Source organism: Lygodium microphyllum, chromosome 7, assembly GCF_053477565.2.
Source record: "Lygodium microphyllum isolate KBCC chromosome 7, Lygodium_microphyllum_v1.1.10, whole genome shotgun sequence".
NCBI lineage: Eukaryota > Viridiplantae > Streptophyta > Polypodiopsida > Schizaeales > Lygodiaceae > Lygodium > Lygodium microphyllum.
Genome location: NC_141141.1, coordinates 105,697,993 through 105,770,081, shown reverse-complemented (window position 1 = coordinate 105,770,081; position 72,089 = coordinate 105,697,993). Strand labels below are relative to the sequence as shown.

Genomic DNA, 72,089 nt, shown 5'->3' with positions numbered 1-72,089 from the left:
CAATGAGTCCGTACCTGCATCTTTAGTGTTTGGTAGCACATAAAAGATCATTAGTATGCTCTCTGACTCGATAGGGATTGCAATTTTGCACTTTCCCAAGAGGGCATATGATCAGCCCCCAAATGGGGTGAGTTTGGTGTAAGTGTGCTGTAATTGGTTAGCCAATTCGGATCCAATGCACATGAGATAGGATATTAAAGTCAGCTCCCTTATTGATCAGTGCATTGAGGGTTGCCATGTGCTTGGCAGTTACCGTCATGTTTATGTAAGATGGTTTTATTATTTCCTTGTCCTCATCTTCAATCTCCGTAATTGTGGCTACTCGTACATTAACAAGGGGCTCCAGCATTAGAGGCTCATGTAATGGGTGCATGGGAGGGTAATGCTTCTTGATGCGACTGCCATTGAAGAAGCATATGCCTTCTCCTTCTAGGGTTTTGAGTTCCACATTACCGATTTTACTGATGGCACGCACCCTGAAAGGCCCTGGCCCTCTAAACTTCATCTTCTATTTATGACCCTTGACAGAACAAGAGTACTAAGTCTCCCTGTTTGAAATCTCACTGTTTGACATGCTTGTCAAACTAGCTTTTGTGTCTTGCCTTCTTGCATATTAGCGCATAGGTGGCTAGAAGTCGAGTTTCTGATAGGCGTTCTAGCTCAACTAGGCACTTTGTCCATGGCTCCTTTCCATCCCATCTCTCTTGATGAACAATTCTCAAGCTAGGAACAAAGAACTCTATAGGTAGAATTTCTTCAAATCCGTAGGTCAACCTGAAGAAGTGATTCTGTCCCACAACCATTTTATGCGTAGTAGGCCCATAAAGCTACCATGAGCTTGTTATCCTAGTCATTGTGTGAAGCAGAGACCACCTTGGTCAGGATATTTACTAGGATTTATTTGTAGACTCAGCTTGGCCTTTCACGTGAGGGTAGTATGGCAAGGATTTTCAATGGATGATTAGAAAGGTGGATAGGAGATGAGCTATCACTTCATTTATGAAGTGTGTGCCTTGGTTGCTAACAAGTTTGATGGGGCACTCGAATCGTGAGATCACCTACTCCCACAAGAACTTAGTAGTGGTCCTAGCGTCATCATTTCTTGTAGCTCATGCTTCTGCCCACTTCGTGAGATAGACTGTGGTGGCCACGATGATGTACTTAGCCTGTGAATATTGTGCCACGTGACTTATTGGTCTAATGAAGTCGATTCTCCATTTCTCAAATGGTTGTCTTACAATGATTGGGGTTAGCTCTATTTGATCCTTGCGAATTGGGACCTTGGTCCATTGGCATTCGTCACAGTGCTTTATGAATCATGCTACATCTTTGAAGAGAGTAGGCCACCATAGCTGAGACTGTAGCACCTTGTAGGGTGTCATGTCTCCACTGAAGTGTCCTCCTATATTTTTGTCGTGCGCTTCAGTAAGTAAGCACATCATGCATTTCATGTTCGCACACACATCAACGCTTTTTTCTTGCCCTAGCCAGTAAAGTTGGCCTACTAGTAGCTGGTTTTTCAATTGCTCGTATGTGTGTTGGCATTCCTTGGTCCACTTGAATACAATCAATAGCTTGTATAGGAAGGCCTAGCAATTAATGCATAGTTCAATACGAACCACAAATAATACCTTGTATGGCCTAGGAAGCACTGAACTCCCCTATAATCAGTTTGGTGGTGGGAGATTGACGATGATCCTGACTTTCAAGTAGTCGGTGGCTGTTGAGTGTTGAAATGACTTGTTTTTTGGCTGATTTTTGTTGTTTTTGAGAGCTGAATGGTTGATTTTATGAGATGATTGATTGATTTGGAAGTGGTTTGAGAGTGTTTTGGATGATATTGATTGTGTTTTGGAAGATCATGATGTTTGTTGGTGGTTCTGTGATATTCTGATAGGTTCTGAATGGTTCTGTATACCTTCTGTTTTGTTCTGTTTTGGTCTGTTTTGTTCTGATTGTCTTCTGTAAGGAGGGATGAAGTATTGATTAATGAAGATTGAGATCTTGTGAAAGCTTATTGAATGGTTTGTGAGAGTTTGGAATGATTTGAGAATGAGTTATGAAGTTTTGATGACCTTCTGTAACCTTCTGTAGGTCTTCTGTAGAGCTTCTGCTTCTGTTATGTTTCTGTTCTGTTCTGTACTGTAGCTGTTCTGGTACTGTTCTGTAGACTGTTCTGTATGCTTCTGTAAGTGTTCTGTGGAATGTATGTGTGACTTTGGGAAAGTTTTCTAGCCTTGGAAAGAGGTGAATACAAGTGCAAAAGAGCTGAAGGAAGTGGAAGAAGTAGCTGTTAAAGACTCAAGAGAAGACTAGAGTGAAGTGACAGTAGTGAGCCGTGAAGAGACACTGTAGTGGCTCTGGTGGCTCTTCATATCAGACATACCTCTTGGGAGGGGTATCCACGACCTAAGAGGGATTATTGAGAGTAATTTTGAGAGATTGTAGTGAGGATATGATGTATTATTGATAGAGTGAGAGAGAGAGAGTCAGAGATAGCCAATTCTACTAAAACAGAGTGATTGTATATGAGAGATTGAGAGAGAAGACTATGAAGATATTGAAGATGAATACTATGTGATGTATTTCCATTCAAAGATGGTGTACTTCTTTGCTTTCTTTGTTCTATTGATGGATTTTATGAAGATATTGAAGAATATGGTTGATTCTATTAAAAACCGTGGGAGATTTACATGATGCTGCATGAAGATTTGTTGTGCCTGGTGTTCTTTTCTTCATTGTGATCATATGAAACATGATAAACAAGCTTGTTGATGTTACAAGATAGATTTTCTTGCAAGAGAATTCCCTTTTCCTTGGTGTTCCTCTCGGGGCTCCATGTTTTTGGTGCGCAGCCGGGGAAACTTGCCATCAACAAGCATCAGAAGAGGCTGAAAATGAAGGAAATGTCATTGGCAAGAAGAGAAGAATTCAATGGATGCTTGTAAAGTTCCTTCTTCCACTGAAGAGTTGGAATTCCTCATAATCAAAGCCACTTTCCACAAGAAGTTCATCCCACAATGGCGGAAACACATCACCATCATGATGCATGCTCTATGTGGTGGACAGTTTCCTCTTCCTATTGAAGCAGCAGAAACTTGCATCTTGGTGGCAAACTGTTTGGGAACAAACTGAAGAGCAGAAACAGAGAGAATGAACATCCATGGAAGATTTGGCATTCATTGAGAAGTTTCCAGACAACATCAAGTGGGAGATTGTGAAGAAGCTTCAGGAGTCTTGGTCTGTAGAGGTTCACAGGGACAAGAAGGAAAAGAGTTGGAATTTGTTCGTGGATGCTCAACAGCAAGATACATGGGATGCTTGGTGTACTGATAATCTTCTGTTTGTTCAATTAGCAACCCACTGGAAGTTGGTAGACAGAGTGTTTTTCACAACATATACTATTGAAACCATCAGAAGCTGGCATTACTATAATGATGGCACCACCACAATGCTCAGACGTATGCATTTTGACACCTTCAGAACCGAATACCTTCCTCTGTGCAGTGGCATGAAAGCAGAATTCAGGGACGTGGAAAAGAAAGAAGTAGAAGAAATGTTGGCAAGAGAGTCCTCCAGAGACTGAAGCCTTCTGTTAACCCTCTGTGGAGCACTAACAACATAGTGGAGCCAACCCCCTGATGAATGATGCAATAAAAAGGCAAGCGTTAGAACGAGTCCAAAGGTACGTGAGAAGAGAAAAAGCAAAAATCAAGGCTGAGAGCGAGCTCGCAGCAGAAGCCGCCTTTGACGCCCTTGCGGAACTCTTTACAGAAGTCCCAATGGCACATCAAGCCCTTCCTCCTCCTGCTGGAGGTCCACTTCCAAGCCATATCCGTCCTGGAAATATTGATGACAGACCAGCGAATGTAGTCCCATTGCCAGTTTTTAAGGGAGAGTACAATGAAGACCCCGATCTTCATGTAGCAGAGTTTATGGTAGCATGTGTGGCTAACAATGCCAGAACCCCTGAGCATTGGTTGGCAATATTCCCCGCCACTTTCAAGGGCGCGGCATTTCAGTGGTATGAGAGACAAGCAGCAGGAACTTTTGGCACATGGGACGACCTGAAGTTGGCCTTCCTCACTAAATTCAGGCGTGAAGGTTTTGAAGAGCGGATGAGAGAGGAATTTATGAACCTAAGTCAGTCCTCTGGAGAAAGAGTGGAAGCCTATGTCTCACGAATGGAATCCATCCTGAAGAGATGGACTAACCATAATCTAGATGATGGCATTCAAAAGGGGGTATTTCTGAGAGGATTACAACCAGAAATCCGTAAGTTTGTGGAGCTACAAAGACCAGCCACCCTGCAAGCTGCAACAGAAGGTGCAAGACTGTACGATAAAGTGGAAGCTCGATTGGCGATGAATACAGGAAGAGGAGTCCTACCTCCTCTGATGCCAGGAATGATGTATCCACCAAATGCAGTTCCAGGGACTGTTCCCTATCCCTACCAACAGATGTCCCCGGTATCACAGTACAGTGCACCAAATCCACAATGGCCACAATCCATGCCTCAAATGATGGCTCAACCACAACAACCATGGTCTCAACCAATTTCCTCAATGACAAGTCAGCAGCAACAGTGGAATCCTACCAACTGGAGTCAACAGCCAACAGTTCAAACAGGAGCACTGAATCAGAACCAGAACAGAGACCCCTCTGTACCAGCCCAACCCGTTTATGCAGTAATTACAGAGACTCCTCAAAACCCTCCTGCCAGTACGTCCGGAGGAGAAAGCTTGAAGGATTATTTATCCAACTCAGTTGCAAACATCAAAAAGGAGTTGATGGATGTGATTACAGAACAACTACAGACGTTGAAAGTGAATACCGCTAGCATATCCAACGTTGCAGGAGCAGGAAGAGATGTGATGCGGTCAAATACTTGGTGTGGTAAGTGTCATCAAGCAGGTCATTTAGCCACTGAATGTACACGGAAACCAACCATCCCTGGAGCCTTCTGTTCCTACTGTTTGCGGAAGAATCATACAGAGGACATTTGCTCTCTGAAGGAGATGCATGATAGGAGAAGGAAGGAAGAAGACGCAAGATTTAACTTGCTGGAATCCAAAATGACAACACAAGATATTGGACCCAAGCCTAGAGAGTTTGGTCCTAATTTCGGACCCAGAAGATTTCCTTCCCAAAGTTACAGAGGCAGACAGTCTGGCGGTGGTCAGAGATCAGAAGTGGAGTGTTACAGATGCGGAGAAAAGGGACACATCTCACCAAATTGTCCAAATCCCAGAAGGTCAGTGGATTACAAGCCCTTATGCAGTCGATGCAAAGGAGAAGGCCACACTGCAAAAGACTGTCCAAGCCCAGCCCCAGTGAAAAACAGTGCTACTGATAGTCCGGCCAAGGCCCAAGAGCCTACCTCCAATTTGGTGGAATTGGAAGTTGCTGCCATCACGCGTGCAAAGCAGAAGGAACCACCTATTCAGAAAGAAAATAATCCTCCTGCCAGAACAGTGAAGTTCAATCTTCCACCAGAAGAACAGAATAGAACAGAGCCTAACAGTGCCGTACAGAGCCCTACAGTGCCACAGAGAGTTACAGAAACAGTTACAGAGACAGGACCAGAGGTCCAGGATACAGAAGAGGAGGAAGTGCCACAAGTGGCAGAAGAAGTTCTTGTAATTCCTCTGATGGAAGAAAGAGGGAAAATGAAAATGGGTGTTGCCCCATTCCCTAATCGGTTAGAGAAGCCAGTGGATCCTATTAAGGAATACGATCTGGTCAGAGATCTAGATACCTTTAAACCAAACCTCACATTCCGACAATTATTGATGTTGTCTCCCAGTTGTCGGAAAAGATTCAAAAGTATACTGACAAAAAGACGTGGTTTAAGGATTGCTCCCTCAATAGTGACAAAGTCCAACAAGGCTCCAGAGCCTGTAAAAGAAGTGGATGTGGCTAATGCTTTTCTAGATCCGGGTACTCCAGAGACTGGCGCGTGGATAGAAGGCTGCTTCATTGCAAATGAACTAATTGATGGAGGCTCATCAGTGAACATTATGACGGATGTGACGATGAAGGATCTAGGCCTACAAGGTGTGCAACCCACCCAATGGCTCATCAGACTGGCGGATCAGAGTAGAATCAAGCCTTTGGGCATTCTTCCATATGTGAAGACTACAGTGGCTGGAAAAGATTATTGGCTGACCTATTTGGTGGTGAAGCCAAACTCTTATGGTACATCCTATCCTCTGTTACTGGGTAGACCATGGCTTTTTGAAGCCCGAGCAAGGACGGATTGGTTCAAAGGAACTTTGACCTTGGGCAGAGGACCCAACAAAGTGGTGCTGAAACTGTATGGTTCTCAAAAAGGACATGGATCCACCTCCTTGGAATTATCTTCTGACTCCCCTAATGAGGTTGCGGATGGAACATCAGCAGATGAAGATGCTGTCAAACAAATACTTCCCAAGAAAACAGTGGCACATTCCTTAACAGTGGATACTGTAAGCCGACTTCCAAAAGATGCAAAGCCGTTATCAATGGGTGAATACTTCCTGCCTGAATCAGGCATGACTTCTGAAATCACTTCTGACAGTGAGATAGAAGCATGGATGTACTACTCTCCTTGTTACATGGCCACAGCAGAAGCAGAAGCAGAAGCAGAGACAGAGGCAGGAGAGGAACCAGAGAATCTGTTCTTCTGTTACAGAGCTCCTACAGAGACAGAAGCAGAAGCAGAAGTAGAGACAGAAGAGGATGGATATGATATAGACGAAGAGGGTTATGAAAGAGAAACGGAAGAGTCTATCCCACCTGAAGAGGATACATTTGAAGAAGAAGTTCCAGAAGCATCAGAAGCCGACAATCTCATGCTATGGGACAGAATGGTGATGGTACCATTTGGTCTGGTAAATGGATCTTCTCATATGCAAAACCTTTATAAGACGTGGATTAAGAAGAGCAAGCCGTCTTTTAAGTGTGGCTCCTGCCGTCCTAACCCATCCTTGCCAAAGAAAGATGATGATGATGCACCGTGCCAACAAGCACCAGTCCCACTAACCCAACAGGCATCAGAGGGTCCCTGTTATGTGACGTTCTTGGATGTGTCATCTTCAGAAGATGAGTCCTCAAGCCAAGAGGTAATTACTTTTGAAACCAAACCCGGAACGGCTTTAATCCCATTCCAACATCTTAATGAGCAACCTAAGTCTCCACCAAAAGAAGAAGTTGGTTCTAGTGGGATATCAGAAGAGGACACCACTCCCTTGAAGGAGTCGGATCTCTACCCAGAAGCAGTCCGCGGGACCTTTATCCGTGAAGTAGAAGGTGAAAGGCAGTTAACCTTTGTGGATGCAGAAGGCACTGAACGCCACTTGAAGGTGGGTAGCAGTCTCCCAGAAGAGGAGTTGTCAACTTTGTACAACTTGTTGAAAGAGAATTTGGACGTGTTTGCATGGTCTTACAAAGACCTAAAGGGGATTGATCCCACAATATGTCAACATCATATTGACTTGGAGCCTGATGCCAAGCCAGTACGGCAACGACAGAGGCGAATGAACCCGAATTATTCCACATTGGTGAAAGCGGAGCTGCTGAAGCTTCTAGAAGCCGAGTTCATCTATCCAGTGGCAAACAGTGAATGGGTTTCACCCATCGTGGTTGTACCCAAGAAGAATGGCAAATTGCGAATATGTGTGGATTTTCGAAAGCTTAATTCCAAAACGAAGAAGGATCATTTTCCTATCCCTTTCACAGACCAACTGTTGGACACAGTGGCAGGACATGAGCTTTATTCCCTTCTGGATGGATTCAGTGGATACAACCAAGTCCAAATCGCAGAAGAAGACCAATCCAAAACAACCTTCACCACAGAATGGGGGACCTACGCTTACTGAGTGATGCCATTTGGGCTCTGCAATGCCCCTGCTACTTTCCAACGAGTCATGATGGCCGCATTTCAAAATCATCTGCACGACTTTATTGAGGTATATTTGGATGACTTTTGTGTCTATAGTTTAATCAGTGAACACTGGGGACATTTGGAACAATGCTTTGACCGATGCCGGGAGTATGGGATTTCCCTCAACCCCGACAAATGCATCTTTGGAGTCTCTTCTGGAGTTCTGTTGGGCCACATTGTCTCTGCACAAGGGATATCAACAGACCCTGCAAAGATTGAAAAGATCGCAGCTCTGGCAGCACCCATAAACCTCAAACAGTTGAGGGGATTCTTAGGCCATGTGGGTTACTACAGAAGGTTTATAGCCCATTTTGCAACAAAGGCAACTTCCTTGCACAAGCTTCTGAGAAAAGATGCAGAGTTTACTTGGACAAAAGAATGTGACAAAGCCTTCCACACTCTGAAGCAGTGCCTGATAGAGGCACCCATTCTTCAACCTCCTGATTGGATGAAAGAGTTCCATGTACACACTGATGCATCAATTGAAGGCTTAGGTGCTGTCCTCTGCCAGAAGGGCTCCTCAAAGCTGGACCAACCAATCTATTACGCAAGCCGAAAAGTCACTGATAGGGAACGGAACTATACAGTGACCGAGCTGGAGTGCTTGGCAATGGTGTTTGCCTTGGAAAAGTTTCGCCATTACCTCCTATCCACCCACTTTAAATTTTATGTGGATCATGAGGCCCTGTCCTTCTTGATGAACAAAGCAGATGTGAAAGGACGATTGATGAGATGGCTCCTTTTATTCCAGGAGTTCGACTTTGAGGTGATTACTAAGCCTGGTCGTTCCCATGTTCTGGCTGATCATCTGTCGCGTATCCCACAAACTGCAGACGAGGAGCAGGATGATCCAGACCTCCCTGATGCTTCCCTATTTTTGGTAGAAACTGTCACTCCCTGGTATGCAGACATTGCCAACCTGCTGGCAACCCAACAGTACCCTCATGGTATTTCTAGTCGGGAAAGGAAGAAGCTCATACTAGAATCAGCCCCCTACACCCTGCTAGGCGGTGCACTGTACAAGAAAGGCAAAGATGAAGTGCTCAGAAGATGTGTTGCAGGAGAAGAGATTGGGATTGTTCTGAAGGCTTGCCACGACGAGCCATGTGGAGGTCAATTTGCAGGAGAAGCTACAGCTAGGAAGGCTCTGCTAGCAGGATATTGGTGGCCTACCATCCACAAAGATTCCTATGATTACTGTAAAAGATGTGATGCTTGTCAAAGAATGGGGAAACCCACCAGGACAAGTGCCATGCCACTGCAACCTATCCTTCCTTTGAAGCCGTTTGAGAAGTGGGGCATTGACTTTGTAGGTCCAATCGACCCTCCTACTAGAAGGAAACAGAACCGATACATCCTCGTATGTACGGATTATGTAACAAAGTGGTGTGAAGCTAAAGCCCTAAAGCAGGACGATGGTAACAGCGTGGCCCTGTTCATGTACGAGAATATCATCACCCGTTTTGGCAGTCCCTTAGAACTGGTAAGTAACAGAGGCACTCATTTCCTTAACAAAGTCATGGAAGAGTTGACAGAGTTGTATAAGATCCGCCATCGCAAGTCCACTCCTTATTACCCCAGAGCCAACGGCCAAGTCGAAGTCACCAATCGCATCCTATGCTCGATTCTGACAAGAACAATTACTGCACATCGTCGTGATTGGGATGATCGACTTACAGAGGCCCTCTGGGCGTACAGAACCTCCCATAAAGCACCAACGGGACAGACACCTTTCCAGTTGGTGTATGGTACAGAAGCTGTTTTTCCTATTGAATTGGAACTACCCTCTTTGAGAGTGGCTATCAAAGAGCGTTTGGGGGACGATGATTCACTGCAACGCCGTCTCCTGCATTTGGAATGTTTGGACGAAATTCGGAGGATGGCTCTACAGTGCATGGAAGCCACGCAAGCTCGACGCAAGGCTTACCATGACAGTTTCATCAAGCACAAGGAGTTCAAAGCAGGTGATTTGGTCCTAGCCTATGATTCAAGATTTGGCAAGTTTCCTGGTAAGCTCCAACAGCGGTGGATGGGCCCCTATAAGGTACTTGCAGTCAACCCTAATGGCTCTGTCCAAGTACAGACCGTTGATGCCTCTGATGATCCCTTTCTGATCAATGGATATCGCCTGAAGAAGTACTTCCCTCCTTGGGGATCTTGACAATTATGGACACTTGATCCTTTCCCTCGTTGGCGCAGCACTGTACTTCTTATGATGCTACTTCTGATAGCCATTCTTCAGCCACTTCTGATGAGGTGGACGCAACCCTTTGTCCCCTCAAAACCCCCTTCCAGCCTTGATCTCTTATCCTCTATTTTCCACCAGCGACAGTGGCGAGGTGGGTTCTGACAAATGGTCTTTCTACCATTCCCTTGTTCAATATAGAAAAAAAAAAAGAGAAAAAAAAACAAAACAAAACATATCGGTCATGGGAGAAAAGGACTTAGGTCCCTATCATGCCGACCTATTCTTCGAGAAAAGGTGGAAACACCCTCGGGAATAGGGGAAAACAAGAAAAAACAAAGAAGAAGAAGAAAAAAAAAACAAATCTGTTATGAGAGAAAAGGAAGCAATTCCCTGTCATAGCAGGCCTCGTTCCAAGAAAAGGTGATAAACACCCTTGGGCGAGAAGCTGGCTGTGGAAAAGGTGGTAACACCCAACAGTCCAGAAAGTGGATTTATTAATTGATATCCCTAGGATCCAATTCCGAAGCTGCCTCCCTTGGTACGCTATGTCCTGGGTCTTTCTGCAAAGTGACTACCTGTCCTCTAGCAAACGACATGTTTCTATCCAACACAATGTTCGATTTGATGGCTACCTCCCTGGGTATGCCTCTTCAACAACTGATGACATGATCTTCATCGACAAACAATCGAGTGGTTTGAGCTTTCATCCTAACCGGATGGGGAAGTGAGTACGGTTGCCCTCTGTATCTATCAACAGAGAGTGAGACAGAGGGTGGGGCGAGAGACCAGTCTTTTCCCTTTAAATCAAATGAGAGGTGAGTAGTGTGAATGAAGTGTTGCACGCACGGGATGGGCCTCTCAAAGCACAAAGCACAATTTGTTTCTGTGCACTGCACCATAAGGCTCCCTTGCCTTCCTTCTTGCACTGTATGCCGGCACAGGGCGGGATGCACTGTTGCACCATCAACTGCGCACAAGGCATACACTCTTTGCACAAGTGACTGTGAGGATTACATCAATGGGTTTCAGGAAAAGGCTGCCCTCCTGTATCTATCCACAGAGCGTGAGACAGAGGGTGGGTTGAGTGTGACTGGAGTTTCTTCAATCAATTACCGAGAGGTGAGATTGAGGGACGTTACGACACTTGGAGTCAGGTATGTTCCCGTTTCCCTGTGCACCCACGGGATGGGTCTTTACCGTCAACACAAGACACATCACCCTGTTCTGTACACTGCACTATAAGGCTCCCTTGCCTTCCTCCTTGCACCTATGCTAGACGGGTTGGACGCACTACTGCACCATCAACTGTGCACCCTGGCATACTCCTTTTGCACCATTCCCCCCTTGTCGATTCCTCAACCGGGTATGAGATATGGGTCTTAATCCTTATTCCTCGAGTGATATTAGTCATGGGGCGAGTGACAGTTCTTTCATTTCAATTGAGTGATTGAGAGTTGAGTGCAATATCCCTCATCATCGACGAATTTCCTGCGATTCCTTCCATCAGCTACCTCCCTAGGTGCTGCGGCGTGGTCCCTGCCCTGACAAACGTGTGCTGTAAAGATGCCTTGGTCCCTCCAGCGCCGACAACAACACTGGACGTGCCATCGATACTCAACCTTGATTCTTGACGCAACGGGCCAAGTTTTTCTAACCCTACAACTTCTGTTTCTTAGTGATGTTCATGTTTTAAGTGTGGGGAAGTTAGTGGATGGTCTGTGGCGTGGTCCTAGGTCCCTGTTGCTCGGTTAACCCTATCCGTTAAGGTTTTAAGTGTGGGGACGCGTCCCTGCGCGTCTACATTGCATATCCTTTGCATATGCCTTACCCTGCTCATGCATGTATGGATTGCCTTGCTTTTACCCTACGGGGGTCCCTTCCCACCCACCCAGTTATGTTCCCCCCACCTTTGGGGCTGTTCCCTTGCAGTTTTCCTTCATTCCCTGATTTTGCGGTCCTGTCCTGTGAATGCATCCTACGTTCACCAAAATCCAAATCCAACCTTATAGCCCTGTTCCTCCCTTCGAACTGCTCATTTTTCCTTTTTACCTACCCCTGTTCCGGTGCATGGTTTTTGAGTTATTAATTTTTGAAGCATTTTACGCAATTTAGACGATTTTCCATGTGAAGGCACTTTTCTTGCTTCGGAACCGTGATCTGACATCATAGCCCGGACTAGTGCTTTTTCCTGACAGTTTTCCTTTTTATTCCGCATCATTCCGATACACGGTTTGTCCGTTATTAATTTTCCGGTTTTTTAAGACTTTTTCATGCGTATTTTTGATATTTTTCCATGTGAACCTGCCCTATTTGCATCAGACTTCCAATTTGATTTGACAGCCGTGTCCCCTGTGCCTTCCCCCACCTTTTTTCTTTTTCCTCCACCTTTTTTTGACTTCTGTATTTTTACTTATTAATTTTTAAATGAGTTTTTGGGAGTATTTTTGGAGTTTTTCGCATATGAACCCCTCCTACTTCCACCGGAACTGCGTTTTAACATGATAACCCTGTGCCACCCCTTCCTGCAGACATTTTTCCTTCTTACTGCATGTCATTCCGGTGAACGGTTTGTTCGATATTAATTTCCGATCCCATTTTTGGGTTTATTTTTTGGGTTTTTCCCATGTGAACGCGTCTTCTCTCAGTCGGGATTATGTTTTGACATGATAGGATTGTCGGGCACATCTTTCTGCACAGTTTTCCTTTTTTCTACACTTCATTCCGATGCACGGATTTTTCGATATTAATTTTTAAATTGCGTTTTTGGTTCGTTTTTGGTGTTTTTTTCACGTAACCGTCCTTTACCCCTCCCGGAACTTTCGTCATATGTTTTTCCTGTTTTTCCCCTGTCGTCCTGCCCACTTTTCGTTTTTACGCTATTTCGTTTTGACGTTCGGATTGGGAGTTATTAATTTTTCTTTATTTTTACGTTTTTCTCGCGCCCGTTTTGCGCGTGAACGCGCCCTTTTTCGATTTTACGAGTCTCCACGCGCCCCGGTCGTGCCCGCATAACCCGCACCGTCTTCCCGGTGCCATTTCAATCCCGTCACGGCAAATTTTTTTACCCCGCCCCGCGCATGTGCGCGGGACGGGGGTACCTACCCTTGTCCCCACCCTGCCCACCCCCCTACCCTACCCTTGTCCCTACCCTTCCTTACCCTTCCCCCCACCTGCCCACCCCATGGCCCCCCCCATGGGCCCCCACCCCTTCCCCCCCCAACTGCCCATCCCTTCTCCCCAACCGCCCTTCCTTCTCTCGTTCTCTCTCCCTTTCTTTCTCTTTCTCCTCCTGCGTCCTCTACCTCCCTGCCATCTCCACCCTCCCTCCTCGTCATCCTCCTCCTTCTTCTGCCCCCCCGTAGCAGCGCCACCTCCCTCTCCATCCTCTCCCGCCGCCCCTTCCTCTCTTCTCCTCCCTCCCACGCGCCACCTTCTTCTCCTTCCCCTACCTTCCGCCATCTCCTCCTTCTCCTCCTCCCTGCGCCCTCTCCTCCTTCTCCCTCCCCCCACTCCTTCGTCTTCTCCCCCCGCGCTTCCTCCTCCCTTCTTCTCCCAGCGCCCCCAGCGTCTCCTCCTTCCTCCTTCCGCCTCCCCCTCGCTGGCGTCCTTCCACCCTCCCTCTTTCCTCCTCTCGCCTCCCTTCCGCCTCCTGCTTCCGTGGCGCCCTCCTGCCGCCGCGCTGTCACGCCCTCCCCTCCTCGCGGCGCTGCCTCCCCTCCTCGTGCAGACGCCTGCCCGCCGTGGCCGCCCTCGACAGCGCCCGCGCCGCCGTCGTGGTCGCCCTGCAATAAGCCGCCGCCTGCCGAGCCCGCCGCCGACGCCTGACGAGCCTGCCGCCGTCGCGCCGCCTTCCGCTTTCCGCCGTGCAGGCCGCCGACACGCAGCCCGTGGCCGTCGATAGGCCGTTGACGACCTGCCCCTCCCCTCCACGTGCCACCACTAACCCCACCCCCCATTACCCCTCCCTAACCCCCATTCCCCCCACTGCAACCCACTAAACCCACCCCCCCCCTAACCCCCCTTCCCACCCACTAAACTCACCCCTACCTAAGCCCCTTTTCCCCCCTCGGGACAATCCCACACACCCTGCAGAACACCCCCCCTCATACGCCTCAACCCCCTCCTAAACCCCTGTTTTTCCCTCCAGCAGACCTGCTGAACTTCACCCCACCCGTGTCACCTGCAGCAAATCCCCTTTACGCCCCCTTTCATCCGCCGACACCAGCCGTACCCGCCGCCATTCACAAACCACGAGGAAACCCGCCGATACATTTTCTCCGCCCTTGACGCACGCGCATGTGGGTGCTTGTTCGTGTTTGATCGTGTGATTGTGCGGGATCGAGTGCGGAAGATCATCAATTGGTTGCTGACCACGCAGCTGCCACGCAGCCTGTTGTTGGGTATTTTTCCCACATTTTTCATTAACACACCCGTAAATCCTTTTTTCCATTTAAATAACACCTAAAAAACACACAAAACCATTGAAAAATATAAATAAATCATTAAAAAACCGCTTTATATTCTGAAAAATTACAGAAAATCTAGAAACCTTGTATGTGTGACTTTGGGAAAGTTTTCTAGCCTTGGAAAGAGGTGAATACAAGTGCAAAAGAGCTGAAGGAAGTGGAAGAAGTAGCTGTTAAAGACTCAAGAGAAGACTAGAGTGAAGTGACAGTAGTGAGCCGTGAAGAGACACTGTAGTGGCTCTGGTGACTCTTCATATCAGACATACCTCTTGGGAGGGGTATCCACGACCTAAGAGGGATTATTGAGAGTAATTTTGAGAGATTGTAGTGAGGATATGATGTATTATTGATAGAGTGAGAGAGAGAGAGTCAGAGATAGCCAATTCTACTAAAACAGAGTGATTGTATATGAGAGATTGAGAGAGAAGACTATGAAGATATTGAAGATGAATACTATGTGATGTATTTCCATTCAAAGATGGTGTACTTCTTTGCTTTCTTTGTTCTATTGATGGATTTTATGAAGATATTGAAGAATATGGTTGATTCTATTAAAAACCGTGGGAGATTTACATGATGCTGCATGAAGATTTGTTGTGCCTGGTGTTCTTTTCTTCATTGTGATCATATGAAACATGATAAACAAGCTTGTTGATGTTACAAGATAGATTTTCTTGCAAGAGAATTCCCTTTTCCTTGGTGTTCCTCTCGGGGCTCCAGTGGCGATGTTGTTCTTTGACACCACATGGCCTGGGATGCATCCATGCTTCACCCAGAACTGGCACTTTAGAGGTTCAACAAGAGACGATATAATCGACACCATTTGAAGATAGCTCAAAGCTTATCTACGTGCTCCTTCCAAGTGGAGTGAACACACAGATCATCGATGAAAACCTCTAACTTCTTTCTAAGCATATCCTTGAATATAGCACATCTAAGCCTTTAGAAGGTAGCTCGTGCATTAGTCAACCTGAAAGGCATGACTATGTAGGCAAAGACTCCCCACTCAGTAGCAAAGGCAGTCTTGTCCTATCTTCCAGGTGTACTTACACCTAGTTGTACCCCGAGAAGCCATCCAGGATGTTGTAGGCCTCTTTATTAGCTTTTCTTTTGAGCATGTGCTCAATATACAGCAATGGATAATTATCTCTCTTCACAGTAGCGTTTACCTTCTTGTAGTTGACACACACTCCGATCTTCATGTTCTTCTTTAGTACAATGACTATGGATGAGACCCAGTCTGTGTGCTCAATCTCGTAGATGAATCTTATTCTCATTAGCTTATCAATTTCCTCCTTGATAGCAGGGGCATGCTTTGGATTCATGGGGTATGATTGCTATGCTTGACCGGGGGTGTCATGGGTATATTGTGAGTCACTACATTCGGATCTACCCCTTTGAGTTCCTCCAAGGACCAAGCAAAGACATCTATATACTCATGAAAGAGAGCAATGAGACTTGCTTCCTCTGCCTTGGTCAGGTTATCATCTATAAAGATAGGTCGAGGTGTCCCCTCCTCCTTGGCTAAATTGGTGAATCTCCTTGGTAGGTCTTGTGGCATTATTTTATCCTTTGCCTGTGCGTCCTTAGGATACTTCCTTCTTCCCTCCTTTAATCTACGATACCTAAGGTGGATGGGTAAGTCCCCCTTGGTGCGTCTAGTCTTGGAAGGTCGAGGTATATCGGGAACACTATTTGAGCTTACTTCTGACTCAGAATCAAAGTCTCTGTCTTTGCTAGAAGAGGGAGCCTCTCCCAGTGGTCATAGCTCTGATGGTGGTGAATTCCTCTTAAGCAATGGCGTGGCACTTGGTTGGGCTAGGCCTGCTTGCTCAAAGTCTATTGCACCTATGTGCTCCAACCAGGTGCAATCACAACCCATGCGCATGACTCCTCTTTCAGTTCTAAAGACATTTCCACATGTAGGCCCATCCATCAGTGTTGTACTCTATTGTGTCAATCTCTCCTTCACTCTTGTCCACTGAAGGAACAACAGTCCTCATATTTGTTGTTAGAGCTATCTTCATCCGATTTCTCAACATTTCCCAAGTCTTGATATGTTTTGTTCTTCTCATTGGTGATGACTAAGGCCCAATTGTACATCAAGTTTAACTTGTGCACTTTGGTCCATTGCCACACTTAGGTCTATTTAAGAGATCTTCGAGTGGCTTACGGTTTGCTAATGATTTGTGAGCTAACTTGCTGGTCAAGTGTTCCAGGATCTCATGGAGCTCTCGTATGTTGTTCAGTACTTGGAATGAGACTAGGTTAGTTCCTCTCTACATGCTCCTAGCCATCATGCGGATTGCTATTGAAGGCTCTTCTAGGGACTTGCCAACTACTTTAGCAGCTTGTTGGTATTCCTCGTTGTTTGAGAACGGTAGGTTGATCGTAGCAAGGACATGCATCCAGTCTTGCTCGTCCTTAGGGCAAGGGATATACTTAGTCATTAGCGCATAAAATTTCCTATTCTAGTCATCACCCTTTAGCATAGAGGAGATGGCGTTTAGGTTGACCATCGTAGTCTTCTAGGTGTCCATCTCTACTCTTATGGCTTCTATTCGATTGCCTAGAAAGATCAAATAGTTGCCCTAGTCTTCTATGACTCTCACATTGCACATCCAAGGTTGGCCTAGCAGGATATTATGGTCCACTCCCTTCATGACTATAGAATCAATAAAGAATTTGACTCGTGTGTTTTTTACTGGCCAATTCTTTAACACACCAAATTGCTTCACTTCTGTTCCATTATCCAGAGTGATGTTAAACCTAGCCATCTTGACTGGTGGGTTACCCCAAGTCTGTAGCATTGCATGGCTTAGCACATTGACTCCCACTCTCATGTCTATGATTCCTTTCCTTGTGGTGTCGCCTAGAGCTAAGACTAGCAAGAGAGCATGAGTTTTAGTGCCCTCCCACAAAGCATTGACATGTAAGGATTTTGACACCAAGTGCAGTGTCAGACTCAGTATTTGCATTTTTGCATCGTGTTTGTTCAAGTTAGCATCACCTTGCCCCATTGGTCCTTCAACCCACTGTTTTAGTTCCTGCCATAGTGTCTGATGCTGTCTAAGTAGATCTCCTAGGCTTAGCATCATAGGGGTAGTTACCAATGAGTTGAGGAGATTGCTAGCTACTTGCCACGCTCCTGTCTTTGCGCTTCCTAGCCAATGGCCTTAGCTGATTCGTTAGCCCGTAGCATTTAGGCTTTGTTTATGCTGCACTATTTGTGGTGCAGTTGCATCTCTCAATTTTGGTCATGGAGATGACTGCGGTGTGCTTATGCTTGAGAGATCATCAATCTCATCCTACAATATGGGCTTGGTGTCTTTTAGGTGCTCTTAGGCTTCTTTCACCCACTCCTTCACCTTTTCGATGGCTCCGTGCTTTGGGTTGGGGTACTCCCCGACCCTCACATTCCTTTCTTAGCCATCATTGGGGCTAAAGTTTTTGCTTTTGCATCCGTCACTTTCTTTCCTGCAGCAGCATTGTGGCACTCTCCATTTTCAATGTGACCTTTGCATCTAATTTCCTCCTCCTTCTCCTACAGCTCCTCTTTTTTATTGAGGCTGCATGTAAGTTTCTAAGCCCTGGCAATGATATGCCAGTCTACTTTGTCTATGCCTCAATTCGTGCCCTCGCTGCCTCCCGCTGCTGACTCCAACATCCTGGCGAATTTGTAGCCTCCTCCCTCAGTCAGCGCCAGTCGTCTGCATCTTCTTTGGTAGACAAAAACCCAGGGAGCACGAGGAAGCTGCACTCCCCCTTCAGCACTCGACTGTGGCCAAAGCGCCTTCATCTTACCTACCTCCTTTAAATCCATTCGTGACCCTATAGTGTCTCTCTTTCCTGTGATGTGGTCCCATAGCAAGCTACCCACATTTTTGAAAATATGCATGGGATCCAACAAGTGGTTGACCTGTAAGTGGGTCCAATACGGCAACTCGTAGAAAACTGAGAACCGTCGCATTCCATTTGGATGTGATTTCGGGTTTACCATTTTCAGCTCATACCAGCTTGTAGCGTTCATACGTGCTGGAGGTCGCCCAAGAAAACCTTCCATGAGTTCATGATTCTCCGGCAAGAAAGCGGCGTGTCCTTGATATACCATCTTCTTCATGGTTCGTGACCTTCGGGAGTCTAACTGTGGCCCACACAATGGACATGCATGATAACCTGAGGTAACCAGACCTGTAAGGCAATCCATGACCTAGTGAATACTTGATTGAATGAAATAAAATATAGATATTACCAGCGAGAACAAAGGTCTGCTCACCTGAGCACTCTCCCAATCCCGGAAAGTCATGCATCGTCCACATGAGAATGGCTCAAATGTTGGCTGACCGTCGACCATCGCGCCTGCTCATATCTTGCACCGTGACCCCCTCCTCCCAAAAATCTTAAGCTCATCGACTAATGGACGAAGATACACGTCCATATTTTTTACTTTGTAGTGGCCCGGGACGAGCAAGCTAAGGATGAGATGTCCTTTCTTCATAGAAAGCCATGGAGGGATGTTGTAGTTGACAAGCACTATAGGCCACACACTGTAAGAAGTCGAGCGCAGACCGAATGGGTTCACACCATCCATGGCGAGACCAAGCCGAAGATTCCTTGGCTCTCGCGCAAAGCCTGGGAAGGTAGAGTCAATGTGGCTCCATGCGCGCGAATCCGCTAATATTCGTTGAACTCCATCCGTGGACCTATTCTGCACATGCCACGTTGTCAAGCTTGCCATGGCAGACGTGCGAAACATGTGGTTTATGCGGGGGATGAGCGGAAAGTGTCTGAGAACTTCTTGAGGGATGGTTTGCCCTTGCAAGTCCTGTCGATACCTGTGAGCACCACACTTTGGACATGTCTCCATAGTCTCGTATTCATCTCGAAACAATATGCAGTCGTTGATACATGCATGGATGTTATTGTAGTCCATGCCAAGCTTCCGTAAAACATGTCGTGCATCATCACGAGACTCAGGCATGGTATTTGCAGGTGGCAATATATGATATTTCAATAACCTGAAAAAAATCATAACACACCTTGAAAAAGCACAAATGTTTGTAATAATACTATTTTAAAAAAAAACAATGAAGCCTGTGTGCAAGGTACCTGAATAACTCAGTCACACTCGTATCGCTCCAACCGCATTTTGCTTGCACACTTAAGAGTGCAAGCAATGTCTTCAACCGAGATACTCGGCACCCATCATATAATGGTATGGATGCTTCCTCTCTAAGCGGGTCAGATGTCTCAACATCCATGGGAATCAATGCATCGATCATTGCCTCCATCTCAGGCTCCAAGATTGTAGGCAGGTCGGGAAGGTTGTCTGTCTCCTCTGGCATTGACGGTATACATGGGCCTTGCGAGTAGTCGATTGGCTCCTGCAATCCATCCATCGCACGTCCACGAACTCTTCTAATTGGCCGCAAAGGGTGCACTCCCCCTTGGGTCGAGACATCACCCCCTGGATAGAAAATTTGCCAACAAGACCCAATCTTATTGTGTATGGTTTTCAATTAGCTTGAGAGTACAATGCATGATTAATATTAACTTCAAATTACCGTTTGCTGAAAATCCGCAATCGCCTGATCAATGATCTCAGATTGAAACTCGCCAAATCATCGTACGTGTTCTATAGACAATCGGCGTTTTCGTCTAATTGCCAACTTGCATTGAGAGCAAGGACATGGGACACGCTGATTAAGATACGTCTCGCGATCTTGAACAATAAGACCTTCTTCGTTTTCCATCTTATCTACATTACAGCAAATGAGGCTTAAATGGATAGCTTTATGGAGATGTACGTCAAGTTGCAAGTTGACCATAAATCTTGCATTGTATATAGTAGTTGAGAGATATTCCGATGTTATATCTCGGTCTTGTATCATGCTCAAGGATTTGTTTGTCCCGGTAGATAATTATTTGTTATATCTCAGCTTTGAGTATAAGTAATCCATTTTAAAATTAATGCGCGCCATCTATGAAATTTAATAACTATAGTAATAAAATTTATTTCAATCAATTCTACTCATAGTCATAAGACCTGAGAGAAATTATCCTATACTCAATTTAAGGGTTTCTTCTTCTATAACAATACTTTTGGGTTCATTTTGATGAAGTACCTTAATGACCATTAGCTAGGGTATCATTTTCTTTAAGTCCTTCCGTTGACTAGTTGGCATGATTTCTAATTTGGCATGCCTATAAAGTTAATACAAAAACAATGAATTATGCATATCACAATTAGATCCCCTACTTGGACATTATGAAGGAATTGACCATTTTTAAGCCATCTTAAAGAGTTACCAATGTACGTGGCCCATGGCAAAGCACATTGCATACCATTATCAATAAGTCTATTATCTTAAATTTCCTTCCCCTCCCTCTCCCTCTGTTTCTCTCCCTCTCTCTCCCTCTCCCTCTCTTTCTCTCTTTCTCTCACCCTCTCCCTCTCCCTCTCGTTCTCTTTCTCTCCCTCTCTCATTTCCTTCCCCTCCCTCTCCCTCTCCCTCTCTTTCTCTTTTTCTCCCTCTCCCTCTCTATCTCTCTTTCTCTCTCATTTCCTAAACAAGCAAAAAATAAAGTGATTTAAACATCCTCCAAGCAAAAGGGAGAGGGAGAGATACAATGCACTCTCCCTCTCTTTCTCTTTCTATCCCTCTCTCATTTCCTTCCCCTCCCTCTCCCTCTCGCTCTCTTTCTCTCTCATTTCCTCTCCTAAACAAGCAAAAAATAAAGTGATTTAAACATTAAACAAGCAAAAGGGAGAGGGAGAGAGAGAATGCACTCTCCCTCCTTCTCCCTCTCTTTCTCTTTCTCTCCCTCTCTCATTTCCTCCCCCTCCCTCTCCCTCTCCCTCTCCCTCTCTTTCTCTTTCTCTTTCTCTTTCTCTTTCTCTCCCTCTCCCTCTCCCTCTCCCTCTCCCTCTCCCTCTCTTTCTCTATTACTCTCTCATTTCCTTCCCCTCCCTCTCCCTCTCCCTCTCTCCTAAACAAGCAAAAAAGAAAGTGATTCAAACAACAAACAACCAAACCCGTCGTGAGAGAGAGAATGCACACTCTCTCTCTCACACTCTCCCTCTCCCTCTCATTCTCTTTCTCTCCCTCTCTCATTTCCTTCCCCTCCCTCTCCCTCTCTCCTAAACAAGCAAAAAAGAAAGTGATTCAAACAACAAACAACCAAACCCGTCGTGAGAGAGAGAATGCACACTCTCTCTCTCACACTCTCCCTCTCCCTCTCATTCTCTTTCTCTCCCTCTCTCATTTCCTTCCCCTCCCTCTCCCTCTCCCTCTCTTTCTCTTTTTCTCCCTCTCCCTCTCTATCTCTCTTTCTCTCTCATTTCCTAAACAAGCAAAAAATAAAGTGATTTAAACATCCTCCAAGCAAAAGGGAGAGGGAGAGATACAATGCACTCTCCCTCTCTTTCTCTTTCTATCCCTCTCTCATTTCCTTCCCCTCCCTCTCCCTCTCGCTCTCTTTCTCTCTCATTTCCTCTCCTAAACAAGCAAAAAATAAAGTGATTTAAACATTAAACAAGCAAAAGGGAGAGGGAGAGAGAGACTGCACTCTCCCTCCTTCTCCCTCTCTTTCTCTTTCTCTCCCTCTCTCATTTCCTCCCCCTCCCTCTCCCTCTCCCTCTCCCTCTCCCTCTCCCTCTCTTTCTCTCTTACTCTCTTGTTTCCTCTCCTAAACAAGCAAAAAAGAAAGTAATTTAAACATTAAACAAGCAAAAGGGAGAGAGAGAGAGAGAATACACTCTCCCTCTCTTTCTCTTTCTCTCCCTCTCCCTCTCCCTCTCTTTCTCTCCCTCTCTCTCCCTCTCCCTCTTCTTCTCTTTCATTTCCTCTCCTAAACAAGCAAAAGAGAACGATTTAAACCTTCAACAAGCAAAAGAAAGAGAGAGGGAGACTCGCTAATGAGATATGGCGAGCGTGGGGTGGCTTCTCTTTGCAATGAGGGCTCCTCCTCTCCTTCGCGAACAACGGCGATGGCGGCGGCGGCAGCAAGTCTTCTTCCTCTCATTCCTTCTCACAAAGCCTTCGCTCTCTCCCTCGCTCTCGCTCTCAAAAGTCAAAGCAAAAGAAATGAAAACGGCGCTCGGGTTTCGGCCGCGCTTTTTTTCCTGCGGCGTCGCTATTTGCGTCGCAAATGCGACGCCAATAGCGATGCAAATAGCGATGCCAATAGCGACGGCGATATCTGCCGTCGCTAATCGGCGTCGCTAATTGCCCAATTCCTTGTAGTGACTGCATCTCTGCAACTCCAAGTAAGCTTCGAAACTTTTGAAGCTTCTCTGTATCCAATGCCTTCGTGAAGATGTCAGCTATCTGATCCTGTGTGCTAACATACACCAAGTCAATCTCACCTGCTAGTACCTTCTCTCTCACAAAGTGGTAGTGTACCTCAATATGTTTTGTCCTGGCATGGAACACAGGGTTCCTAGCCAACAATATACTGCTCATGTTGTCACAATAAATGACAACTGGACCTTCCACCTGCACATCCAAATCAACCATTAACTTTTGTAGCCATACTACCTCACATGCTGCAACAGCAGCACCTCTATACTTAGCCTTTGTACTCGACAAAGCAACTGTAGATTGCTTTTTGCTGCTCCAAGCAACTGCTGCACTACCAAGAGAGAACATGTATCCACTAGTAGATCTTCTATCATACATACTACCAGCCCAATCTGCATTTGTGTATCCAAACACCTGTACATCTGTACCTGCCTCATAGAAAAGTCCATAATGTAATGTGGACTTCACATATCTCAATATGCGTCTGACTGCATCCAAATGTGGCTTTCTAGGTACTTGCATAAACTGACTCACAAGACCAACAGCGTAGCTCAAGTCTGGCCTTGTAATGGTCATGTAGATCAAACTCCCCACTATCCTTCTGAACATAGTAGGGTCTTCTATCTTATCCCCAACATCAGCACTCAACTTTACATTCTGCTCCAACGGGACTGAAAGTGGTTTGCATGCTATCATACCATACTTGGACAACATATCCAAGCCATACTGTCTTTGGGACAGCCATATACCATCATCACATCTGATCACCTCAATGCCAAGGAAGTACCTTAGCTCACCTAAATCCTTCATCTCAAACTTCTTCTTCAAAAAATCCTTCACTTCAGCAATCCCACTATCACTATCACCTGTAATAATCAAGTCATCCACATAGATGACTATGATGACCAAACCTGCATCTCCCTTTCTCACATAAAGTGAGTGATCAGCATCAGAAACATAGAAGCCAATATTGACAAGATACTCTTTGATCTTGTCAGACTATGCTCTAGGTGCTTGCTTGAGCCCATAGAGCGCCTTCTTCAACCTGCACACATACGTGGGATGCTCTAAATCTTCATAACCTACTGATTGATCCATATACACTTCTTCCGGCAAATCACCATGCAAGAAGGCATTCTTTACATCCATTTTTTGCAACCTCCAACCTTTGGCTGCTGCCAAAGAAATCACACATCTGACAGTTGCCATTCTAGCAACTGGACTGAAGGTTTCTTCATAATCTATGCCATATATCTGGGCATAGCCTTTTGCAACCAGTCTACTTTGTACCTACTAATAGAACCATCTGCATTGTGCTTAATCTTATAAACCCACTTACATCCAATAGCTTTCTTGCCCTTCGACAATGATACTAGATCCCAAGTCTTATTGGTCTCTAATGCAGCCATCTCCTCATCCATTGTTGCATCCCAATGAGCATGACCAACAGCCTCCTCAAAACATGTGGGCTCAACATCCTCAACTAGTTTCACCATATAAGCATAATGGTGAGCTGCATAACCTTCAAAACCAAATCTTTTAACAGGGTATCTCACCCTGCTAGACCTGCGTACCACTGGATCACTCAATGGAGTCTTTGCATTAATGCGTGCTCTCTGCACACCTGGAGTCCTCACTGAAGGAATGCCAAGCTCATCATCTAAGCTCTCTGAGCCACTAGAGTCTCATCAAGCACTGCATCAATGCCTTCTGACACTTTATTCTTTCCTTTGTCTTTACATGTAGTGCTACTAGATGCACCTGAAGATGTAAAGGTACTCCTTAGTCTCCCAGACCAAGGACTACCAGATGATGTCTCTGGTCCACTAAGAGTCTGTGATTCTTGCTTTTCAGCCTGCACATGAGTGTCATGATCATCATCATCATCATCCAATACATCACCACTAGATGCATACCAACTACTCATTTCATCAAAGATGACATCCCTGCTCACTCTGAACTTACATGTGACAGGGTTATAACAATGATACCCTTTCTGCTCTAAAGAGTATCCAATAAAGACACACTTTTCAGCCTTTGGATCCAGTTTCTTCTGCAACTCATCTGGCACATGAACATACGCAATGCAGCCAAACACTTTCAAGTGTGAGACATCAGGCTTCTTACCTGTAAAACATTCTTCAGGGGTCATACCATGAACTGCAACTGTGGGGGTTCTGTTCATAATATAAACAGCAGTATGAACAGCCTCAGACAAAAAATTCTTAGGCATATTCTTTTCAGCCATCAAGGCGCGATCAACTTACAAGGGAACTTTTCCAACATGTGAAATTGGGTGGCATGAATCATCACTCGTCTGTACATAACCTGCATTTTGCAAATCCTGCATCTCTCCAAACCATTCTGCATGGCTGGTCATATGATTGGATGTACCTGAATCAACATACCAAACATCATCATGTGTTCCCTTTCCTGTAACAGCATTCAGTATATGCTGCATAACAAACAAACGTTCATTTTTGTCTTCATTCTGTCGTCGTGAAGATGATGCATAGTTTCCTTGCTGCAACTTACCACTGCAGATATCAACTTTCTTAGCATAACATTGGGCTACAATATGACATGTTTTTCCACAATAGTGACACACAATACCAGAGTTGTTAGAACCTTTGTTCTGCCATCCACCTCTTCCTCTAAAGCTCCCCCTACCTCTAAAGTTACCACGACCTCCTGAAACCTGCATATCTCCAAATTGCTGATTCAATCTGTTTTGCTGGTTGTCACTACCACGTCCTGTACCACGACCTCTTGAGGAGAACCTGCCATGTCCCCTTCCTAAACTGGAGTAGAAATCCTGGACCTGTTCACCACTTCTTTCAGATGTCTCACTCTGCATGTTAATCTCTTCAGTGATCATAAGGGAGACCAACTCATCGATATCTGGAAATGGCTTTCTGACATATACGGAAGTTATAAAAGACTTTCAAGCATTTTCATTGTTAAGTCCACCCAAGGTAGATGACACCAAATCATCATCATCGGGCATTGCATCAATCGCTGCCAATGCATCTGCAATGCTTCTTACCTTCAGTGCATACTCATTGATAGACATCTTCCCTTTCTTCAATGTATTCAACTCTTGCTTGAGTTGAATCTTTCGTGCCTTTGTATTTACAGAAAACATACTTTCAAGTATGGTCCAAGCTGCATATGAATTCTCTGCATTTCTAATGTGTCCTAGCATATTATTGTCAATTACTGCAGACAACCAATACATGATCTTTTTATCTTTTGCATTCCATTCCTTCCGTGCCTTTGTCTCTTCTGTAGTTAGAGGATCACTCACCTCCGGCTCCTTTTCCTCACCTGAACGTAGAGGCCTTTTCCAATAAGAAGCTCGTGACACGGAACTTCCATGAAGGGTAGTTGTTCTTGTCGAGCTTCTCAATGATGGGGCTTCCACTATTCTCTGCCATTATCACAAAAATAATACCAAACAGCAAGCAAATCTTCTGCAACCCCTCGACCTGTAGTGCACAACAATACACCAGACAGCCTTTTTCACTGTCTGCTCAACAATACATGTAATCTGCAACCAATTTGTAGATAAACCTTGTGTTTACTCACTGGTAAACACCTTTGAACTTACAGATCTGAAATCTGTAACCTGCGCATCCACTTTCGATCAATACAGCTGAAGTCACAGTGTACCCTGAAACTGCTGTCTGCAACCTTGCGGCTCTAAAACGGGGCCTGAAACGGCCTCAGATGCCCAAAATAACTGCGGATAAGCCCTAAAGGGCCTTTCTGCAGAATACACAGTGCTCTCCGCGCACACCAAATCTCACTGCAATCTGAGATTTTTGCTCGACCCTGCTTCTGGTGCCTCCACAGGCACTATCCAAGAGAGAGAGTGGAAGAATGGGAGAGATTCTTACCCGTGGCTTGCTTGCTCGAACCTTGCTTCTTCTCCTTTGCTTCAACCTTCAAAATCAGCCTCTCTCAATGGCACGGCTCTGATACCATGTCAAGAATCGCATGGTGGGGGGACTTGCTCAAGATGCTGCGCCGAACACACATAGAATACACAAGGAGAAGCTCACTCAAGAGACAAGAAGAGAGATGGAGGCCAAAATGTTTTCTTGTTGGTTTCTTCTTCTTCTTCCACACTCTTTACAATTGTACACAAAGTATAGATAAGATACAACATAAAAGAAAGTGGCCTACTAAGTCAAACAATGCATAACTGACTACACTAGTCGACTTGCGCTATAACTATGCCAGCTGTAAATAGGTGTAACAACCTGAATATAATAAGTAATGAGTCAGTGGCCATGTGAGAGTCATAATGACCACCGACGTGCTAAGTGTAGACATGTGGACCCATCTAACCAGGCGGTCCATCATCAATGTCCACATGTGTTGAGCTTGTCATCTCAACCTAGCGGGCGCCCGTCTCACCGTCACACTTATTCTTTATTCTTTCAGTGACTAGTGAATAAAGGAAGGCCAGGTCACACATTGTGACTGTTGGAGTTCCCGTTTGTCTCTCTCTCTCTCTCTTTTCTTGCTCTTGCTCTCCGCCATAGCTCGTGCATGGTCTTTCGATCCTCTCATCCATTTCAACTGGTATCAGAGCTTGGCTTCCGATTGCTCGAGCTCTTCTCGGTGCTTTCTTAGCTTCACATTGACTCCCTTCTTGCATTGGATCTCCATCCTGGCAGCCATATCCAATCTCCTCGAGCTCCCGTCACTCCCCGGCTTCCCGAGCACCTTCCTGGCCTATTGAGGCACCTTCAAGGCATTGGTACTGAGGTATTTGATCATTCTTTCAGGGTTTTATTTCAGTCTACAGGTTGCAAACAGCAAGGACAGCCATGGCTTCAAACCCTTGAAGCTTATTCCCCTCATATTGTGCCTTACACCTATCAAGACCCCCATTACCCCCTTTCAGCCCACGTGGAGCAGTAGCAAGTTCAGCACCAACATGACAGATTACGCCATTTTTCCAGGCTATTAGCACTCGTCTACTTCAACTCCACACTTGGCCATTGCTTCTTGCTCTCTACCTTGATCAAGAGGGCTATTAGACTTCATGTTTGATGTCATTTAAGCTTTGGGCATTGGTCTTGATCATTCGGCGCTGATTTTTTTAGATTTGGGACTGCCATAAATTGTCATAATAGGCTGAAAATAGGGCAACAACATTGGCATTAGCATTTGTTGCTTACACTCCATTCCGGTTGTGCTATTTGATGCCCGTATGCGGCCTACTTGATGCCCAAATGTCTTGGGAATGTATGCATTCGATTTGCCCATGATTTGGCATTGTTTTTGGGCTGGAAATTGACAGTTTTGGACTGTTTAGAGCTATTGTACATGATATGGGAAAAGATCAAGAATCTTTATGATAAGAAGAGCCCGACTAGTCAGATGTATTGGCTCAAGCAGCTCATGGATCTGCGCATGAAGGAGAATGCGACGATGTCTGCTTATTTGAACCAGTTCCATGTGATCTTGAAGAATCTGACATCGTACGGTATCACATTTCCCGATGAGGTGACCCCACTCTTTTTGCTTGGGACTCTTGGAGAGTCGTGGGATGTCTTTCGTACTGCCTTGTGTGCTCCTGCTACTACTGAGCTGAAATTGTCTGATATAGAGAGTGCTCTTCTGTAGGAAGAGATCAACAGGAAGAACTTGGATGCCTCTCGTGTTTCTCATGCTTTGACAGTTAGAGGTAGGAATGACAGGAATGACCGTGGGAATGGCCGTGGCCGTGACTCTCAGAAGGGTCGGTCCAAATCTCGTGGAAAGTTGCATAGTAAGTCGCGTGGGCGCAACGCTAATGTCACTTGCCATCATTGTGGGAAAAAGGGCCATAACAGACCACAGTGTCATGAGTTGCAGAATGAAAAGCACAAGGACAAGGGGAAGGATTAAGTGCAGGAAAAGTCTTCTGATCGTAGTATTGTGCCTACGAAGTCCAGTGTAAAGATAGAAGAGATCAATGTTACGCAGACTGAGGAGCCATCTGACGGTGATGAGTTTATCTTGGCAGCTAGTTCATCTGACAGCTCACAGTTGACTGAGACTCCTAGCATATATGCACAGTGTTGGCTTTTGGATTCAGGAACGTCTTTTCATGTGATGCCTTATCGTGGAGTGGTTCCACTCCTACCACACTGTATCAGGGTCAGTCAGGCTTGGAGATGACAGGTCTTTGGCTATTGTGGGCAGTGGTGACATACAGTTGCAATTTTCCACTGGCAATTCTTTTGTGCTCAGGGATGTACGTCATGTACCTGTGCTTATGCGCAGCCTTATGTTTGCAGGTCAGCTGGATGATGCAGGGTTTCACATTGGTTTTGGAGACTCTGCTTGGAAAATTACTAGAGGCAGACTTGTACTGGCCAGAGGTGCCAAGGCTGGCAGCCTCTATCCTCTTGTAGTGGATGGTCCTACAGTTGATCATGTTTTTTCAGTGGGTTCTATCCCACATGTATCACTTTGGCATGCCCGTTTGGGGCATATGTCTTTGAAGGGAATGAAAATGCTTTCTGGTTTGCAGTATCTTCCACCTTTAGACTATGCATGTTTTGACTCATGTGATCATTGTCTTTATGGTAAGCAGAATAGGTCTACGCATAAGAAATCGGGTAGGCACGCATGAGTGAGCCCTTGGCTTTGGTGCATTCTGATGTTTGTGGGCCCATGCCTTGTATGTCTATGGGTGGCGCGAAGTACTTTGTTACCTTCATTGATGATTTTTCTAGGAAAATGTGGGCTTATCCCATAAAGCAGAAGTCCGATGTCTTGGCAGTCTTGCAGCGTTGGCTTGCTCTTGTTGAGAACCAGACTGGGTATAGACTGAAATGCCTTAGGACTGACAATGGGGGAGAATATGTCTCACGTGCTTTTGAGTAGTTGTGTGATGATAGGGTATTAAGCGCCAGTTGACCGCCCCTTACACCCCACCCCAGAATGGTTTGGTTGAGCGCATGAACAGGACTATTCAGGAGCGTGTGTGCTCTATGCTTAGCCATGCAGGCCTACCACAGAGCTTTTGGGTTGAGGCAGTTAGTACGGCAGTGCATGTCATAAACCGATCGCCTTCTAGTGGTTTGGATTTCCAGGTTGCAGAGGAAGTTTGGGCTGGTAAGCCACCCTCTTATGCGCATCTCTGTGTCTTTGGATGTGAGGCATTCTGCCATATGCCCAAGGACAAGAGGAGTAAGTTGGATCCAAAGAGCATTAAATGCATCTTTCTTGGCTATGGTGATTCAAGAGAGATGGGCTATCGCCTATGGGATCCGCAGGCGCGAAAAATAGTACGCAGCCATGATGTAGTTTTCCATGAACACAAAATGCATAAGTAGCCTGAGAAGGTGGTTGAGATCCGCAGAGTGATCTTTTAGGAGGAGCCTTGGACTCCAGCATAGCCAACAGTGTAGCCTGCAACAGTTCCTACACAGGGCCAGGGTGTTGGACAAGCAGTTGGGCAGGCAGCAGAGCCTGCAGTGAGACGGTCTACTAGAGATAGACGTCCACCTAATCGCTATGAGCCCTCTATGTAGTATGTCTTGTTGACGGATGCAGGAGAGTCTCTCACCTATGATGAGGCTATGCGTAGGGGTGACAATCACTCCTGGGAGAGGGCTATGCGGTCTGAGATGGACTCCTTGCATAGGAATATGAGTTGGGATCTTATTGCCTTGCCTAAGGGAAAAAAGGCTTTGCCATGCAAATGGGTGTACAAGCTGAAAAGTACCCCTGGGCTTGAAGCAGGCACCTAGGGAATGGTATCATAAGTTTGATGCCTTTATCCAATCAGAGGGCTACAGCAGGAGTGCTATGGATCCGTGTCTTTACAGAAGAAAGCCCGTGATGGTAGTTTACTGATTTTGGTTCTCTATGTTGATGACATGCTGATAGTAGGGAAAGCTCATGCAGAGCTTGATGCTCTGAAAGCTCAGCTCAAGAAGAGCTTTGAGATGAAGGATCTGGGATAGGCTTCACATATTCTTGGGATGTGCATTAAGCGTGATAGGCATCAGGGGCTTTTGTATCTCTCACAGTGGGAGTATATCCATAAAGTCCTTGAGCGCTTCCACATGCAGGACGTAAAGCCTGCGGGCTGTCCTTTGCCTTCTCATGTGAGGGTTTCATAGGCCGATTGTTCGCAGACAGATGAGCAGAGGGCCAAGATGGCCAAGTTCCCTTATGCATCAGCAGTGGGCAATCTCATGTATGCCATGATAGCCACTCGTCCAGATATTGTGCATGCAGTTGGTGTTGTGGTGCGTTATATGGCTACACCTAGCAAGAAGAATTGGGATGCCGTGAAAGGTATCATGAGGTACCTGAAGGGCACTGCAGATATGTCTATATGCTATGGCAGCCAAGATATAGGGGTCGTGGGTTACACTGACTCCAACTATGCAGGACATGCAGATAGTAGGAAGTCCACTTCTGGCTATGTGTTCACTTATGCTGGAGGGGCTATTGCTTGGATGTCCAGGGTGCAGAAGTGTACGGCTTTGTCTACCTGAGGCCGAGTATGTTGCAACCACTGAGGCTTGCAAGGAGGCTATCTGGCTAGGCCGTCTTGTTTTTGACCTTGGGATTGATGTTGTTCCTACACTGCATTCGGATTCTATGAGTGCCATTTAGTTGGCTAAGAATCCGGTCTTCCATGCGAAGATGAAACATATTGAGGTGAGATATCACTTTATTCGGGGTGTCGTGGAAGACAGGTCTGTTGACCTTGTCAAGATCTCCATTGACATCAATCCTGCAGATCTGCTCACAAAAATCCTCATTACTGAGCGCTTTGCCTTCCTTAGGAGATTGATGGCCATTGGATGAGATGTTGCCTTTCCTCATCCCTTGTACCTATGTACATTTGTACTATCTTTTCTTTTCTTTTTTCTCTCATTGGGGCAGATTCGCCTTTCAGTGGGAGGTTGTTGGGGTAAAGGCGCCTCCGCCATGCCACCCCGTGTATTACTACACTGACAGTACCCGCCACTGCACATTGCAGGTGGCGGGCGCCCATCACCGTCACACTTATTCTTTATTCTTTCAGTGACTAGTGAATAAAGGAAGGCCTGGTCACACATTGTGACTGTTGGAGTTCCCATTTTTCTCTCTCTCTCTCTTTTCTTGCTCTTGCTCTCCACCATAGCTCGTGCATGGTCTTTCGATCCTCTCATCCCTCTCACTTCACTCAGTGGAAGCATTTTCTAACAGTCACTTCATGAGAAGCTCACTCATCATAAGATCTTCCTCTAGTGCTCTTTCCCTCTTAGCATCAGGGCTCGTCCTATTTCTGCTTGCTAGTGCTAGAACCCACTGAATTTCACGCATTTCCATGTTTTGTCACAAGCTCATGGCTTGATGTTCTTGATTGTAGGTCACTTGCTAGTCTTCTCTTCTCTCCTGGGTCTACCATGACATCCTCATATGTCCTGCCGTGGTGGTCTGTTCGGGCTTGTAGGTCGTAATTGGCAACTAGACGCTGCTGGATTTAAGTCGAGAGACCTTTTAGGTCAAGCTCCTCATGGTTAGTGCTTGTCTCTGCCATGTCTGTGGTCTCGTGCTCCACCAAGTTGCCAATGAGATTGATTCGGTTGGGTAAATCCACTTTTCTGATGGGGTCTATCCTTACCGTGCCTGGCTTCTTTGTTGCATTTCCAACTAGTTCCTACACTTGGGGTTTCAATCACTCAGCCAAGTCTTAGGGTCTTCTCCTCTATTGGTGGGTTCCTTTAGGTTATTATGTCTGAGTGTGCTCCTTGTTACTTACAAGAAATTCTCAATTTACAGTCACTCTATGTGTGTGTACTCTTTTCTGTGCACTGTGTGCAATCAGACTTTCAGGTCTTATCCAGTGTACTTCTGGTGTTGGAAAATAATACAACTGCGAAGACAAGATGACTATTTAGCTTCCGCACTCTTGCTTGTGCTCATGGTCTGATGGGGCTCTAAGCTCAGATCCTGACCTTCTTTTCCGCTTGTTAGGGTCTGCGCTGTGTCACTCAGCTTATTCAGGGTCAAATTGGGGTCTTACGATCAGCCTATAGTACTAAGTATGTCAAATTTTCCAAGATGTGCCTTAGCGCGGTTCTTGGGTTTTCGGCTATGATTTCTAGGTATATATCTATTTGTAAGGCATTCAGTGAGTTCTCTTGGTAAGGGCCACGCTCTTCATCGGTCCAGGTTTGTCAAATTTCTAGATTTTGTCTCTCAAGCTGTGTCTGATTTACTAGAGTCCCATTCTAGGAATCGAGCATCCGATTTGATAGGTGTTTGTCGATTTGGAGTATTTGATTCTCGATGGTCCAATTGTCACAATTGGATGAGGTGGTGTGTTTGATTCTTGCATGTCCGATTCTCAGAATCAGACAAGGATGGGTTGTCTGAGTGGTGATGTGGCAGGTTCCGACCGAGCCTAAGTGTCTGATTTTGAAAATCAAATAAGGTGGTCCGAGTGTTCGATTCTTAGAATTAGGGGTGCAATTCTAGGAATTAGACATTGTTGCAACCGTCTGATTCTAGTAGAGTCGAAACTACATACTTGAGTATGATTCACTCAAAAGCTACTAATATGAGCAATACTAGAAGTCCAGATTTTCCAAAATACAAATAGGGATGTAGAGGAAGGGTCTCATATAGTTGGATGCCATGAAAACCTCCAATCTAGCTTGATCGCAATCCGTTGCCAAGCAAGGGCCTCCAAGATCTCTCTCTCTCTCTCTCTCTCTCTCTCTCTCTCTCTCTCTCTCTCTCTCTCTCTCTCTCTCTCTCTCTCTCTCTCTCTCTCTCTCTCTCTCTCTCTCTCTCTCTCTCTCTCTCTCAATGTCAAGTCACAAATGAGACTTTCCCTTGCCTCCCGGGTCTTAAACCCTTGTTAGGCATAACTTTAATCTCACTGATCACTCCCCTTGCTATTCCAACATATCTAATCACTCATTTTTTCCATTTTTTTTCTATTTATGTCCTATTTGGGCCTATTTCATAGCAGCAAACTATTAATCCTCAGAGAACAAGGTGGAAAATCTAGAAAATATAAAGTAGAGGACAAGGCCAAGGAAAAAGTGAAACGAAAGACAAAGGCGCTGTTAGATATGATCAATGCCCCACCCTCATTAGGTGCTACCAATGATCCATGGTGCTCAAAGTTGTAAGGCCCCCATTATGAGGAGAAGCCAAATGTGAGCCCGGACATTGGTTGAGTCCTGACTTGTATATCAAATGAGGTCTATGTGACCGGATGGCAAAAAGGTGGCTATTGTGGGTCTAATCTTTGGGTTAGACGGAGTGGTTAAGCTGGTAGCAACTTGAGGCACATTGCATTGAGTTGCGTGGTAAGGGAGTTAAAAGGGGCCCCTATTGTGGGGTTCGGGGGCTGCAGAAGCGGCCCATGGCTGGGGGGGGTCCCAGGGGGGCCAGCGGCCCCCCTAGTGGGGGTCCAGGGGCAGCGCCCCCGGCCGATCACGGTTCCTTGCATGGCATACAACTGGCTAACACTTGCACAACTTGGAATTTGGCACCTTTTGATTCTTCTTGAGTCTCCTTCTCTCCTACACAATATGTGTAGGGCTCTCCTCTTGGAGCTTGATTTTAGCAGAGCTTCTACAGCACACTTGCACCTTCTTTTCTCCTCTTGGAACTTAATTTCAGCAGAGCTTCCGCAGCACTTGCACCTTCTCTTCTCCTCTTCTATGCATGCAAAGTGATGCTTCCTTTACCTCTCCCACACCCAAGGAGAGCCTCCTCTTTTATAGGCTTTCAAGAGCTTCTCTTCTTGGAGAGAGACTTCAGTGCAAAGATTGGAAAGGTTGATCTTCATGCAAGATGTGGCTGTTCCAAGACCTACTCTGCAGCACCAATTTTGAGATATCTCTCTGTCTGTTGCTCAGATGAAAAAACGTCTAACATAAAAGTTGTAGATCTTGTTGTTTCCGATAATCCCACCGGGATGTTTTTAGAGATCGTATTTCTATCGCGAGATAATTTAAAAATAGATTCACCATGTCTATTTTAAGAAAAATAACTTTTTAAATTGTACTCTTAACTTGTGGTCATGCAACCACTTTGTGCCATAGATAAGGAGAGTTCATTAGATTTCCTTGGGCCACCTCAACCTTAATATTGAATTCCACACAAAAGCTAGTGTCATTTTAGACCTTAGAAAGAGAAAATCACTTCTCTCCTCACTTCCAGAGGATCATGTCTCTCATATTTCTTAGTGAGAGAATTACCTCTCTCATCTTTCTTAATGAAAGAAAAGACCTAAAACCTTGACTTGTAAGGGAGAGGATGACCCCAAATGAATGCAATGCTCATTACACACAAGTAAATGTTCCTAGGCATCCTGGATGCGCACATAAATACATAAACACAATGCTAATGCTTTTTCTCTTCTTAGAACTCAATCCATATTTATTTATGTGTAACTCCTAGGTTCTTGTATACACTCTTACACTTGGAAGACACTTCTTTCCCCCTTCATAACTTGTACTACTTGTACTAGATATCTCCGTCACAGTGCTCTGATCACCCCATTAAGTGATGCATTAGGAATACTGGTCTCTAAATGGTCTCATGGCCATAGTAGATCATCATCAACACTTAAAGAGAAGTGAGTCATTAATTTATTGACATAAATTTATGAAATAGAGAATGCATAATAAGCAATCAATTTAGTGGCATCCCTCAGGATTCTAAATAGTTGACCTCAATTGTAGAGGGGATACATAGTCCTTAAGAAGATCTGGAAAGTCTTGTAGTTCTCTCTCAGTCATAAACTGAGCGTCCAATGGGGGATAATTTTTAAACTCAACCAGATACTTTCGTAATACCTTACCTAACCTTAGAGTATTTTCCTGATGGTGTAAAATTCTTTCAGGCACAAGGAACTCTTCTGTTTCTTCTATGTCATGTAAATATTCCTTGATTGGTTCCATTGGAGATTCTCCAATATAGGGATGTAGCAAACTTATATGGAAAGCATTATGAATGTTCTAATGACTTGGTAGATCCAAACAAAAAGTCACATAGTTTACCTTATCTGTGATCGTGAAAGGGCCATAATAGCAATTAGAAAGCTTGACCACTTTACCCTTTTGACCTTTCTGCTTCTTCAAGTAAGCCTTCTCAAACTTAAGAAGAACATATTTTGTCCCAACTTGATATCTAACTTACGACAATGCTTATCAGCTTCGCATTTGTGCTTCTCTTGTGTCCTTTGGATAGCAGCTTTTACTTGAGTGAAAGATGTATCAATATCTCTAACAAACTCATTTGCTGCAAAGATCTTACCCTTTGTAAGAAGAATGGGTGGTAAATGAGACTTACCATAGATGATCTCAAAGGGTGCCTTACTAGTACTAGAATAGACCGTATTATTGTATGCAAACTCTACTAAAGGCAAATACTTTTCCCATTCTCTTTGATTATCAAAGATATAGGATTTCAAAATGCCAAGAACTGTAGAATTAGCACTTTCACTCTGCCCATCCGTTTGAGGATGATGAGAGGAGGAAAACTTTAACTGAGTCTCGAGGTTCTCGAAGAGAGCTTGCCAAAAGAGGCTGGTCATGCAAGGATCTCAATCACTTATAATAGACTTAGGCCTGCCATGATGCTTGAAAATATGAGCAATGAATAGCTTAGCCATATGATCGGCTTTGATTGTCTTTCACACATGTATAAAGTGAGCTTGCTTACTGAATCTATCAATGATAGTCCATATTGCATTGTTGCCTGCTTGTGTGCAAGGAAGCTCCATGTTAAAGTCCATGGCTATACTTTTCGAAGGCTCATTGGGAATAGGTAATGGCTTCAATAGACCATGTGGTTTATGCATGTCATGCTTTACTTTTTGGCATATCTTGCACTCGCGGACATATCTTTCAATGTTGGCTCTAAGAGTGGGCCAAAGGAAATATATTTCCAATGTTTGAGTAGTGGGTAGAATATCCCTATGTCCAGCATATGGAGATGCATGTGCTTCATCCATTACCTTGTGTCGCAATGGTAATGCTACACAAATTGCTTGATGATGATAAAAATAACCATCTTGAATCGAGTAAGGTGTAATCGACTGACCTGAGTTAAGCTGATCCCATATGGTTGAGAAGTCGAAATCAGTTGCATATATTTTGGGTAAATCCATGAACTCGTTAGGTAAATAGTTGTGATTGCATTCACTCGAGGTCACCGTGATAGAGCATCTGCTACCACATTCTTAGTTCTAGACATGTGAAGGATTTGAAAATGAAACATAGATAAGAAATTTTCCCAGCACATCTATTTCTCTGAGAGCTTATTTTGAGTGAGGAAGTATCTTAGACTTTGGTGATCTGTTTTAATAACAAAATCTGCACCAAGTAAATAGTGTTTCCATACTTGAAGAGCATGTACCACTACCATAATCTATTTCTCATATACTGGAGCATGTAGCTCATGATCCTTGAGGTGTCGGCTCTCAAATGCTACTGCATGATGCTCTTGGTTAAGCACAACTCCAATGCAATCCCCAGAAGCATCGCAATGAAGTTCAAAAGGTTTTTGAAGATCGGAAACTATGAGAACTGGTTCTTGAGTCACAAGAAACTTAATTCTTTCAAAGGCTTGTAGTTGCCTTATCCCCAGCAAAAAGGCATTCATTTCTTAGTAAGGTCATGTAGAGGAGATGAAACATATGCAAAACCTCGTATGAACCTCCTGTAGTATGAACATAGGCCCAAGAAACTTCTAACTTCATGTACAGAAGTAGGTATATGCCAATCAACAATGGCTTGAATCTTCTCAGGATCCATTCTCACCAAATTGTGAGAAACAATGTGGCCCAAGTAATGAATTTCTGAAAGGAAAAATTCACTCTTCTTAGCATTGACATGTGATCTATGCTTACAAAGCTCTTGAAAAACAATAGATATATGTTTTCTATGCTCCTCTTCAGATCATGAAAATATTATAATGTCATCAAATAAGATACTTATGAACTTTGAGTGAGCTCTGAAATTTCTCTCCATTATTTAATTGAATGTGGTGGGTGCATTAGTCAAACCAAATGGCACAACTAAGAAATCATATAGTCCAAACATTGACAAAAAGTTGTCTTATGAACATCTTTAGGTGCTATCCGTATCTGGTGATAGCTGCTCTTGAGATCAATGCATCTAAAGATACTAGCCCCTTGCAACTTATCCAAGATATCATCTATCCTTGGGATAGGAAAACAATTCTTGATTGTGATCTTGTTCAAAGATCTATAGTCTATGCACATACGGAAAGAACCGTCTTTCTTTTGAACAAGTAAGACATCCAACCCTTTTTCCAACAATTTGTTTACTTGTTTTAGGATCTCCTCTTGCTGACTTGCACTTACTTGATAAGGCAGCTGGTTAGGTGGTGAACTACCTAGGATAAGATCAATTGTGTGATCTTACGGACACTTAGGAGGTAAGTCTCCTAGGAGTGAATCACCAAAACAATCTTCATATTATTTAACAAAATCATGTCTAGCTTGATCAATTAAAGAGAGGGGTTCTTTTAGTGTCTAAAACTTAGAAGCATTAGTTGGTATTGTGTGTTCATTAGAGGCATCAAGTTCCCTTGAATCATTAGATTCTTTTGACTCTCTCACAAAAATCATGTATGCAAAAATAGCTTTCTTCATTTCTTTAGAAATGCTAACATGACTAACCATTGGCACATGCCAATCTCCAACGTCAACAATGCATACTATGTTCCGACCCTTGAATTGAAATGCAAGGGTCTTGTTAATAAAATGGGGAAGAGGTCTAATCTTGTAATGCCAAGGCATACCTAAGATAATATCACAGTTACAAATGGGTGCAAGTAGAAAAGATTCTTCATCACGGTAATCCCCAATTCTAAGATTCAACTTCCCTTGGATAGGAGTAGAATTGGTTGTAAGTCCTTCAAATGCTGAACCAGATCCAATTGGTGTTCCCAATTGATCCGGTGGAATTTTTAGCCTTTCAATAGTATTTGCTGACACAAAGTTATATGTGGACCCTGGATCAAAGAGTATCAAAACTCATTGATTGTTGAGTGTCCCCCAACCATTTAAGAGTTGTCTCTTCTTCTCATTTGAATGAGTGTTAGATTGCACATCTAGAATAGAATTTAAGGATGGCGGAGGAGGATCTTTGATCACATTTGCTTCCTTCCTTTTGTGAGGACAGTAAGGCTTCATATGCCCTAACTCACCACAAAGAAAGCACCTTCCTTTCTCTTTACACTTTTGTATCTCAAAGGGTGAGAGACACTTGTGCTTCTTCTTGTTACCCTATAGCTTTGAATATTGGTCATGGGTAGAGGTAGGTCTTCTTTGATTAGTCCTGTCTCTTAGTTAATCATAGAGCTGCTCTTGTCTAGCTTTATAAAAACTCATCTCCAACTTTCCAAATGTACCAAGTGTATGCAAACTTTCCAAATGTACCAAGTGTATGCAAACTCCAGTACTACAATCCTGAGTTCTACAATTGGTTTTTATCCTCACGAAGTGACATGGATTCATAAACGTGTACATAAAAAAACAATGAAATTTGTGTGACTGTGTATAGATAATTCAAAAAAAAAGCAAGGACAGCACACACACAAGCAATGATAATCAAGCGCAGGTGATATGTATCGAAGTCAACACCATGGGATTCAGATAAGTGATGTCTCTTTGAGCTGCACCTATTCATTATGGTGGTTGAAGCATATGACTTGCATGTACTCTCATGAGTTGCCAAGTGAATGCAGGATGACACAGGTCTCTATACGAAAGCATTGATGTCCAAGTTACCACAAGACCACCAACCCCACAAAGAACCATTATGGAGAAAACGACATAAATACTAAGAACAAAGAGCCATGATGGAAGCCCCACTGCTAGAAGAGAAAGTCACCCCTACAAAAATCACACATTGCATTTGAGCATGGCCCAAAGCATAGTCATTGGCTACTCTCTCTTTCTTGGCACTCTACATCCAGGGCAAGATTAAGGCGGCAAGCTCTCGTTCACGATGAGAGAGCAAGAAAAGTATGGCTTAATGGTGGGAATGAGGCATTTCAACTAGTTTACATTCAAGTTTACCCTAAAGCTAAAAGACTCCATCATGGAGGAGAGCCAATTGTAAAATAACTCTCGGACTAGTGTACTCTATAGAAGTATATAGAGAAGATCGGGCACGCTATCAATTACAGAAAGTGCACAGAATTTCCGAGGAGCTTCGATGATTCTGAAAGAAATTATGGCATGGTGATGGTAAGAAGAGGAGAAGAAGCTTGTCAAGTAGAAGTGGAGTTGAGCCCTGTGAGGGTGGAGAAGGCCCTGGGTTTATTAGCCAGTAGCAGGACTGAGAAACACCCAAGGAGGGATGTGTATAATATGCTAGGGGTGAGCCGTCACCAATCCAAGAACAAGAGGGAGAAAAAGTGCACAAGGAATAGCAGGATAACATGGAGAGAGTTACTAATAAAAAGGAGAATGACCAACCATCTCAACAGCAAGAGAGAAAGAGGACAATCCATGAGCAACAAGGCTCAAAAATTATCAAGTCAAGTGGAAAGAAAAAAGATCACACTCTCAAAATCCCCATAAGAAGAATTTGATCCACCTCCAAAGAAAATAGAGAGTTGCAAAGGTTGGAGGAGGAATCGAAGAGATTAGAAGAAGAGCGCAAGCAAACACTAGAAGAGGAGGAAGAATGACTAAGGAAAAAAGGGAGGAGGAGACTACTCTAATGAAGAGGGAATCAAAGATTTAGCCTACAAACTGGAACATGGCTGCAACATGGACTCCATGCCATGACACCTAAGCCCTCGAGGGCTTGGGAGACAAAACATCAAATGCAGCCACCTCAACAGGAGCCACTAGATCTGGTCCACAAGAAGGGCATGACTCTAAATTAGATCAACAAAAGAAAGATCGAGTGTAGGAACCAAGCCCCCTCCATGGCCACAACAAGTACAATCAAAAGAGAAAAGGGACCCATGCCAAGCCATGCATTCCTTGGTAAATCTCTTAGGCCCCCTCAGAATGTAACTACTGTAGAGCATCAGGATGATGTCTAGCGTGCTCCATCCCAATGCATATCCAAAAAAAAAAAGAGCAAACAAACAAAGACTCACACAAAGAAAAAGGAAAGAAACAATGAGCTTTTCCATGTATATCAAAGTGCCACAAACATTGCACCTACGGGTCGTCAGGTTAGGCATGTAAAGTGGCCTTGGTCAGCTAGTTCCATACCTAGAACCCCTTAGCCCTTCCTACCCCCCACTTCACACTTAGGGCACATCAAGTGTAGGACACACCTAGGGAGTTTGTGCTCACATATGGTTAGATCTGTCTCCCTAAGTGACACCCACAGCACCTCCCCTACACACAAACTAGGTCATCAAGTGTGGGACAACACCAAAGGCTTCCCTAAGGTTTTGACTCAACTCCTAGTTTTACTAGCAGGGACACCATGCAACACTACATAGTGAGATAGATGCACCCCTAGGTAGTGCACTTCCTTTTTATTTTTTCAGGTATACTCAACAGAGATGATCAACCATCATTGACATTGAAGGCCCCCACAACTTGATAAAATCTAATATTGGCCTCTGCAATCTAATCTTGGAGTCAATGAGCTCAATTATGCTACATTGTGTGGTCAAAAGCACAAATAATGTCTCAAGAACCCTTTGAGTGTACTTCTCCTCAACGCTGACAATTTTTTCCATCCCATTGAACCCTTGCTTCATCCACACATTGCTATGAGAAACTAGACCAGGAGTCTTCTAACTTCGTAATATCTAAGTATGCACATACACTCACATAATATATGTACTACAATCTATACACAGTTTGGGTCCTCAAGTGCAGGACAACACTCTCAGCTTGCTCTTGCTCAAAGTTCGACCTATCTCCCAAATTAATCAAGATACTTCTTGTGCATGATAAGAAGACTATCACTACCCCCAAGGAGAGACCACATATGAGAGGTTTTTCAATTGCAAGTATTGAAGACTCCAATGATAGTACCGTCAGCTCTTCATCAACACTCAACTCTGAATTCTTATCCTTTACCATCCAACAAGCCCACCAAAGAATCATGGCCTATAGAATCCCCAAAACATTAACACTTGTACCAACCCAGGAGTGAACCTTCCAACCAAAACCAACCCTATCACCAGCTTCAACAATCCTATCACCAACCAATCAAGCCAACAACGTGCCCCCAATGACCTTCATCTGCACTACCACCAGAATTCCTCCCTGGCAAACCACATATGTCCCTTCCACCCATGTCTTCAGTGCATGCCAAAGCTTGCTAGCTATGACGGTGAGCGCCATGCAATTGGCACTCATCTAGGAGGGGGTAATGTTAACCCTCAGACAAACAAGGTGGAAAATCTAGAAAATCTAAAGTAGAAGACAAGGCCAAGGCAAAAGTGAAACAGAAGACAAAGGCGCACCAAGAAAAATATGGAAACATAAGAAGTGCAGAAAAGTCCTAAATCAAGGAGAAAGGCGCACAAGAAAAAGCGCAAGTCAATAATTTTGTAAAAGAGCGCAAGGCACACCATGATTTATTTTCAGAGCGTCGGGCTCTCACCTGTGCAAATTGTAAAGGTAGATGGGCAGTAGGAAGGAAGCTAGGAAGATAGGAGGTCAATGGGAAAAATGGCCTAGAGGCCATGTAAAAAAGGGGATAAGGGGATGACTGTCCAAAAGGGATTTAGGGTTTTGTATATAAATTTGAAAAGTGAATGAGAAGCTCATTCTTGTGTGTGGCCAAAAGTAGCTCTCTTCTCCTTCTTCTTCTTCTTTTTCTTCTTCTTCTTCTTGCTTGCTTGAGCTTGTGCTTGAGAGAGGGAGTGTGTGTGTGAGGGTGAGGGACCAAGGTGGAGAAGCTCTCCATCATCTCCTCTCTTCTTCTCTTCTCTTCTCTTCTCTTCTCTTCTCTTGCTCACAAAAATGGAGCTTGGAGCATGGAGCTTGAGGATGGATCTCGCTTAAAGCTTGCACTTCGATCGTGGAGCTACTAGAGTGCTCGGGAGAGGAGACAACTCGACGGGCATGGAGGTAAGCTTGCTACACTTGTACATATGGATAGTGCATCGACTATGTGAGAGATAGCCATTAGTGCTCGGCTTGGAACTCTTGAACAATAAGCGATCCATGGGTCTTGGCAGTTGAGCTTGAGCTCATCGCCTCTACACAAACCCTAAGCTTTCCGCTTCAATTTCTCGATCCTAACCTACTCAAAATGCAACAAAAATCAAAAGAAAAGTACTGAAATGATTTCTCCCACTCAACTAATCATTAAAAATAAAAAATACTTACTTGTAGCATGGATTAGAAACCCAAAACCTCCTATCTATCTCAAGCTCCAGGTGAACCCTACTTCGACACTCGATTCAAAGTGCGCAAGCGCTCAAGCTTGAATTCGTTGGTCTCGGAAATGGAACCAAAATGTAAAGAGAGCTCTCGCTCAACTGCAAAGACCCACGGACCGCTTATTCCTTCAAGCATTTCAAGCGAGCACTAATGGCTACCTCTCACATAGCCAATGCGTTATCTCTCTCTAGGAGTGCAGTGAGCTTACCTTGATGCCCAATTGAGTTGCTTCCTCTCTCAAGCACTCTGATAGCTCCATGATGTTGAGATATCGAGCTCCACTCGTGATACGCCAGGGTGACCGTTGTGTATTTATGTCACCGACTTGTCAGTTGCAGATGTGGTTGGTACACCGCCCATGAATAATAGCTACATGATAGCTATCCTTATCTACTCTAGTTCGTGGCTCAGTTAGTATGCCACCTTAGTTAGTTGAGTTTGGTTTGAGACCCATATATAGGGTTCTTCTATTTCTTTGTATTAGAGTTCTTTTGGCTTACACAACTAAGAAGAGAAAAACTGTTTTCAGCCTCCACCCTTGTGTGTATTCCCCCATTGTGCAAGCAAGAAAGCTACAAGTGAGACTCCTTCCTTCTCTCCCACAATCTTGACATGGTATCAGAGCCTTGTTCGTGGTAAGGAGCTCAAGAAAGCAAGCCAAGCTCGCGGTGTTCTGGTAAGAGGAGCAGTGTTGCTTTCATTTTCTATTTTGGGAGCAGATCTTTGCAGGTAGCACAGCCGGAAATTGCATGAGTGCATTGTCTCAGGTTGAGTCGCCCTTCGTGGTGAAGCAAGAGACCCTGTTTTTTTTATTTGAGGCCATTTCGGGGCCTGTTTTAGAGGCGGAAGTTTTCTGCACGCACTCAGGAAAAGGCCCTGTTTTATGCTGTGCGACCACTGTTCTACAGGTCGGTGAAAAGTTATTGTAGAAATTGCATCGTATGCTTGTGCGCAGAGACATTGGGAGTTTTAGAATCATCCTTGGTTCCTGTTTATGCAAAATCGTCACTAGGAAGTGACTGTGTGGTCAAATATCACTTTCGCCATTTTTGCAGATTTGCCCTTGTGAGGGTGAAGCTGAGTTTTTACAGTGACAGAATTTTTCGCAGTGTTCTGTAATGGCATCTGATTCTCTTTCACAGATTGTAACTGAAAAGCTTGACAAGAACAACTTCCAGGCATGGAAGTTTAGAATGACGAATTTCCTTATGGGAAAAGGATATTGGGAATTTGTTGCAGGAAATGAAGAAGAACCAGTTCTTCCTGATGTTCCCAATCAACAGCAAATGCAGGCATTCAAAGCATGGCATGAGAGAGCCAGGAAAGTTATGTACTGGCTGTCTATCAGCATTTCAGACTCTATGATTGTGCATATTCAGGATGCAAGTACGCCAAAGGAGGCATGGGATACTCTGTCAAAGATGTATAGCACAAATACACAAGCCAGGAAAATGCAGCTCAAGCAAGAGTTGCACAATGTGCAAAGAGAAAATATGAGCATCAATGACTACCACATGAAGGTGAAGAAGATTGCAGATGCACTTGCTTCCATTGGGTCGCCAGTGGAAGATGATGATTTAGTTTCTGTGACCTTGAATGGTCTAGGAAAGGATTATGCACAGTTTCGGACATCCATTTCAGTTCGTGAAAGATTTCCTGATTTTGAGGAGTTGATTGCTCTTCTAATTTCTGAGGAGTAGAGAAATGGTGGTGCATCTTCTTCAGGAGGAACTTCAAAAGAAACTGTCTTCTACTCAAATGCTGGAAGAGGTAGAGGCAGAGGTAGAGGAGGCCGATCTGGAGGCCATGGTAGAAATCAGAATATGCAGCAAACTCAAGAAAACCAGTCCTATGGAGGAGGACGTGGTAACTCTAGAGGCAGGGGGAGCCAGAGAGGTCGTGGTGGATGGCAAAGAGGCCAAAATGCAAACAGTAATGTTGAATGCTACTATTGTGGTAAAATGGGTCATATGGCTAAAGACTGCTATAAAAAGCAGAATGACATTATGAATGGAAAACTGCAACAAGGAAATTATGCATCTTCTAGTAGACAGGGTGATGACAGAAATGAGCATTTATTTATGGTGCAGCACATGAACAATTCTGTGACAAGTGCAGAAGAAAGCAACGATGTGTGGTATGTTGACTCAGGTGCATCAAACCACATGACAGGTCATGCAGAATGGATGGAGGATGCAAGGAAAATGGAAAAACCAGGATTTGTGGAGACTGGTGATGATACTGCACATCCGATTATGCAGATTGGAAAAATTCCTTTGTCTATGCAGGATGGGAAAAAGAAATACCTGTCCGATGTATTTCATGTCCCGAATATCACCAAGAATCTGGTTTCTGTTGGTCAAATGGTTGAACAGGGCTTGCAGGTCAGATTTAATCCTCATGGATGCTTTGTTGAGGATATGAAAAATAAAGGTCGCTTGATAGCAAAAGGAAAGAAGAAGGGCAGAATGTTTACGTTGGATGCAGACATGTCTGAATTGAGTGCATCAATGTTTGCACATGGGACCGGTGTAGTTGAAGATATTGATATCTGGCATAAACGCATTGGTCATGTTAATGTACAGTGACTTAAATCAATGCAGGCCCAAAATATTGTTGCAGGATTGCCTAGATTCAAGGTTGCAGAAATGTATAAGGTACGTGAAGCCTGTCAGTTTGGAAAACAGGCAAGGAAACCATTTCCTAGACATGTTCAAGAGAGTAAGAAGCCATTGGAATTAATCCACTCTGATGTGTGGACTACTAAAGCTGCATCTCTTGGAGGCTGTCATTATTTTATTACTTTTATTGATGACTATAGCAGAAAAGTTTGGGTGTATTTTATGAAAAAGAAAAGTGAAGTTTTTGGGCATTTCAAAACTCTTAAAGCTATGGTTGAAAAAGAAACAGGCTTGCAAATAAAATGCCTAAGGTCAGATGGAGGGGGAGAGTACCTCTCAAATGAGTTTGCAAGGTTCTTGGAGGAGCATGGCATAAAGCAGCAATATTCATGCAGTCATACCCCACAGCAAAATGGAATTGCAGAAAGAAAAAACAGACATATTGGAGAGGTGTCTCGTGCCATGCTCAATGAAAAAGACCTGCCAGATTTTTATTGGGCTGAAGCAGTTGCTACAGTAGTCTACATAATAAACATGACTCCCACTGCAGCAATACATGGAATGACTCCAGAGGAGAGGTATACTGGTAGGAAACCAGATTTTTCTCATTTGAAAATTTTTGGTTGCATTGCCTATGTACATGTGCCAGATGAGTTGAGATCCAAGTTGGATCCAAAAGCTGAGAAGTGCATCTTTATTGGTTACTCTCTGCAGCAAAAAGGGTATAGATGCTATAACCCTTCTACTCGTAAGTTTACAGTGAGCAGAGATGTTGTTTTTGATGAGATGAGTAGCTGGTATAAACCAGTAAATGTGATTGATGATGTAGATGCACAAAATGGTAATGCTGCACAGAATTCACAGCAGCAGTCACAAAATATTAGTGGACCTGGAGCGTCCTCTAGCAGTGGTTCACATTCTTCGCCATGGACAGGAAGATTGAGATCAGGAGAATCTTCTCAAAGCAATGCAGATAGTGGTATGCAGGTATCACGAAAAGGAAAAGAGAAGGTTGATCAGCCCATGTTTGATGTGAATGCAGGTCACTCTTATGTGGATGGTGAATCCAGTGGCTCAGAACAGAGCATTGATGATGAGTTGGGTATTCCTTCTATTGTTACACCTGGAGTAAAGAAGACCAGGGATGTTTTGAGAGCACCTGGGAGTGAACCTACTTTGCGCAGGTCTAGAGAGCTAGGTATCCTATGGATAGGCTGAAATATGATGGATTTATAGCCATTCACTATGCATATATGGTCAAGGTGATACAGGAACTAGAACCCACTTCTTTTGAGCAAGCCATGGGAAAAGAAAAATGGGAGAAAGCCATGGATGAAGAAATGGATGCCTTGGAAGAAAATGCTACATGGGAATTGGTACCTTTGCCTAAAGGTAAGAATGCAATTGGCTGTAAGTGGGTTTATAAGGTGAAGCACAATGCAGATGGTTTTGTGAACAGATACAAGGCAAGATTAGTAGTCAAGGGGTATGCACAAACATATGGCATTGACTATGAAGAAACATTCAGTCCGGTTGCAAGGATGGCAACCGTAAGAGCAGTCATTGCTATGGCTGCATCAAAGGGATGGTCTTTACATCAGATGGATGTAAAGAATGCCTGCTTGCATGGTGATTTGCAAGAAGAGGCCTATATGGAGCAGCCACCAGGTTATGTGCATGCTGTTCATCCTGAGTTTGTTTGCAGGTTGAAGAAAGCCTTGTATGGCTTGAAGCAAGCACCTAGAGCATGGTCTGACAAGATAGGACATTATCTTGTCACTATTGGCTTTCAGATTTCCAAGGCATATTTCTCACTTTATGTGAGAAAAACAGAGAAAGGTATTATGCTACTTGTCATTTATGTTGATGATTTGATTATGACAGGTGACAGTGATGAAGATATCCTTCATGTGAAAATGCTATTGAAGCAGAAGTTTGAGATGAAGGATTTGGGAGAGCTGCGTTATTTCTTGGGCATTGAGGTGATTAGATCACCAAGTGGGATACAACTCTTGCAGAGGCAGTATGGATTGGACATGCTGTCCAAATATGGGATGACAGGCTATAAGCCTATTTCAGTTCCTTTGGAGCAGAATGTGAAGCTGAGCACAGATGCAGGTGAGCTTCTAGAAGACCCTACTATGTACAGACGCATAGTAGGAAGTTTGATTTATATGACTATTACCAGGCCAGATTTGAGCTATGCTGTTGGATTGGTAAGTCTGTTTATGCAGGCTCCAAGGAAACCACATTTGGATGTGGCTAGACGCATACTCAGGTATGTGAAGTCCACATTGCAGTATGGACTATTTTATGAGACTGGGGTTCAGATACAGCCGCATGGATACACTGATGCTGATTGGGCTGGTAGTATTTCTGATAGACGATCTACCAGTGGATATGTGTTCTCTTTTGGGAGTGCTGCAGTCACTTGGAGCAGCAAGAAACAGCCTACAGTTGCCTTGTCAAGCACAGAGGCTGAGTATAGGGGTGCAGCAATGGCTGCATGTGAGGTAGCTTGGTTGCATAAGCTACTTTATGATATGCATCAGTCTATAGATGGGCCAGTTGTCATTTATTGTGACAACATGAGTAGTATACACTTGGCAAATAACCCAGTCTATCATGCTAGAACAAAGCACATTGAGGTGCATTATCACTATGTGCGGGAGAGGGTTTTACTAGGTCTTATTGATCTAGTTTATGTCAGCACAGAGGATCAGGTAGCTGACATATTTACGAAGGCATTGGGCGCAGAGAAGCTGCGCAAGTTCAGAGACCTGCTTGGTGTGCAGGAATTGGGATTGAGCTCGAGGGGGAGTGTTGAGATATCGAGCTCCACTCGTGATACGCCAGGGTGACCGTTGTGTATTTATGTCACCGACTTGTCAGTTGTAGACGCGGTTGGTACACCGCCCATGAATAATAGCTACATGATAGCTATCCTTATCTACTCTAGTTCGTGGCTCAGTTAGTATGCCACCTTAGTTAGTTGAGTTTGGTTTGAGACCCATATATAGGGTTCTTCTATTTCTTTGTATTAGAGTTCTTTTGGCTTACACAACTAAGAAGAGAAAAACTGTTTTCAGCCTCCACCCTTGTGTGTATTCCCCCATTGTGCAAGCAAGAAAGCTACAAGTGAGACTCCTTCCTTCTCTCCCACAATCTTGACACATGATTCATGATGCGAGCTCAAGCATCCTCACGTCTCTTCCTCCAAGCTCCATCCTCCATAGCCACGTGCAAGATGAGAGAAGAGAAGAGAAGAGAAGAGAAGAAAGAGAAGAGAAGAGAAGAGAAGAAGAACAAAAGAGATGGTAGAGGGCTTCACCTCTAAGATCCCTCACCCTGACACACTCACTCCCTCCCTCAAGCACTCACAAGCAAGCATGCAAGAGAAAAGAAGGAGATAAGAAGAAGAGTCCACTTTGCCACACACCAAAGAATGAGCTTCTCATTCTCTTTTTTAGTTTATATACAAAGCCCTCATCCCTTTGGGCACCCACCCCCTTTTTTACATGACCGGCCATCATGGCAAGGCCCTCTCTTCCCATTTCCTTATAGTTACTCTTTCTCTTTACCCATGCCCTTCTACCCTTTACAATTTGCACAGGAGAGAGCATAGCGCTCTTTTACAAAATTTTGGTGACGCCTTGGCATTTTAAAAATGTGATTTTTCCTTTGACTTAGCTTTTGAGGCCGCCCTTGCACTTTCGACCATTTCCCTTCTCACTTTACCTCCTTTAATCGACCCAACTTCTTGTGCTTTTTGCTTTTTCTACTTTCTTCTTGTGCTGAGTTTAACACTAGAAATGGTTTATTTAGGCCAAGTCAGCTTCATCCACCATAACCAAGAATGGCTTTAACTAGGCCAAACCATATTTATCAAAGCATTAATTTCACCACTAGCCTTCAATCTAGCTAAGGCACTTCCATTAATCATATAATAATTTTAATGCACATGCAAGAAAATATTTAATATTATATTATCTCCAATCTCATAGTCATACATTGTAGGGTTGATATCCTCACTTGTGTACGACCCTTTTGTATCATATCCATACTTGTTTCAATATCCATATTAGATAATTTGGAAATCTCCTAAGTTTCACTTTCAAATAACGAGTAAAGAATTGACAAACTGGCTAAATATTTACCCCATATTTGAGAGTGGGACTTGGGGAGATTATTATATAGTATCTAGGGAAATTTTCACCTTCAAATAAGGGGATAAGATTTGACCATGTATTCAAATATTAATCGCATTAGGAATTTTCAAACCTTATGAAAATTCCTAAAATCCTGAATATGTGGTTATAAGTAGTCCTAAATGAATCAATATGATCAAATAGACACCTTAACTTATTTACATATATGATTCACTTTTCATTCACAAAATGAAAAGGTATATGTCTCCTCTATCTAGAATATTGACATCAATGAATGAGAAATCAATTATGATCCCTTTACTATTTATTTTTTATATAACAAGAATTTGGAGAGAGAGAGAGAGAGAGAGAGAGAGAGAGAGAGAGATTTTGACCAAGTGTATATAACTTAATTGGTTAAGCTAAATAGGGTGGTGATCAAAAGGTCTTTGATTCAATTCCTTCATTCCGCATGGTCATTTAGTGTACATGTTACGTAAAGGGAGAATTGAGCCTAGGTAAGTGGAGTAGTAGAAAATAAGTGGCTTATTGTCTCGAGGAAGTTACTATATGTATATCCTCTACATCATGTGCGTTCAAGGGTCTGTTTGTAAATATCATTATCTGTGAATTTTTCCTGAATAAAGCATAACCCCTTTCTATTCAATCTATAAATAACCCCTTCATATTACACTCTTCTGCATGTAAAAATATATATAAAAATTGTATTTTAAAAATATCTTATTTTGAACCCACCTCATACACACATATATTCATGAGTAACTTACTCGAGCTTATTGCTAGGGTAGCCATTTAATTATATATATATTTCATATAAACAATTCTTTAAAATAGCTATAAATTTAAATAATTTAAATTATAAAAGAAAAACATTACTATGTATTACAAATAATAATCTTTCAAATGGCAAAAATATATTATTATGTATTACATATGCATGCAAACTTTATTTATACTATGAGAGTGAATAAACTATTTTAAACTCAAAAAGAGAGAGAGAGAGAGAGAGAGAGAGAGAGAGAGAGAGATTTAAACATCATTATAAATCAAAGAATTTAAAATAAAAATATATATTTTATATAATATAATATAATAATACAATATCATGTACCAAAATGAATAGTATATGATATAATAATAGTAATAATGATAAAAATGAAATATTATTAATAATATTTACAAAACATTGTATTTTATATATAATAAAACATAATTAGGATGTGTATGTGTGTACACACACACATATATATACATATAGAACTAAAAGACAAAACTATTAAATTTTGATTTGACAACTATAACATTATTTTATATACAATATAATAGTATATTTATTATGTAATATTCATTAGGGAGATTTGAGATCTCAAAAATGCCCTATAAGAGATCCTAGAGAGATAAAATATTTTAGAAAATAAAACTCATTTAAGAGTTTTTATATATTTATATTTTAATAAATATATATATCTAAAATTATTAAAAGGTCATAATTATAATATTCACGTGGTTTGCACGTTAAACTTAGAAATGTAGGCCGCCATAAAGATAATGATATTTGACTTAATGAAGATCTTACCATAAAGATATTTGCTCTATTTCTTCTTCTTCTCCTTGTTAATTACTTACTCATTCTTTTTCTTTTTCAAATTTACACAGTATTCCTACTCAAAGTTGCATATCACATCTTTAGCTATGGATAAATCATCCAATGATCCTTGTGACACTATAAAAGAGCTCTCTATCATCTTCACATTGAGCTACAATATGAGTACAAACCAATCATGAAAAGAACAAAACAAAATATTATTTTAGAGTCCATGAAACATGTGTGTTGATTTGAAGGAAAGAAAATACTTGATCTTGGTTGGATGGAAGGTTATACCCTAGAGATCCTATAAACAATAGTGACCCTCCTCTTCACAAATGTGATTTATTGGTGATGCTTATAATGGATTTTTAGGTGGTATTCTTGATCTTATTATAGAGAAGGATGTTCTTAGACTAGAGAATCACTTATTAACAAAACATAGAGATGAGTTGTTGCAAAAACTATAGGATTGTCAACAAAAGAATTGTTCATTGGAGAAACACATCAAAGCATACCAGCAAAAACCTCATGGAGTTTGCCAAGGGTACTTATGGAATCACATAAGTGTAAGGGAGGGGGTTTTTCTAAACAATGCATAAGTGTATACATCAGGGGTAGGCCCCCGTAAATTTCCCCCTCCAATCGTAAAAGCAAGGGAGAGGGAGGGGGGAGAGGTGGTATGTCCAATCCTTCCTCCTATTTTCCCCTTCCCACATTGATCCTTGAGTGCTAGAAGCAATCACCACTTGGTCAATGAGAACAATGATTGGGGTAGTCAAGTTTATAATTGAAGTGGTTTTAGTAGCTGATACTACCATGAATCTTTTAGGGCTTGGGCTCCATTACTTGGTACGAGTTAGAATCACCCTACAAGTATATATAGCTAAAATTGAATTGAATAAGCCCTAGGTATTTTTCTAGCTCGGAAGGCCCCTTCATCCATGTCTCTTCATCCCTTGATTTCATCCTCAACCATCAAGGATGCTATGTCAAATGATAGCAACCTCATCCTTGATAGCACAGACATGAGACTACTATAGCAAAGATTGAAGAGAGTGAAACTAAAACGGTAGTCCTACCCCTGTTTGCGAATTGGAAGCCGCCCCAGTATCTGTGGCAAGCTATTTCCATGGTTGTCATTGGTGGGTAGCAAGTCATTGTTTGCATCCTTCAACAACACACGCACTTGCGCAACTCCCTCTAGTAGCTCAAGGGTGTGGGTCCTCGATCTTTGGGAGTCTACATCCTCACGACATCATATGTAGATATGGCCTTCACCATTCAATTCATGCAAGAGTTTGCAAAGCTTGAATTTGACCAAGGTTATGGAAGGCATGCTCTCTCTAGCATTGTCACGAGAACTTTTGGTAGTTGTTATTACCATTATTATTGTAGGTAGGATTGGAAGTGCATTCACTGTAGAGCTTGGCATGATGCAGGTCTCCAAGAAGACAGACATGCTAAGAGTGTTATGGAATGATCCAATAGATAATTTGGTCACTCCTTGAGTGATTGCTTGCAGTATTTCTTTGCAAATCCTAACTTTGATTAGCTTCATCATGGCAACAAGTGTTTTACTAATAAACTTTGTTTATAATGTCAATGCCAACATCATTCTAGATTCTACAAAGAATGTCCTTTAATCCTAGGATTTTATGAGCACAATGATGAAGCCTACTATTTTTGGAGAATTTATTTCTATTGTGAGTTGTGCTTGGGGTGTCACAACACTCAGAGGTGCCAAAGGTATTGGTGAATCAACCACATCAGCAATGAAAATCTCTTTGGTTTGGATCTTTATTGTAGATTTTATACTTTCATGGTCCTTCTTTCAAGGTGTTGGGGATGTATTGAAGCGCATGAATTGAGCCAAAAAATTTCATTTAGCCTCCTATATTTGTTAAATGAAACTTGTTTAGGAAGAGCCATGTGATACATAATTTGCATACATGATGATTATCAACCATTAAGTTGCTAGAATAAGGTACCTTTATTTCATTGAGATATAAAATCCCATACAAATTCTGCAACCTTTATTATGTCAATGGATCTAGAACTATGTGCAAGTAATTGATCTTGTATTTGGATTCTGACTAATGTGTATCCAATGGTTCTGTCTATTACTAAAGACTCACATGGTTTTACAAATGTGAACAACAAGAGGGGTTAAAGTATGCTTCCATAGTTTGACATGAGAAAATTCAAATCTTGTATTATTTCACAATTGTTAGTACTTAGGCCATATATATGCTACTGTGTCAAATACATGGGAAGTCAATTTAGATATTTTTTCTTAGACTTCTTTAGTGTTGTTTAGAGAGCTGAGCAGTAGCATAGGGTCCATTTCTACTGCTTGAGCAAGATGTGGAAAATAATCTATTTCTTGCTAGTTCTCATTCATGGTAGTGTGGCTCTTACATCATGCTTTGGATTTGTATAATTTATTGTTGTTGAATAATAATGGCCATGGCATGAAATTAGTGTGTGGATGCGAAAGGAGGTAGGAGATACATTTGTTTACATATGTAGTTAAGAATCATGTGATAATGGAAAAGCTTGAAATAGACACAGGGATCAAGATTCTTTTGCAGCTCGTTTAGCACATGAACATATGCAATACAATCAAACACTTCAAGTGTGACACATTGGGCTTCTGTAAAGCATTCTTCAAAGGTCATCCCATAAACTACAACTATGGGAGTTGTATTCATAATATAGATAGTAGTATAAGCATCTTCAAACTAAAAATATTTTGGTACATTCTTTTCAGCCATCAATGCCTATGCAACTTTTGCAATATGCTTATTTTTTCTTTCTGTAATCCCATTTTACTATGGGGTCTACTTGCAAGTAAACTATCTCTTTATTCCATGAGACCTTAAGAAGTCACTAAACTGATTATAGAGGTACTCTCCCCCTCCATCTAACCTCAAACACTTAGCTTTCAAGAATAATTCTGTTTAAACAATAGTCTTGAAAGTTTTGAAGTGCTCATACGCATTATTCTTTTTCTTCATGAAATATATCCACAACTTTCTTAAAAAATCATCAATAAACATGAAAAAATATTTGCTGCCACAAAGAGATATGTTTACGTAGGCATGCAAACATTTGTATGCACAACATTAAGTATATTTTTGCTCATATCTCAATCATGTAAAAAAAGTTGTCTTTCTTGCTTAGCAAACTGGCATGCTTCAAACACTTTATGAAGTTCTATAAGTCTAAAAGTAGGCAATCCTATAACCAACCCTTTCGACTGCATTAGTTTCAACCTTTGCACCATTTGCATGTCCAATATATTTATGCCATATTTCAATGTCTGCAACTACTCCTTTTCCTTTAACATACATAACAATATTCATAGTAGGAATTTCAACATCTAAAGTGAATATGCAACCAACTCTACTTTCTTTTGTGAGTAACTTACACTTATCATTAAAATCTTCCACAAATCAATTCCTCATATTAAATCAAACTTGCAACCCTTGCCTACCATCTAGCCAATAGACACTAAATTCTTTGTGATGGATGGCACATGTAATACATCGGATAATAGACTCTTTATCCAACCATCATGTAAAGGCAAAGAAACTTTTCTAATGCGTGAAATTGGGTGGCACGAATTATCACTCATCTACATATAACCTCAATTTTGTAAATCTTGCATTTCTCTAAACCATTCAACATGACTAGTCATATGATTAGATGCACCCAAATCAGCATACCATACATCATCATGTGTCCCCTTTCCTGTAACAGCATTCATCATATGTTGCATAACAAACATACTCTCATTTTTGTCTTCATTATGTTGTGAAGACGATGCATAGTTTCCTTGCTACAATTTACCATTGCAAATATCATCCTTCTTAACATAACAATCGTCTACAATATGACGTGTTTTTCCACAATGATGAAAAATAATACTAGAATTTCCAAAACCTTTGTTTTTCCATCCACTCTTCCTCTAGAGCTCCCATGCCTCTAAAGTTTTTAGGTCTCCTAAAACCTACATTTCACTAAACTGTTGATTTAACCTCTTTTACTAGTTATCAGTGATACGCCTTATACCATTACCTCTTGAAGAGGATCTGCCACATCCCCTTCCTAAACTTGAGTAAAATACTTGGACATGTTCACCACTTCTTTCAGATAATTTAGCTTGTATATTGATTTTTTTAGTGATCATGAGAGAGACCAAATCATCAAAATTTGAAAATATCTTCCATACACACACAGATTAGCAAAAGATTTCCAAGTCTTTTCATTATTAAGACCACCGAAAGTAGATGATACCAAATCATCATCATCATGCATTGCATCAATCGCTACCAAAGCATCTACAATGCTCCTCACCTTCAAAACATACTCATTGCGTAAGAGAGTGGATAGAGGCTTATAAAAAGGGCAAAGGATATACATATATCATATCATTCTTTTACATATGAATAAGACTTTGTCCTTCATCTCTTTAGCTCCTCCTATCCTTTCATGGTTGCCAACCATCTTTCTACTTTTTGCCTATCTTTCTCTCTTCATTTCTAATATTTCTCTCTCTTCATCTAGAATTTCTCTTTCCTCCCCTATCTCTTTTTCCCTCTTCTTATCTTTCTTGTAGTCTTCTCTCCCCTCTTTCTCTCTCCTCTCAGGTCCCTTTATGACAAGTGGTATCAGAGCATTGGTCTTTGATCCATTTTCTCCTCCTTTTCTTCATACTGTCTCAATTTTCATCTCATAAAAAACTATTTCATACAAGTATTATAGGTATAAGACATGGACTTTGTCTAGTAGTGACTTATAGGATACATATAGTTGGAAGAAGGCAAATTTGGAGTTCTTTGAAGCTGGAAGGGAAAGACATGGTGGTGGATGGTCAAAATAATTTTAACAAGCATTTTGAAGAAAGAGACTTCACTAAAGTTAGGGAAGACTCAAACACAGTTACTTTTCAAAGAGTCTACTTCTTTTTCAACTTTTCCAAACCTCTTCCAAGTTTCATGGAAAACCACATGCTCTACTTCATTTTTCTCCTTCATCTTCACCTATTGATATCAAGGAGTTGTTGGAGGACCTTCCATTCTTGATTTAGAGGAGGTCAAGTATCATTTTATGGGGTGTTTAATAGACCTTTGCTTCAGGACAACAGGAAAATTCTTCACTATTTTTAGGAGAAAACTCCATTGGAAAAGCTTAATCAACAAAGAGACCATAGCCATGGCAATGGCACTTCATATGATGGAGATTTGAGTTCTAACTTTAGTTTCTTTGGGCTTTTCTTTATTCTCAAAAACCCTAGATTGGGTAATTATCAAATTTTCAAGGCAACAATAGCTCTCTTGAATACCTTCCATAAAGGCTTACAATGCTTCTTTTTCCTCTTTTCCAAAGCTTGCTTTAGCTGCTCTACATGAACTTCCATAAACTGCTCCACTTCTTGCTTTTGCTTTGATAACTCGATTTGCAACTCCTCTCATAACACATGAATGGCTGAAATGGTTAAGTGATTCTTTCTTACTTGTATGCTCAACAAATTGATTGGCAGCATGAACATCTTATATACTAGTCCAATATCTTGGATCTTGAAGGGAGCATGGTCCACTCCTACTAATTCTTCCTTTCCTTGATCATATTCAAAATAGATTTGATACATGGACATCATGAACAAACCTAGAGGATCAAATGTCTAGGTTCCTATGCCAAGTTCACCAATTCTGGATTATGCTTGATTTGCATCACTTGCAATCTCTAGAACTAGAGTGACAGGCTTCTATAGCACAGCTAGTAATCCAGAGTTTCCATTGACTTTGGAAAGAAGGATGTTGCATTTGTGTTTAGAACCTTAGGTCCAAGGATCTTGATCATTCTGAGGAAGGGCATTTGCCATGGTTGTATCTACAATGTAAGAGCTTACCTTATCATCTAATTCATACTTGAACTTCCCCTACTGCAAATTTTTTTGAATCAGATGGGAAGTCCACACCCCCTTGAAGAAGATCATCAAATTCTGGCAGAAGTAACTAGTCACTTTCTTGAAAATTTTTAGAGGCACATCAATTGTAAGCAAGCACTGAGTTTGATCTTATTGCAATGTGGATTTCTTGGATTCACTTTAGGGCCTTCCATCAAATCCATGAAGATGTGTGAGTTTGTGACCCTTGTGAGCTACCTTGTTGGCTATGCCACTGGTGGACTTGCTTTGATAGTAGAGCCTTGCATTCTTGAATCCATTGAAGACATGTCAGTTGTGTGACCCTTGTGAGCTAACTTGTTGGTTGTGCCACTAGTGGACCTATGTGGGTGTATCCTTGATTTGTGGCTCTTGCACATCAATGCATTTATTTGCAACTTCACCTTCGAACCATTTGTGAGGACCAACCAATGCCAGTATAATGCTGAAAACTAATGGCCCAATTTTCTTCAACTAATGAATAGTTAAAAATGGTGCAGTTTGTAGAAGGGAGGAGAACATCACTGCAATCATTGATATGTTGAGCATCTGATTGGAACACACTACTATGTTGAGCATCCAATTGGAACGCACTTCTTGGTTCAAAAGACATACATCATCGTGAAAGTGAATAGAATCACACAGTTCTTGAAATCTAGAGCTAAGTCAAGGAGGGAGAAGTTACTTGGTCTTCTCAGGAAAATTCAAAGGGATATAAGCAGCTTCTCACTTTGCTAGTTTGCAATCCAAAGATCACCATAAACCAGAATCTACAAGTGACATGGCATGAAGCTGTAAGGCTTCAAGCTATCCTTTTCTTACAAACAGTCTTCTTGAATTCCATACTTGTGTTGTCACAATGGAGGGAAAATATTACTATCTAAAGATTATTCTGAGAAAGGCATTGGGCTTATCCTTAGTGTTGCAAGGGATAGATATGGACCTCTACTCCTCCGTTTCTCTCCTTTACAAGGATTCATGCTAAGTTTTGAAGAAGTTTTAAGTAGGAATTACTTGCAATACTTAAATGGCTTTTGTTCCTCTATCATGCAAGAAGAGGCATACTTCTTGATGTAAAGGAGTGTTGCTATGTAGTACTACTGATCTAAATCTTGCCTTGTTTCTACTCAAAATTGATCAAAATGTTCCTTAATCAAGTCTTTTAGCCTCCTCTCATCAAGGTACTCAAGTTGATTGTCCTTCAAGGAAAGAGTAATCTTTGTTTCATTCAAAATTAGAGAGGGCAAAGGTTCATTGCAATCTATGGTCATCTTTGGGCAATCTGTGAACATCATTGGGAGAGGTTTATTGAACCTCAGATCAAAAAGTGCATCCTCAAGGAATATTTATTCAAAGGTTTCATTCAAAATCAGAGAGGGCATCTCAAGGAATTGAAGAAGTGGTTATTGATTCCATCACATGATATCATGTAGAGCACAAGCACACATTGAAACTATTGATCTAGATCTTGTAGGGAAAAGTGAAGCATCCTTGATCTTTAGCTATGGTTAGCTTTACAGAATTCCATCTAGCATAGTAAAATATTGTAAAGAAATTTGATGTTGGTTTAACTCCATGTGTACATAAGAAAATTGCATTGCCAATTCAAGAAACACCTCTATTTGCTCCTTTCTCAATGCCTGAAAATAAACTTTAGCACTAGCATGATTTCCAAGATGAGCATGACATATCCTAGCAAAGATTCTAGTGTTGTACTCTATCTCTCAAATCAAGCATGTAGTATGAGAAGGTCTTAGTGTTGCAAAATTCAAACAAAGAGCCATTGAGGTTGTGAGTCTCTGTGAGTTGATGCAACTATATCCTATAGTAGTTGATATGTCCCTAGGGTGTCTCTAGGGCACTTCTTAGCCATCTAGACCCTTATTGACTAAAATAATGTGTATTGTAGACTATTGAAAACTGGCCAACACTTAATGTGTATTATAGACTATTGGAAACCGGCCAACACTCATTGACTGAAATAAGAATACTTAAATTATTTATCTACACTACTTGCAAGCTGATGATGAGAGGAATTGTTGAATCATGAGTCCAACTTTTGAGGGCCTTCTTCAATTATGGACCTATTAGCAAACCATTCAAGAGTATTCTACCTGTTCATACTATATTATAGCTACAACATAGGTATGAAAGTATTCTACATGTTCAAGATATACACAAATATTAAAGCAAAGATAATACTTCAATAGAAGCAAGAGTATGATGCATTTACTGCATATATACACAACAAGTGAAGTAAAAAATAGTCTCTAAGGACTGGAATGCAGGAAGAACTTCTCAAATGAAGTCAAGAATGGTCTTTGAGGACTAGAATGCATGAATAACTTCTCAACATTGGAATGTACAAAGAACTTCTAACACTGAGTTTGAAGTGAACATATTGATTATTGAAGTGCTTCCAAAGCAGTTCATGTGACATGCTAATAGTGACTTGGTAGACAAGGGAGTAACTTTTGTGAAGGAGTTCATATATTGCAAAGTAAGGGTTAAAGAGACTGGATGTTGAATTTGTATAACAGTGATGACCCCTCTAGATTATTCTCCATGCTACAAGAATATTGAGATGTAGTTGCATTTGGTGCAATGTCAATAGCCAAGAAAAGTGTAGATGCATCCATCCTTTATTGTACAAAGCATTGAGCAAAGACTTGTCAGGTTAACTAATAGGACATCAATAGAGATAGTAGTAGCAACTTGATTGCAATGGCAATTGAGATCAATAGCTCTAGCTCTATTAAACAATGTTGGCTTCAAACATAGGCTAATATTAATAAACTTGGAGCTTTAATTGATCGTATATTTCTCTTATGAAGTCGGTCAGAGAAAATAGAGCAAGTCTTGAATCAAGTGTGGATTTTCATCACCCTAAGTATTATCACAACGACGTGATGAATATTATGGTCATGAGATGAGCATTCTCATGAACATTATGCATCCGATGCTTATGCTAATGGCCAACACGTAGATGTTGATGGTACACACTATGATTAGTATGCATCTTATGAATGTGGGTAGCAACATGCAAATGAACATGAGCAATATGCAAGTATATTTGGAGAGCATGTTAATGCTTATAGATATGATGTACCATGTCATAATGCAAAGTATCATTCCACTAAACCTTGGCAGTAGTATGGCTATTATGGACAACATGATTATGCTTATGAGCATTCATGTTTTCAGCAACATAGTCATGATTATACCTATGATCATCCCTTGATTTAGCAACCTTGTTGTCATAGAGAGAAGTAGGGAGAGAGAAAGAGGAGAGAGAAGACTGCAGAACAGAGAGAAGGACTGCAGGAAGAGAGAGAAGAAGAGTGATAACGAGAGAGAAAGACTAGATTTGGAGAGAGAAAGATAGGAAAGAGGGAGAAGCCATAGAAGCTGTGAGCAAGATGGGAGAGAAGGACTGTAATTGTATTAATGTGTCAAAAAGATATGAAAAATTACATGTCCTCTCCTTTTATACCAATGTCATTGTGACATGGCATAATATCAATATTATTTACACTAAATCCTTATTCCCATCTTCTTACAATCCATCCCTTCCTAAAAGTTTTTGTCCTCAAAAACAAACCTGGAAAACTAGAAAAAGATGGATAGAACAGAGTACTACTTTGTTTTTACAGCTTTATAAATGGGAAATGATTGAAGTATGACCAAGTATATGGACTGAGATTGAAGAACGGAAGTAAGCCTTGGCTATACACATGATCTGGAATACTTCAAAAGTATATGGATCCATAAAGTCTTCAACAAATAATATCAAAACAAAGTTGACAGCTTGCTGTGTAAACAGACCCTGTTGGACCAAATCTGCCATAGCTTCTAGTAGAAGTGCCCAAATGAGACATACCATATATCAAAACAAAGCTCTTGAAGAGTACTTTAAGCCCATGTAGATAGCTTAATTCTGAAACTTAGGCACGATAAAAACTATTCTAAAATAGAGTGCTGTCTTGAACGTGTCTGCATCATCACTAGCTCCATAATCAATAGGCTTCAGCCACCAATGTATCCCTTAAGAAAGGAAACTCATCCAATATAGAATCAGATCTCCAAGAAGATTCCTCAAGTGGTAAACCTCTCCATTTGATCAAATATTCCACAATAGAATAAGATCAAAGATTCTTCTCACGCTGATCTATAACAGCCTCTGGGATATACTGAATAAGACTGTCTTCATCAATAGGTGGTAGCTCATCAACTATATCCACTGGATCACCATAAAAGGGCTTGAGCTGACTAACATGGAAGACATTATGAATATTTGTGGAAGAGGGAAGCTCTAGTCTATATGCCAAATATCCAATTCGCTTAAGGATCCGATAAGGGCCATAAAACCTGTGGGCAAGCTTATTACTAGATCCATCTTTTAATGTAGAGTACTTGGACTTGGGCACCTTTAGTAAGACCAACTCTCCTTCTTGGAACTCTAAAGGCTTCCTCTTCTCATCAGCATACATCTTCATTTGATCTTGAGCCTTCCTTAGATTCACCTTACATTGCTGAAGAAGGGTCTGCATTCTTTCTAACTCTTCCTTCCCATGAGGATTGATTCTTTCATTAAAGATGACTGTGGGTAAGGGCACCTTGTAACCATAAAAAGCCTCAAAGGGTGAAACTCCTATACTAGCATGAGTAGAATTGTTATAAGGAAACTCAGCCAAGTGTAACCAAGAATCCCATGAAGTTTGGACATCATGGTAAAAATGGCGAAGATAAGTCTCTAACCATTTATTGACTCTTTCTGTCTGTCCATTAGTTTGAGGATGATAAGTCGTAGATGGAGCTAATTTAGTGCCCATAGATATAAATACCGCCTGCCAAAAGTTACTCATAAACTTTGAATCTCTATCATGGACAATCACCTGCGGTAATCCATGTAGTCTAAAAATCTGCTCCATAAATTGACTGGCCACTTGAGAAGCAGCAAACTGAATCTTGGTTGGAATAAAATGGGCTGCCTTGGTGAGTCTGTCTACCATCACATATATACTATTCCATCCCTTCTTGGTAGTAGGTAAGCCAGTAATGAAATCCATAGTAATATGAGTCCATTTACCTGTAGGAATAGGTAATGGTTATAACAAACCTCTTAGCTTATGGGTGCTATCCTTATTTTGCTGACAAGGCATACACTTCATAACGAAGTCCTTGACATCTTTCCATAGTCCTTTCCAATAGAAACTTTTACTGATCTTGTCATAGGTCTTGAAAACTCCTAAATGTCCAGCTAGAGGCGAAGAATGTAGTTCCTCCATAATTTTCCACGTAAAAGAAGAGGTAGAAGGAATAAAAATCTTGCCTTTCAACTAAATAAGGCCATTTTTAAGCTGGTAATGCGAGTTTTCTTCCATAAGACCTTGCTGTAATTTCTAAAAAATATGACTGAATTCTTCATCCAGACAGTCATTATGCAATTCTGTCATAGCTTAAACTTTGCAAGTCCACATACGAGAAAGAGAATCAGCCACTATGTTATCTTTGCCCCTTGTATGAGTGATGTCAAAATCATAATTCTGTAATGTAGCTACCCAATGACGTTGCTTTGGAGTAAGATTGGACTGAGTAAGGAAATACTTAAGTACCCAGTGATCACTGTGTATTCTGAATTGGCTGTCATTCTTAATTGCATGCAAGATAGCCAACATCTCCTGGTCATAAACATTCATGGCCATTTCTTTATTTGTAAGCTTACGGCTCTCAAATGCAATTACTCTATGCTCCTGTAGCAAAATAATCCCAATGACATGGCCACTAGCATCACATTGTATAGTAAATTCTTTGGAAAAGTCCAGGCATACTAAGATAGGAGCAGAGATAAGAAGTTCCATTAACTAGTTGATGCTGCTATCTACAAGAGCATCCAAAAAGAAAGCCTCCTTCTTCAACCTATCAGTCAAAGGAGCTGCAATGGCCGCATAATGCTTGATGAATCAGCGATAGAATGAAGATAAACCAAGAAATCATCTAAGAGAGGTAGTAGTAGTAGGTGTTGGCCAATCTTTTATACATTGCACCTTCTTGGGATCAGCCTGTATTCCTCTTTCACTAACAATATGTCCCAAGTATTCCACTTCAGTCTACATGAAAGAACACTTCTTCTCCTTAGCAAAAAGCCTATGATGTCTCAATACATCAAAAACCCTCCTCATATGTGCCAAGTGATTCTGTAAAGTCTTGTTGTAGATCAGAATGTCATCAAAGAATACCAAGACAAACTGAAAGAGGAAAGGTTGTAAAATCTTATTCATCAGGCTTTGAAAGGTAGCTGGAGCATTTGTAAGCCCAAATGGCATCACTAAGAAATGATAGAGCCCACAATCAGTCCTGAAAAAGCAGTCTTGACTTCATCACGCTCCCGCATGCAAATGTGATAATACTCTAACCTCAAGTCAATCTTCGTAAAAAATCGAGCCCCCTTAAGCTCATCAAGCAAATCATCAATCCTGGGTATCGGATACCTGTTCTTCACTGTGATCTTATTAAGATCCCTATAGTCAATGCACATTCTGAAAGATCCATCTTTCTTTTTGACTAACAAGACTGGAGATGCATAAGGTGAAGAACTTGGTTCAATGAATCCCATCTCAAGAAGTTTCTTAATTTGCTTGGCTACTTCCTCTCGTTCACACTTTGATAATCTGTAAGGTTGCTTATTGATTGTCTTTGAGTTGGGCTCCAAATCAATGGGGTGATCTACTGCTCTCTTAGGAGGCAATGAAGTAGGTACCTTAAACAAATCTCTATACTTCTCAAGAAGAGCTATCAAGGCTGGATAGTTTACTGAATTATTGGGCTGATCCTGCATTTCTTTATTCAAATGCAAAACAAATATTTGTGAGCGCCTCTTGTACTCCCTTTTGAGTTGTTGAATGGTAATAAGCTGAAAATGTGATCTACTAGGAAATCTCTGTAAATGGATAAGTTATCCATTGAATATAAACTCCATATACAACGGTGAGAAATCCATACTAATCCTGCCTAATGTCATCAACCAATCACAACCAAGTACAATGTCTATAGGCTCCATTTCCAAAGTGATCAGGTTTACCTTTGCTTCAAAATTTTCAACCAACTGTAAAGAAACCTGTGGGCATATCTGTGTGTTGATTTCCTCTTCACCATTGGCCACTTGAACTTTAATGGGTTACTGTAAATCTGTGGGAACACAATTCAGCTTGTCCATGATAGACTTATTCACAAAACTATGAGTATTGCCACTGTCTATCAAAATAAACATTGGCTTTCCACATATGCTTCCCTTCATACGGAGTGTATTAGGGCTCTTAGATCCTGTCCAAGCATCCATAGAAATAGAACAATTAGTGGCAGCAAGCAGCTCATAACAAGTTCCACCTAGATCAAAAGGAAAAGAGTCGGCTGGATCATAGAAATACTCTTGCCCAACTTCTTCCTCAAGATCTTCATTTTCAGCATTAAGTGCAATTGCATTAGCTTCATCCATCTCATCTTCAAAATCCTCAAAAACTAACATACTCTGAAGCTTGGGTTTGACATTTTTGTATACACACTTTGAGGCATGATAAGGTATATACTTTTCCCCACACTTGAAACATAAGCATTTCTCCTTCCTTGCTTTATAAAGATCCATAGGAATGGATTTAGGATTCGTATTGGCTAAAATGGATTTAGGCTTGCTGTCTCCTTGTTTGAAGTCAACTCTTGGACTATTTGCTGTCCTGGAATTACTTTGAGGTCTAGAAGCATTGAATGGAGGATAAGTTGGTACCCGTAAGCTCCCATTTGGCACATGATTGCTGCCATAAGTGTTACCAACTTGCCCTTGCTAAAAAATAATCATTGGTTGTCCAAAACCAGGCTAAAATGAAGATTCTCTTCTATACTTTCTTCCATAGCACTCCGCAAGCTCAATAGCCTTAAAGAGGGAAGTAGGATTTTGTGCCATAACATCAGCTGATAAAGATGGCTCTAAACCATACATGAACTTATGGAGCTTAGCCTCATCACTGATGCTTTCCACATACATGGTTAGGTTGAGGAATTGGTTAGTGTACTCTCTTACACTTAGGTCCCTTTGTTCCAAACCATACCATCTCCGTGCTAATTTCTCTTTTTCAAGAGGGAAGACAAATACTTCAGCCATAAGTGCCTTGAAAGCTTCCCAATTCTCTACAAGTATGTTTTCTTTTTTTATATACCTCCACCAAGTATGGGCAAATCCCTCCAAATGCAAGGAAGCAAAATGAATCTTCATGTCATCAATTTTAGGGAATATGTCAAAGTAGGATTCCATCTTAGAGGTCCACTCCTCTAAATCAGATGGTGAAGATGACTGGCCATTAAATTTAGCTAGAAAAATCTTGTCCTTTAGCTCTCTTTCATGAAATGGTTGCTGTCCCAAAATAGGCTGATCATGATTACCATGTATGCAACCCCTAAATTGAGATGGAAATCTCCCAATAGGTGGTTGAGAACTACTATGCAATCTTCCTATTGGTAGAGAACCCCTAGGGATTTGAGTATTCAGCCCCAAAAGCTTGAGAATTAGCTCCATTCAAACTGCCCAAATAGTCATCATGCCTTTGTGAAGCCTCTCCTACTTCATACTGGCTATTTTGGATGCCTCTTCTTCCAATAATCCCATGTCCATGACTATTTTGGTTAGATGGCTGAAGTGGGACTGAAGGCTCATTGTTTGAATAAGCTTTCTCCTTAGCTTCTTTTGATTCCATTTGCATTTGCATCCATTGGGAGAATTGTGCCATAAGTTGAGCATTATATTCCACCAACTTATCAATATAAGCCTTTGTTTGAGTCGTTGAATCCACCAACTTCTCAATGGAAGACTTCGTTTGATCAGTAGACAAAACCATTTGCTCCATTCTTGATAAGATGGCCTCATGTCGTTCCCTATGTCTTTGTTCATGGACGCACAAAGTATTATTGAGTATATTGACTTCTCCTTGTTGTTGAGGCTCTTTAGGGCTCTCTTGATGTGTATCATCCAACATGGAATCCCTGATTTGCTGAGTATAATCTTCCTGGACCTTATTTTTACCCTTATGTCCTGCCATAATAGTACAGTCCTACAATACCCCCTGTCAGAAAAATGGCTATAACTTTTGCTTAGGGAACTCCGATTTCAAAATTTTTTAGTTCAAATTGAATCCAAGAATGCCCTCTTCAAGATGAGCTATAGCACACTATAACAGATTTAGGACAGAAAATTCTGTAGCTGGATTTCTGAGTCTGAACTGTCTAGGCATGCACCTTGTCTAAACCTGTAAGTGCCCTGTTTTGACCCTGTAAGGCAAGATAGTAATCCCAAATGGTTACCAAACCCTGTAGAAGGCTGGATAGGACCTGTGGGTACCATGTAGTACCTGCACTTGTACTTCAGTAATGAAGGATGTACCTGTAACCACCTATAAATACCCTGTAAGTGGCCTGTAAATTCCCTGTTTTACCCTGTTTTGAACCTATAGGTACTTGAGCCTTCGGAAAGTCTTCAATCTTCAATTCTCCAGTCACTGTACCTATGTGAGGGATAAAACAGCATGACAGGCTCCCTACACGGGCTCCGAATCACCGGGAGGTGGGCAAAGTTCCCCCCGGGTCGGTTGGTTGCACCCCTTTGGGATCTTTGATAGTGAGGGAGGGTCACCTCTCTTTTGTCCCACTATCTCCCCCGGCATCCACCTTTTTCCTCGGTGGGTATATCAACATGGCAGTAGCTAGTAATCTAATAAATAAGTATGAAATGCATTTCTGAAATATTCATTCAGCCTTTCATGAGATGCAATTGAATGAAATCTTGAAAGTTTGGATAGGGGAAGGGTCTTACCAATGCAATTCAGTGACTCACTGATTGCTAGTACTTACCCTTTTGCAATATTTTAGCTTGGGTAAAAGAATTCAACCAATCAATGGATTAGAGTGAAAAAATTCATCAATCAATAGATTCAATCAATGGGATTCAATTGTTATGTTGGAAATTTCAGATTGAAGCCTCTAATTCACTGATTAGAACTAGTATGCATAGAGCAAGCATTGCATTACATGAATGGATTGATTCAAGCAAAGGTTGGCTAAATTTGATGGATATTATTCAATTTTTAATCTCTCAATCAAATGGATTAAGCTCAACAATTGGATTAATGAGAGAGATTAAGATTTGAAGAAGAGTACCTTTGACATGGTTAATGATGACTTGATCAATCTTGATATGCTTGATAAAGCCTCCGGTTGTCCAACGTTTCTAAAATAATCCCCAAGGCTTGTGTATTCAGTACTAAGAACAATCTTGAAGCTTCAAATGCTTGAAATTGAGGCATTAAACCCATTTCCCCTAAATTTTGGCTCCATGGAAGCTCTTGAGCTTCAATCTTTGACCATTTTGTGCTTAATCCTTGCAATTTATTGAAGAATCCTTGCTGAAATGATCTCATGGCCTAAAAAGATGATGAAATCTTCAATAAATTGTTGAGAAATGAAAGCTTGGGCTGAAGCTTTCATGGTTGCCCATGGACTGTTCATGTAGGGTTTCAAGAGAGTGAAAAGATGAAGAATATAGCCCCATTTTGGAGTCTACACACCAGGAAGTTGAAGAAATCACTGCCAAAGATCATTTACAAGCACCATAGCTGAAGATTGTCTGAATATTGATGAAGAACAGGGCTAAAAAAATCAGCGCAAATTTCGGGCTGTTGTCCAGTCCACATGGCTGATCCTCCAGACCATAAAATGGTATGCAACCTGTTGCATTTGATGCCTAGAGTGCCATTATGCAAGCCATTGTTGAAGGAGAGCAATGATCAGTGAATAAGGAAGAGATCTCAGCTGGAAAACTCCATGGAAGCTTGGCCAAAGCTTGGAGAAAGAGGAAAGAAATACCTCTTTTGAAAAGTAACCACAGTTTAACCCCAAACTAAGCCCGGTTAACTCTCCTTTACCCTAGTTACCTCCAATTTTGCATGAAATTTGATGACGACCTATCATTTAAGCCATCCTCCACCATATCTGACCTTGGATATCTCTAGATGTAGTCTCTTACTAACTGTAGATGATCTGCAGCACTCCACTAATCACTGTCTTGTACAATTTTTGTCTGAAATTGATTTTGATAGAGGAAAATAGGACTGAAAATAGAAGAAAAAGAATGGATCAAAGACCAATGCTCTGATACCACTTGTTAGAGAGAGAACTAGGAAGAGAGAAGATTGTAGAAGAGAGAGAAAGACTACAGGAAGAGAGAATAAGAGTGATGAGGAGAGAGAAATACTAGATTTGGAGAGAGAAAGATAGGAAAGAGGGAGAAGCCATAGAAGCTGTGAGCAAGATGGGAGAGAAGGATTGTAATTGTATTAATGTGTCAAAAAGATATGAAAATTTACATGTCCTCTCCTTTTATACCAATGTCAGTGTGACATGGCATAATATCAATATTATTTACACTAAATCCTTATTCCCTGCTTCTTACACTTGTTTGTATTATGGACATGATGATAATGACATGCTTATTAGTACTCTTCTAGCTATGATCATCATTAGTAAGTGTATAACTACCATGGTATCCTACATACCAATTAGTTTAAGCCTCATGATCACCCAAATGTAATGCTGAATTCTTTTCAAGGTGCTGATGATGAAGAAGAGGGCAATGAGCAAACTAAACAATAAGAAGGTGATAATAAGCAACATGATCACAACAAGAAGATGAACAAGAAGAGGACAATGACTAAGAAGATGTACAAGAAGGGGACAATGAAGAGCAAGATGTACAAAAGCTGATGACATATTAGTTGAAGAATCACATGAGGCACTTATAGATGTAGATGGTTATGTTGAAGGTTTTGAAGTCCTGGAGCAACATCATGATGATCCTATTGAGCATCAATTTACACTTAACTAATGTTTGCAACAACCATTGAATGCATTTCATAACGAGTATATTGATCATAGTTACGATATGATTGGTATGTGTATGATGATGTAACACATGATGTGGATATACATGAAGAGGAAGATGACATTGTGCTTCCCTATGATCCAAGAGATTATGGATGCAATTATGAACTTGACTATAGGGATACTTCCTCATATCCATTTGATCCAAGTGGACTAGAGTATGTGGTTGATGGCCATTCTCTTCTCTTAGACAATCATTATGTTGGAATACCTTTTGATCCAAGAGGTTAGTGGATTGCTTAGGGACCTCATTTAGACTAGCATCCATTTTGCAAGCACTTTTCTCTCTTTGGTAGGCTCTTTTGGTTGAACATTAGTCATCTATGGATGTATTTTAGTGTAGGGAAGATTGTAGGGAGCTCACTTTTTTACATCAGATTTTACTTTGAACTCTGGATAGAAAAACCCAATCTACATGGCCTGAAAGCACTTATCAAGAGCTCCATTTTGATGTGTAGCACAACTTGATTGGAGTTTTCTATAGAAATGTGTATTAGATTTACTCTAACAAGGTGCCATATTAGATAGCTTTTTGTCATTATTTATAGGTACCTTTCATGAAGCTATGGTGGCCAAATTCTTAGATCTATCATTATGTTAGCTATATATAGATAGTCTATCTATATATAGCTAACACATTCTGCTTAGATGTTTAGCTGGTCTACTTGTTTTTCCATTGTACTAGGGTACTACTTTGTTCTATTCCTATTCCATACATTGTAATAAGTCCTAAATCTTGTTTTTGAGGACAAAAACATTCGAGTAGGGATAAAATGTAAGAGAGTAGGTAGGGGTATATAAAAAGGGCAAAGGATGTATGTACATCTTTTTTTTTTCCACACAAGCATACGACTTTGTCCTTCATCTATCTAGCTCCTCTTCTCCTTTCATGGTGGTTTCCTCTCCTTCTTTCTTGTCTTTCTCTCTTTGTTTTTAGCCTTTCTCTCTCATAATCTAGACTTTATCTCTTTTATGTACTATTTTTATCTATTTCTTGCAGTCCTCTCTCTCCTCTCAAGTCCCTCATGATACATTGATAGACATTTTTCCTTTCTTCAAAGTATTTAACTCTTGCTTAAGTTGAATATTATGTTCCTTTGTATTCATAGAAAACATATCTTCAAATGTGGTCCATGATGCATGCAAACTTTCTATATTTCTAATATGTCCCAACATAGTATTATCAATGACTACACATAGCCAATACATTATCTTTTTGTTCTTTACATTCCATTCTTTCCATGCTTTTAATTCATCTGCAGAAGTCACAGGGTCACTCAGTTTTGACTCATTTTCTTCACATGAAATGAACTCGTAAAGGCCTTTTCCAATAAGGAATTTCGTCACATGGAACTTTCATGATAGGTGGTTATTCTTATCTAGCTTCTCAATGATGGGGTTTCCACTATTCTTTATCATTATAACAAAATTGATACAAAATAGCAAGCAAGTCTTCTACAACCTTTCACAATAAGTGCACACAATATACCAAGTAGCCTTTTTCATAGATTTCTCAATACTACATGTAATTTACAACTTGTTTGTACATAAAACTTATACTTTCTTCCTAGGAAACACCTTAGAATTACATATTCAAAATCTATAGCCTCTGCACTAACTTTTGGTCAACACAACTGAAATCATAGAGAATACCCTAAAATTGATGTCCGTAACCTTGCAGGTCTAAAACGAAGCCCAAAATGACCTCAAATGGCCAAAAAAGCAGCCTCAAAACCAACCTCTCTTAATGGTGTCACTCTGATACTATGTCACAAATCGTGTAGTGGGGGACTTACTTAAGTCGCTGCATCAAATACACTTTTTTTACACAAGAGGAAGCTCACTCAAGAACACATGAAGAGAGATGGAGGCCAAATATTTTGTTGCTAGTTTCTTTTTTTTCTCACACAACACAAATGTACACAAAGTATAGATAAGACATAATATAAAGAAATGTTGCCTACTAAATCAAATAGTGCATAATTGACTATACTAATCGATTGTCAATATAACTATGCTAGTTGTAGGTAGATGCAATAAACTAAATATAATAAGTAATAAGTTAGTAGCCATGTGAGGATCATAATGACCACTGATGTGCTAAGTGTAGATGTGCGGACCCATCTAGCGAAGTGGTCCACCATCAATGTCTGCATAAATTGAGTGTGCCATGTGAGCAAGCTTGGGGTAATCAACACTTCACACACTATATGGTAAGAAGTTATTATGTTTCTTCATTATCTAACTCATATAAGATTTTTAACTAATTCTCTTTAATTTTAACAGTGTAACATATTTTATACAACCATGCTCTATATTTCAACAAATAGTATAGAAGCCTATATATCTAGTCAATTTAAGCTATGAAAAAAGTCACTTTATCAAGTAAGAAAAATTTTATACTTTAGGCACAAAAGACATGAAGGAGGAAGAGTAAAAGAAAACTGTTTATTAGAGGTCTTTTAATGGATTTACAACATTTTGGCATAAGTTTAAGCTTGAAGATAAAAGCACATCATGCAAT

The 72,089-nt window shown here is 41.8% G+C and overlaps 1 pseudogene; it reads left to right on the top strand.

Annotated features, from left to right (window-relative positions):
• Positions 1-28,326: 28,326 nt before the first annotated feature.
• On the top strand, positions 28,327-53,504 carry LOC148033791 (protein TRIGALACTOSYLDIACYLGLYCEROL 1, chloroplastic-like; annotated as a pseudogene).
• The last annotated feature ends 18,585 nt before the right edge of the window (positions 53,505-72,089 follow it).